This window comes from Syzygium oleosum, unplaced genomic scaffold (assembly GCF_021117445.2).
Source record: "Syzygium oleosum isolate NSW1041296 unplaced genomic scaffold, Sole_v2.1 Sole_v2.01, whole genome shotgun sequence".
Lineage (NCBI taxonomy): Eukaryota > Viridiplantae > Streptophyta > Magnoliopsida > Myrtales > Myrtaceae > Syzygium > Syzygium oleosum.
In genome coordinates this window covers 8,349,790-8,409,099 of record NW_026607485.1, presented here as the reverse complement: position 1 = coordinate 8,409,099, position 59,310 = coordinate 8,349,790, and the positions used below count along the sequence as shown (strand labels likewise).

The 59,310-nt window shown below is 41.8% G+C and overlaps 8 protein-coding genes across 13 annotated transcripts; 4 read left to right on the top strand and 4 right to left on the bottom strand.

Annotated features, from left to right (window-relative positions):
* Positions 1-2,388: 2,388 nt before the first annotated feature.
* LOC130140022 (uncharacterized) lies at positions 2,389-4,349 on the bottom strand. The gene is made up of 2 exons (XM_056318220.1): positions 4,019-4,349; positions 2,389-2,868 (listed from the first exon to the last, which is right to left on the bottom strand). Exons 1-2 carry the CDS (start codon positions 4,342-4,344, stop codon positions 2,820-2,822), a joined length of 375 nt encoding a protein of 124 aa, XP_056174195.1. The 5' UTR covers positions 4,345-4,349; the 3' UTR covers positions 2,389-2,819.
* A 2,353-nt stretch (positions 4,350-6,702) lies between these two features.
* LOC115677641 (uncharacterized) lies at positions 6,703-8,244 on the bottom strand. 2 transcript variants are annotated; one of them, XM_056320043.1, is made up of 4 exons: positions 7,824-8,244; positions 7,326-7,429; positions 7,115-7,245; positions 6,703-7,004 (listed from the first exon to the last, which is right to left on the bottom strand). In XM_056320043.1, the coding sequence occupies exons 1-3, from the start codon at positions 8,032-8,034 to the stop codon at positions 7,192-7,194; spliced, it is 369 nt and encodes a 122-aa protein (XP_056176018.1). In that variant the 5' UTR covers positions 8,035-8,244; the 3' UTR covers positions 6,703-7,004; positions 7,115-7,191. The 2 variants fall into 2 exon arrangements, with proteins under 2 accessions (XP_056176018.1, XP_056176024.1); XM_056320049.1 differs by having other exon boundaries at positions 7,338-7,429; positions 7,824-8,227.
* A 701-nt stretch (positions 8,245-8,945) lies between these two features.
* LOC115677612 (pentatricopeptide repeat-containing protein At4g14850) lies at positions 8,946-11,678 on the top strand. Its single transcript, XM_030600796.2, has 2 exons — positions 8,946-10,717; positions 11,156-11,678. The coding sequence occupies exons 1-2, from the start codon at positions 9,129-9,131 to the stop codon at positions 11,619-11,621; spliced, it is 2,055 nt and encodes a 684-aa protein (XP_030456656.1). The 5' UTR covers positions 8,946-9,128; the 3' UTR covers positions 11,622-11,678.
* A 1,955-nt stretch (positions 11,679-13,633) lies between these two features.
* LOC115677735 (glyoxylase I 4) lies at positions 13,634-15,398 on the top strand. Its single transcript, XM_030600953.2, has 4 exons — positions 13,634-13,852; positions 13,945-14,175; positions 14,945-15,020; positions 15,170-15,398. Exons 1-4 carry the CDS (start codon positions 13,772-13,774, stop codon positions 15,205-15,207), a joined length of 426 nt encoding a protein of 141 aa, XP_030456813.1. The 5' UTR covers positions 13,634-13,771; the 3' UTR covers positions 15,208-15,398.
* A 946-nt stretch (positions 15,399-16,344) lies between these two features.
* LOC115677726 (late embryogenesis abundant protein D-34) lies at positions 16,345-20,853 on the top strand. Its single transcript, XM_030600944.2, is given in 4 exon segments — positions 16,345-16,917; positions 17,362-17,605; positions 17,608-17,654; positions 20,515-20,853. Coding segments are annotated over 4 exon segments (774 nt in total). The 5' UTR covers positions 16,345-16,599; the 3' UTR covers positions 20,680-20,853.
* A 7,022-nt stretch (positions 20,854-27,875) lies between these two features.
* Positions 27,876-29,272, top strand: LOC115677715 (transcription repressor OFP12-like). Its single transcript, XM_030600930.2, has one exon. It carries the CDS (start codon positions 28,184-28,186, stop codon positions 28,925-28,927), a length of 744 nt encoding a protein of 247 aa, XP_030456790.1. The 5' UTR covers positions 27,876-28,183; the 3' UTR covers positions 28,928-29,272.
* A 6,542-nt stretch (positions 29,273-35,814) lies between these two features.
* LOC115677731 (prefoldin subunit 2) lies at positions 35,815-38,553 on the bottom strand. Of its 2 annotated transcripts, none has more exons than XM_030600948.2 (2): positions 38,313-38,553; positions 35,815-36,346 (listed from the first exon to the last, which is right to left on the bottom strand). In XM_030600948.2, the coding sequence occupies exons 1-2, from the start codon at positions 38,541-38,543 to the stop codon at positions 35,912-35,914; spliced, it is 666 nt and encodes a 221-aa protein (XP_030456808.2). In that variant the 5' UTR covers positions 38,544-38,553; the 3' UTR covers positions 35,815-35,911. The 2 variants fall into 2 exon arrangements, with proteins under 2 accessions (XP_030456808.2, XP_030456809.1); XM_030600949.2 differs by having other exon boundaries at positions 38,308-38,435.
* Positions 38,554-40,136: 1,583 nt separating this feature from the next.
* Positions 40,137-44,954, bottom strand: LOC115677696 (cysteine synthase). 4 transcript variants are annotated; one of them, XM_030600899.2, is made up of 11 exons: positions 44,834-44,954; positions 44,008-44,061; positions 43,799-43,908; positions 43,564-43,621; positions 42,984-43,247; positions 42,758-42,895; positions 42,499-42,550; positions 41,718-41,797; positions 40,984-41,043; positions 40,728-40,808; positions 40,137-40,419 (listed from the first exon to the last, which is right to left on the bottom strand). In XM_030600899.2, the coding sequence occupies exons 2-11, from the start codon at positions 44,047-44,049 to the stop codon at positions 40,327-40,329; spliced, it is 978 nt and encodes a 325-aa protein (XP_030456759.1). In that variant the 5' UTR covers positions 44,050-44,061; positions 44,834-44,954; the 3' UTR covers positions 40,137-40,326. The 4 variants fall into 4 exon arrangements, with proteins under 4 accessions (XP_030456759.1, XP_030456760.1, XP_056171288.1 ...); XM_030600900.2 differs by lacking the exon at positions 44,834-44,954 and adding an exon at positions 44,551-44,805; XM_056315313.1 differs by lacking the exon at positions 44,834-44,954 and adding an exon at positions 44,208-44,303.
* Between the last annotated feature and the right edge of the window lie 14,356 nt (positions 44,955-59,310).

Genomic DNA, 59,310 nt, shown 5'->3' with positions numbered 1-59,310 from the left:
TAGAATTATTTGCAGTTCGACGGTGTCAAGAATCAAACATTCATGACAGGGACAAACATTCGAGTCCATTAACATCTACCGAACCAAACAAATACTCCCATGGCGAAAACAGGGGAAGAAAGAAGAAACGCATTGCAGAAGTAGCAAGTTCAAATTCAAGCACAGATCCTGGGTCGAGCAAGAACAGTCAGACCCACCTAACATCATGCCTGTTCCTGATACTTAAATCTGCTTCTGCTAGGGAACTTTTGAACGACGCTTTCCTAAACCATGCGGTGGTAAGAAAGACCGCGAATCACCGAATTAACATGGACATGCAGCAGATTTCAAGGTCTTGTGAAGGAACTCTCAGAAAGAGAAAACTGAAGTGGGATGCTTCAGCAAGCATTAGGATAGAACTCTTGTGCCCTCAGAGGAGTTGTACAAAAACTATGAATCATCGTCTACACGATCGGGGTGATGCATGAGGCACGCCGTGTTGATCCCCGTTTTTAGGGCTGAATATTTGAAAAAATAACCTTGGAGAGGTGCATACCGGGCAAGAATGTCAGTAACACGCTTGCTCGAAGTTTTCCTCTTGAGTTCCCATTGCGGGATTTCGGCACTGGCAGCTTCAATCTCTTACATCGCAGCGGAAATTGAGTCCCCTAGGTTCATCAGCTAGGGGATCAGCTGATTCTTTTCGATCTTGTTTGACTCGATATTGCTGGTTAGTTCGGGCCAGCTAGATTGAAGCTTAGAGATTTGCTCATCGATGTGTTGCTCCTCCAACGACCCAGAATCGATCCCTAACTGCAACTTGATTGCACTCTTCTTCTGTTCAGCAAGCTTTTCCTTGAGAGAAGATTTCTCATCCTTCTTTGTGTGAAGACATTCATAAAATTTCTCGACTTGCTCAACAGTTTCCTTGCTCTGTAAGGAACACACTACCTGCTGGAGGAATTTCCTCGACCGAATTCAACTTCACCAGCTGATCAACACTCGGCGTCAGGTCCTCCGCTAGCCTGATTGTTAAGGACTTGAGTTCCTCTAGGTCCTCCAGGGAGATCAAAGAAGGGAAATCCTAGTCAAGGAGGGACAAGAACCGCCTGCAACAATCAGACAAATCTCTCGCAACATTGGAGCCAATATCTGGTGAAGGAGTTAATATCTCGGCTTCATGTAGGTGTCGAGAAAGAACATCCACCAGGGATTTGACAGAGTCACCAAAATCGTCTGCACACAATTCGCCATGAGATCCACAAACTTCTCCAAGTTTCGGAATCACACTAGCTCTGGAGTTGTGGGAGATAGGAATTTTACTTTAGCAAGAGAAGCATCCTACAGATTATTCCTAGAGTTAGAGTCACATGTCAAGCCTTCACGGCACTTGAGTTAATCTCATAATCTTCATCTTCATTGTTGGAAGAAACTGACATTTTGTACGATTGGAATTTAGTGACGACAAAATATGAGCACACACAAAAGTATCTAGAGAGCCATAAAAGTATTATCGACAGCTCATCAAAAGGAAAACGGAAAAATCAGTTCTTTATATACGAGAGGTAAAGTCAATGACAAACACAGAATGAAAGAGGGAGACTTTAAGTAATGTGACCAATAAGGAACTGAGCTGAAAACTGCACAAGTGCACATGCAGATTTCACCATATAATTATAGTGGCATTAGAGCTGAAAGTGACTAAACAGACTGGATTATGCTCCATGACACGCGAAGAGCCAAAAAAATTCCAATACAAACTTGAAAGGGAAGGAAAAATCTGTTCTGTACACAAACAGACATGAACGGAAAAGACTCAAGAGGGCTTACTCGCGGATCTCTGGAGTTTTTGTTGGTAAGCCTGAGAACAAAGCTTGCCTTGGGGTAAAGTTTGTTCCAGATGAAGACAAAACGGTAAGAACAGAACAGCACAAGCCAAAGGAATTACACACAAACAAAAGAATTCGCATTCATGCCCGGAACACAACGAGGAAAAGAAGGTAAAATCCAGAAAAGTGAAAAGGGAAAACGTTGAAGCTGGAACTAGGAATCACGAGATTGGTCTGTTGCTTCACTAGAAAATTTGTCTGCACCAGAACAAACGGGTTACGGCGTTCGGGTTTTTGTGCCCGGATTGGCCTTTCGATGCTTAAGTTAGCACCGGAAATGAGGGAAGTTTAGAAGGGAGAGAGGGTATAAGCTTAAGGTTAAAAAAGAGGTTCTCCTAAAGAGGAAAAAGTGGAAGAAGTACCCGAACGCTCATATCAATATTTATATGTCATTGTTGATGGGTCATCACACCGTATTTATACAGGTCCTAATCTATAGATGACAAATGGTTAAAAGAATGCGACAATTGACGTCCACGCTGTTTTATGGACTAATGCATGTCGAACCTTTTAGATGGTGGTAGCACTGTTGGCCCTTCTAATGAATTAGCATTAAAAATCGCGTCTTGTCAAGGGTCGAAACCGTTTACATAATAAGTAGGAACTGACAGTTAAAATACTCAAAATCTGTTGGCGCTATCACGACAAGCGTCGATGGTCGATTAGTCGGTCGAAATCACCCTCTCACCAGAAACGAAACAAAAGATGATCATCAAGAAACAGCCCAGAGTTTCAAGAAAGCTGATGAATTCTACCAGAATTTACGCTTCAGCTCTGCAGAAGCAGCTTGAAGCTCAAACTTGACCATGACTCTACGACTCTGTCACTGTGAATTACGTCAACTTTGATCGATCTTGGTTGCTCTTGCGGTTTCAGCTTTGGATGCAGAACATTACTCTGCGAGCTCCTCTGTTCACCTAAATCAATTATTACGCGCCAGATATCACAAATTTAATCGATTCCTTTCCAAGATGGTCGAAATTTTCGATGGAGCAATCGGCTGCGGTGAACAGGAAAGTCGTGTTTAGATGATCGAACAAATAGAAGAAAAAATAAAATTAGTAAAATTCAAAACCAACATGTAACTAATATAGGATGGAGATTGTGATACAACGTGAAATGCGAGATGCTGTAGTGGCAAGTTCGACCGGAAATCAGCGCGACCTCGACATAAACCGACCTCTTGTTTTTACTAGGATTCAACACCTAATCAAGGAAACTTTGTTATTTCCAGTGTACTCTCCTTTTTTCATCTTATGTGTAATCAGCGTATTGGGGATTAAAACATTTCTAAACCAGATATAATGATTAAAAGTGCCTCAAGAGCACTCGTCAACAAAACCTTTGATATTAAAAATTTTGTCAAGTGAAGTGAGCATAAGTCTTAGTTATTTTAAAATGAGGAAAAGAAAGTATTTTTTGACATACACACTGTAAAACAACATAATCTTTTTCTGTCTATGTTGAAACTTCATCAAATTAGAATAAAAGGAAAAGTTCTTTTTTTCACATGACGATACATTTTGTTCATACTCTTAGTAAAAACAAGAGGAAAAAGAAATCTCTAAAAGTCTCATCATACATTATTCTGCTAATTCGCTGCATAAATAGTGGAAAGAGTATTCAAGTTCAAAGGCTAGCAGGTTGTAAGAGAGTCATGCATTACAAGATCGATAAGCCGAATTATTAGAATTCATGGTCCGAGATAAGCAAGACTGTCAGAAACTGTTGACTTGAGCCAATGAATCACATTCCATGGCAAGCCACATTCGATTGTATCCCTTTCTCGTGCATTAATTGACTGATACTTCGAGCTACAATGTGCATGCTGTTGCAAACAACAGCATTAGAAATGCAAACAACAGCATACTTCGAGTGATGAGCTGTGAATTGTGATTCACATTGAGTTTTAACTAGTAGCTCTTTCCATTAATACTAGCAATTCAGATTACACAATTGGTGACCCTATTAAACCGACCGAAATAAGCTTTCATATTCACATCAATTCGAGAAAACACTGAGAAAGTTCCAAAGTAAGGAATGAAATACATAAGCTACGAAGAATGGTTAATGATGAAATCATCGGCTGCGGTGCGAGAGATCAATTTCAGCTGGATTTCTCAAAGGAGAAACCTTTGAGAGGCGCATACCTGTCAAGGATCTCAGCCATTCGCTTTTCGGCATTTTTTTTCTTCATTCCCCATACTGGGATTTCAGCACTGGCAATCTGGATCTCTCGCATGACGGCTGATATAGAGTTTGCCATGATCTTCTGCTCAGCAACCACCTGCGCTTTCGCCTTATTTGTCGACTCAAGATCATGAGTAAGTTCGGCTTTCCTAGATTGAAGCTGCGCAATTTGTTCATCTATTTCTCGCACAAGAGGTGACTTGGAATCTATCTGAGACTGCAATTCTCCTGCTCCCTTCTTCAGCTCACTGAACTCTCTCTTGATGGAAGCAACCTTGTCCTTCATGGCCTGAAGTTAGCGATGCAGGGTCACTGAACTCTCTCTTGATGGAAGCAACTCTCTCTTGCTTCCCCTTCTCCATAATGCTCGTCAGTTAGCGATGCAGCCACCTTGCACAAAAAAAGCCATCTCAGAGCAACATAAAACGCGAAACACCCCATCACATAACTAGCTCCTATCATTAAAATATCCTTATCCACTCAGGTATTTTGTTACAAAAAGGCTTTTGAAACGAAGGAGACAGAAACCCCATTCACTGATTCAGGGGAAAGATGGAAACTTTAGCATGATAATCACTAGTAAGAGCGACAATGTTCAAGTTCATCATGAACAGTAACGACAAACAAAAGTCCCCACAAATCTAAAGGGAGGAACGAGTTAGAGGAACGAGCCAGAGCCTGAGCACATGTTTCCACGCAGAAAAAAATCTAAAAACACCAAGATGAAGTCGAAAATAAATGAAGAAAACCAGTAAAAGTGAAACCTTTTATGCTAAGACTTGAAGATGATGAGGAGATGGCAGAGCCCTCAAAGAACAAGAAGATCATAAACCCACAAGCAAAGCGTACGCAGCAAAAATTTTCACGCAGAAAGCTTGAAATGAAGGACCTTACCTCGCCACTTTGAGGTTGAAGATGGTTGAGAGCTTTCTGGGTCTGTGTTCTCGCCTCTTGTTTTCGTTTCTTGTTCCTTTGAGCTTTTTTCTGAAGCGAGGTAGAGACAGAGGAGATTTACTGACTGAGTACAACGATCCGCAACGACACTTTTACCCTTGCATGTGCCACTGGCTTTGTTCCATTTTCGGGGCTCCGACGGATTTGATTCGCTGTGAAGTCCGAGGAGACCCAAGAAAGGTATTGGTTAGAGATATCTTAGAAAATTTGTCCTAATTATCATCGGTTTCATTAATTCTGTTTTCTCTATGAAGCACCCACCAAATACCATGCAGAATGCCTTGATATCTTATTATGGAAAATCACAGAGGGGGGAGAGAGATAGAGAGAGAGAGAGAGAGAGAGAGAGAGAGAGAGAGAGATTTTATTTTTGTCTACATGCTTTTGGTAATTTACTTAAAGTTTTTGTGCCTATGTGTATGGTGTTCGTATATGGTGTTGCTGTGACTCAGAATGACACTTGGTGAGTAACTTTTGTTCTTTACCTTGAAATTTTTGTCATCAAGTAATGTGACAAAGTACAAATTTAAGTATTTCAAATAATAGATCTTGGTCTTGTTCAAGACCCTTTTTCATTCGGTCTTATGGAGATTCTCTGTTAATATTTTTTGGTACTTTCTTCAGCGTTCATTGTCAAAGATGAAAGGGATCAATGCGGGATGGTCCCATCTTCCTCTCTTAACATTTTTTCGTTTTGAATAGGAGGTTCGTCTTTTGAAAGTTCTTTGTGTTTGTCTTTGTGAAAAGATGCTACTTTTTGCTCTTTACTAGCATTCTTGCAGCATTGCTACTTCCTTTCCGAGAGTGCAGTCTCCGTGTCTCAGCCATAAAGGATTCTTCGGGAAATAGAACATGCAGTTAGGTGATTCTTCTTATAATGCTCCAGAATATGCAAATTTTTATCAAATATCAACCTATGGCTATCAACAAATTGATTTGAATTGAAGGGACAAAAGCCTTTTTCCTATTCATGAAGCCGAAAGCAACAGAGAAAAGGATCTTGTAGAATCACAACGCTCGTGTTCAATATAAGCAGGAAATATTATGTATATGTTTTCCCCATCAGTGCTCATCATCTTTTCAAATATACACTATCATCACTTCTCGCTGCTCTATACTGGTTGTCTTCAAAAGAATTCTTCAAGATTTTGCCTTCGAAATCAATTTACATCTTTGTCTCCTGCTCTTGTTTTGATGAAAAGCAGTGGCTCATGAATGGCAATAGTTGGAAATTTACCAGCAGCCCCTTTCTTGACCAGGAAAATTACCCCTGATGACAATATCACCCCTGCATGGGCATGCCACGAAGTACGAAGGCAGAACAGACCCTGCAGTTACTATGCATATGTTTTGATATCCTATAACGGGAATCACAGAAGAGAGCTAAGTATTTTTGTTAGTGTACCTCTTTTATGTGTTTTGTTTGTCTGGGCACATGTTGTAGCTATAGCTAAGATGGGCGTTTGGCGAGCGATGTTAAGTGTCGTGACAGAATTACAAATTAATATTTACCAGAAGAAATTGTAGTTCAAGAACCATGCTTAAGTTTTTTCATAAGCATTTTCCATTGATACCCTGTGGCAACATCGTCTTTACTAACGCTAAATACTATTGGCTCTATCACCAGCCCAAACACGAAGTTTTGGAAAATAGGACATGCAATAGGTGATGGTACTGTGGTCTGTACTGCTGGGCCAAACAATCATCATTAAAATGCCGGTCTTCATATCAAACATAACATATGACCGAGCAAAGGGACATAACATTATTTTTTCTTGTTTGTCAAGCCAAAAGCGAAAAGGGATCTTGTTGAATACAAAATGCCTGTATCCTAAATAAGCAGGATAAATTCACAAGTTTCCCTCATCTTCTCTCTCTCTGCTCTTTAAGTGATTCTCTTCAAAACCTTGCTACCAGAACTGGCCTTCAGAAAATGCATCTCATGATCCATCCACAGTGCAAAGTTGATTTGCTCTGACGCCAGAATATTTCCTGAGTGGCATGTGACACAAGATGAGAAATCAAGTGACATCTATCGTTCTCGTTGATTTGGATGATATGCAGTTTGGCTAATGAATGGAATTAGTAGGAAACTTAATCACCTGCAGTCCCTTTTGGTATCAAGCTATCTTAGAACAAGAGCTGGGGGGTTGGAGAGGTGCATGTTCTGATGCAAGAACTAGTGATGTCCTTGCAAGTACTCTGCATGCAACATCATGAGTTGTTCTGCCACCTGCGAATTGTATTGCCCTTGTTATGTTCAAATACATTGGAGTGTCCAAAGATACAAGAAGTAAAAACTCAGGCCAATACATTACACAGTACCTCCTCAATGCTTCCATCCTCCATCTCTGTGTTGAAAGAAAGCAGCATGCATTCGTGGAGAAAATTCTCCAAGTCCTCAACATACAAAGCTTCTGCCAAGATGGGACAAAAGAACTCTAATTTCTACAAGGAAGTGCACCCAATTTCCCTTCATATTATAAGCGGTAAACCAGTCAATTAAAGTGAATTATGTGACATTTTGATGGCTCAATCACATGCAGATCATACCTGCATTGGTTAATTTGCAGGGCGAGTTGATAGGTCTCTTTAATCTAATAGAAATTTAATCATGAAGACTTTATTAATGGTTCCTATGGATTGACTTTTACATTTTACTTTTTACTTAATCTAAAACTCACGCCTCGTGCACTTTGAATTTTTCTAAATCGAAACTCTTGAAACTTTTACAATATACATACATCACATTTGGAATCACATATAATATATTTCACAGTTTTCTGAAATAAATACGCTTTCAATACAGACCTTTTGAGCAAGCAAAGCATGAGAGTATATCAGCAGCAAGCTGGCGAGACTTCCGGAGAGAATCGGGGCCACCCCATTGGTTCTCGACGGCTAGCTGAAGGCCACGCCATCGCGAGAGGAGCACGGTGATCCCTTCCTGGAGGCGAGCCACAGCCTCGGGCTTCTCGTGACCGACATGGCACCACCGTTTGGTCGCGAAATCGGAGTCCATTGGGCAGGAAAAAAAAACAACAATGTGCCAGAGAGGGGGAGAGGGAGACAGAGCACTCCTTGCAGTGTTTCAATGCTCTCCCTCTCCCTCTCTCTCTCTGCCCCTCTCTCTCTCTCTCTCTCCAATGGAGAGGGAAGATGGAAAAGAGAGAGTTTGTGAGTGAATTCCATGAAGGGCATCATTAGCAGATATGAAGGATGGAGAGGGAGAGAGCAGAGAGAGTTTTTGGGAGCGAAAAGTTGGGATCTGAGATGAGAAATGATGAGGATGTGAGAGCTTTGAGGCCCTTATAGTTGCAACAAAGTTGGTGGATCAACAACCATACTCTGAAAAAAGAAAGTAAGTACTTTTGAAAATTTTGTAATTTTGCATTTTATCATCCTTTTTCCACATGAGCATTGTGCCGGAATTTAAATACTTTTTTTTATTATATACAATTAACGAGAACACTCATTAAGAAAATCCGTTTTTTGAATAGTATTCGCGCCATTCTTTTGCCAAATTTAGTCGAATTGAGCGAAAACTGATAATGGGTAAGGTTAGTAGATTTCTTGTTTATATCTTCATTGTAGTATTGCTTAGCTCATGCACGCTCCTAGTTATTAAAATGTTTTTGTGAGGACTTATTAATTCTATTATTAAATGATGAAATATTCGATTTTCAAGCTATCGATCCTTCGTATGGCAAGAAAAACTAGAGAAATTAATGATTTTGAAAATCGACAATTTCCTCTTTATATTTTCACGGCATACTCTTTAACAAAGTCCTAAATAATTCATCTTTTCAATGTCGGAAGAGTGAAAAAGACTTAAATTAAATGAACTGGAAATACACAGTATTGATCTCAACGGACACGATCTGCTCTTCTTCATCTAACGGTCTACAAACCGGTCTTTTCTGCGAGAACTGCAAAAAGCTTCGACGCGGGAAGACGACGAAGACGACCGCTGCGTTGGTGAAGAAAGCTTCGAACTTTGCCTTTCTCCGATTCTAAAACTCTCGTCTTCTTGATGACGAGCGACGCATTCTTCGGTTCTTGATGCTGCAATCTCGCCGCCGCCGCCGCAGAAGATGACCGCCCCCGCCGTCGGACATGTCCGTCCGCGCCGTCGACTCCCTCGTGTCCCTCCTCTCCGCGGCCGTGTCGGCCCGCTCCCCTCTCCTCGGCCGAGCCGCGCACGCCCGCGTCGTCAGGACCCTTGGCCACCCGCTTCCCGCTCTGGTCTGCGACCACCTCACCCACATGTACTCCAAGCTGAACCTCCCGCGCTCGGCCCAGCTCGTCCTCCGGCTCAACCCGACTCGCTCCGTCGTCTCCTGGACCTCGCTGATCTCTGGGTCTGTCCAGAACGGCCACTTCAGCTTCTCCCTGCTCATGTTCGTCGGCATGCTGAGGGAGCGCATCCGGCCTAATGATTTCACCTTCCCCTGCGTGTTCAAGGCCTCTGGCGGTCTCTGTATGCCCGTTACTGGGAAGCAGATTCATGGGATTGCCATTAAGGTCGGTGAACTTGTTGATGTGTTCGTCGGGTGCAGTGCCTTTGATATGTACTGTAAAACGGGGCTAAAAGATGATGCGAGGAAGCTGTTCGACGAAATGCCCCAGAAGAGCAGAGTAGCCTGGAATACGTATATTTCTAATGCGGTGCTCGACGGAAGGCCCCAGGATGGTATTAGCGCATTTATTAAGTTTAGGAGAGTGGGTGGTGTTCCTGATTATATAACACTGTGCGCATTTCTCAATGCCTGTTCGGACACGGCAAATTTAGAGCTTGGTCACCAGCTCCATGGGTATATTTTTAGAAGTGGATTTTTGGTGGACGTCTCTGTAGCAAATGGATTGGTCGATTTCTATGGGAAATGTGGGGAGGTTAGTTGTTCTGAGATGGTGTTTGACGAAATTCACGAGCCAAATGACGTTTCTTGGTGCTCACTAACGTCTACATTAGTGCAGAATCATGAGCAAGAAAAGGCTTGCATTACTTTCTTAATGGCTAGGAAAGAAGGGATTCGGCCAACAGATTTCTTGGTATCCTCTGTGCTCCATGCCTGTGCTGGCTTAGCATGGCTTGAGCTTGGTAGGTCAGTTCATGCACTTGCCATGAAGGCATGCGTGATGGGAAATATTTTCGTGGGCACTGCATTGGTTGACATGTATGGAAAATGTGGATGTATTGAGGATGCGGAAGGGGCCTTCTATGACATGCCACAAAGAAATCTGATTACTTGGAATTCGTTGATCGGTGGTTATGCACATCAAGGGCTTGCCGATATGGCTGTAGCTGTGTTTGAGAAAATGCTGTCGAGTTGCAGTGAGATTATACCAAATAATGTGACCTTTGTGTGTCTATTGGCAGCTTGCAGTCGAGCAGGATATGTAGAGGTCGGTATGGATATCTTCGCATCAATGAGAAGAAGATATGCAATTGAACCTGGGCCGGAGCATTACACATGTATTGTGGACCTGCTAGGGCGGGCTGGGATGTTAGAGCGGGCATATGACTTTATCATGAAAATGCCATTTCGACCCACGATATCAATATGGGGAGCTCTCTTAGGGGCCTGTAGGATCCACAGGAATCCAGAACTTGGTAGAATTGCAGCTGAAAACTTATTTCAACTTGATCCAAAAGACTCCGGCAATTTCGTGGTCCTTTCAAATTCATTTGCAGCTGCTGGAAGGTAATCTTATTATTTTAAAATAATGGCAGAACAGCTGTTCTATTTTTATTCCTCAGAAAGTGTTTTTATATATAATTTGTGAACGCTCAAATGCAATCATGTATGAAGCAGACAGAAGGCTGTCTCTACTGAAGATTTCTTTCTTTTCTCATACGAAAATGCTTCAGGATAAGTGGCAAACTGTGTAGTTTTTCCCTAGCGAACATTTAAAATCCTATTAGCTTTTTGCCCACTTCGTGTTATATGTATTTCTGCTTGAGGTTATGACAGTGATATTGGAAGATGTTAACTTTCCCTGTATGTGATATCGGTGGGGCACAGTTATTTCATCAGAACAGATTTCTCGTTTGTGCTTCCTGCTAGTTTCACCATTTCTACACCCTAAAGGAACAGTTCAATATGTTTAATAAATGGCTCCGATTTTATCGAATAATGCAGATGGGAAGAAGCCTCCAGTGTGAGGAAGGAGATAAAAGACATAGGCCTGAAAAAAGGTACTGGGTGCAGCTGGATCACTGTGAAGAATGAAGTCCATATTTTCCAAGCGAAGGATACCTCTCATGAAAGGAACTCCGAGATTCACACGACTTTGTCGGAGTTAAAGAGGGACATGGAAGAGGCTGGCTACATAGCCGACCCGACTTACGCGCTGTATGATTTGGAAGAGGAGGAGAAAGTCTCAGAAGTGTGGCTGCACAGCGAGAAAATTGCCCTGGCCTTTGGCCTCATTTCTATTCCCCCAATCGTTCCGATCAGGATCACAAAGAACCTTAGAATGTGTGGAGACTGTCATGGCGCTTTCAAATTCATCTCGCGAATTACTGGGAGGGAAATCATTGTGAGAGACAATGCCCGGTTTCACCGGTTCCAGGATGGCCGCTGTTCTTGTAAAGATTTTTGGTAATCATCATTCTTTTTTAACGAGTCCTGCAACAAGTTTAATGAATATGATTATTTCTCAGCTACTCAGATTTCATAACACACAAATCTTCAACTAGCTTAGATCTACCTGTTTCTTGCCAACTTTTCTTCAAAGTGTGGTAAGCTATTAATATGTTTATACTTTTACTCTTGGGTTGCAACGAGCATGAGCTGATTTTTAGAACTGCGTAGTAGTATTAGTGGCACAGTTCCAATTTTATATGGACTGTAATTGGTTTGTCGGCTTAGGTCTAGCATATCTTCTCCTTTTGAGCTCCATCCTGAACTACTTTGTGTAGCCAAATAGGCAAATCACCAATCAATCCTTCAGATCGCTTGTTTGGGAAAGGCCAATGCTAGCGTCCCCGGATGACACTAACACCCGAATGCCACAACTGCTGGGGAATGTTCAATTCGACACGTAGTATTCGGTCCATCTGGTACTCGAAAGTTTGGGATTCACGACCTCGTCATTACAACTCCAAGGGCATACAAAAAGTTAGAAAGTCTTACTTACAGAAAATAACATATGCATACATATATATCGGGAAAAGTGTCAGAAAAATCCTAAATCATTTGCATTGATGCCAATTGAGTTATAAATCTTTTTTTGATGTCAATTGAGTCTTAAATCTTTTGTCTTTGTGCCAATTTAGTCCTTCCGGCTACTTTTGGCTAGATTTTACTGACGTGGATGCCGGTCAGCCAGTCATCGGCACTGACGTGAATAACTTTTAATAATATTTTAATATTTTTTTGAATTTTATTTATTTATTTTTCTTTTTATTTTTTTTTTCTTCCTGCCCTCCCTCCTTCCTCCAATCAATCGTCAGTCCGACGACCAGCCAGAGGCCAGAGGCCAGTGAGGTCAACCTCGCCCGCCTCTGGCAAGCCACGCCGGCCCACGAGCGAGGCTCGTCCTCGCCAGCGACGGCGAAGGCAAGCCTCGCCATGGCTGGGTTAGGCTCAAGCTTCGCCGGCGGCTGGGCGAGCCCCGATCTCACCAGATCTGGCGAGGGGTGGAGCCTTGCTAGCAGTTGGGTGAGGCACGACCTCGCTAGCCCAGCACGAGGTCGACTTCGCCGACCTTTGACCTCTGGCCGGTCGCTGGCAACCAGTTGGAGGAAGGAAGAGGGGAGGAAGAAAAAGAAAAGAAAGAAAGAAATAAATAAATATTCAAAAAATATTAAAATATTATTAAAATTTGTCCACGTCAGCGCCAGTGACCGGCTGTCGTTCACGTCAGCAAAATCTAACCAAAATTATCTGGAAGGACTGAGTTGGCATAAAGACAAAATGTTTAGGACTCGATTGGCACCTATGCAAAAAGTTTAAGACTTTTTTGACACTTTTCCCCATATATATCACTTACGAAACTGTCTGAACTTCTAATCTCATGAAAGATAGTCGACCTATTCACCATTGAAGTACCACGATCGATCTTATTCACAGACATGTTGAGAGCAGATCTGATCAAAAGCCGATGGCGGCTCCGGAGGTTGTTGAGGCACCCACGAGCTACATGGGCACAAAGCGCCGTTTAGTAAGGAAACCTGGCCCATCCTGCTAGAAGTTTTGCACATCATTCATTTAGATTCCGTTTATTTCACAAAAAATAAATGATTTTGAACAACATTATCCTAAAAATAATCACTTGTATCTCTTGTAGAAGTGAACAAATTGAAAAAAAATTCATTGTCCACAAAAATGTTTAAACATAAACTATTATCGATAATAAAATTAAATTTCATTCGAGTGATTATTTTTAAAAAAATATTTTCTTAATCATTCATTTCTTAAAAATAAATAAAGCCTTGGGATGGGTGACTCTGGACTGACCAGAGGCCCGGTCCGGGCCCGAAGTTGAAAGGAAGAATGCAATCAAAAGTTCACAAATAATATTATTGCACGTCGAGCCAAAATTTACGATTATTTGTGCCATTACCCCCAGCCAGTAAAGATCGACGGCCGGCACAAGAGAGAAATCAGACCCCAGGACAAAAAAGAAAAGAACAAGAAAGAACAAAGGCCAGAAGAGCTTCTGTCTCGGTGGCAAAAGCTTCTGTCTCTCTCTCTCTTTCTGATTCATTAGCCTCTCTCTCCTCACACTCCTCACAAGAACCAGAAGCGACAATGGCGGCGAAAGGCGCGTGCCTCAACCACGTCTCCCGAGAGTCCTCCGACATCCGGCGCTTAGCCGAGTTCTACAAAGAGGTCTCTCTCTCCCTCTCTTTCTCTCCACCCACCACCGATCGGGTTGCTCATTTCTTCTTCTGGGTCTTGAATGGGTTTCTTGATGGTTGCAGATTCTTGGGTTCGAGGAGGTGGAGAGCCCCAACTTCGAGTTCAAGGTGATATGGCTGAGCTTGCCCTCCACGGGCTTCTTCCTCCACCTCATCGAGCGGCTGCCGGAGGCCCGGCTCCCCGAGGGCCCGTACAGCGCCAGCTCCCCCACCGTCGACCCCAAGTACCTTCCCCGTGGCCACCACGTCTGCTTCACCGTCTCCAATTTCGATTCTTTCGTGCAGACTCTCAAGGTAGAAGAATCTTTTTTTTTTCTTGTTTGGTTGAGAGGATATCGCATTTGTCATGTGGGGATGTTTGATGAAACTGGAGTGATCGGGAGGTCTGGGCATTGTAGCCTGATCACTTCACGGGTGCTAGTACTACCAATAACGTGTAATTGGGTATGCTATTTCGTAGTAAAATGTGAGTTGGGCTTAATGGCTTTTGCATTCGGTGTCGGTTTCCACAGGGCTATACATGTCGTAGGAGATGTTTAATAGTCGGGGGAGATGATTCTTCTGTTCTTTTTATTCCTGATTTTCATGGTTTGCTTGGGAGGGTCAACTTCAATTTATGTCCTACTTCATCTCCCCGAGGTTGACAGGCCGTCCGAGGAAAGCGCGGCGTAGATGAGCAATTCAATTTGCTGACAATGAGAATATCGGGAGTTATGCTCAGATAGGCAGTGTTTTCATATGAAGTTTCATTAGATTCATATGTTTGATGAATAAAGTGCTTGCAATGCAATTTAGGAGGGCATCTTGACCATAAAATTTTTGACCGCATAAGCTTTGCTGTTTGCGTGTGGAATTCTTCCTGGATGGTTGTTGTGCTGCTCAATTTGTTTTCAAATCAATTCAACTGCGAAAATAATAGGGGAGTTTGAATTTTTTGATAGTTTGGTACAATCATCTTGGCAACATTACCGAGCGAATGTTGGTGATGTTCATGTTCGAGTTCAGTAGGTTCTTTAACGCACTCTTTTCATCGAAATTCATTTAGCGATCAATGGTTGTGCAGGAAAAAGGGATCGAAACTTTTCAGAGGGCTTTGCCAAATGGCAAGGTTAAGCAGATCTTCTTCTTTGATCCAGATGGTAAGCTCTTCTAGCTGTATTGTCCCACAGTGCCACTCAATTGACATCTCAGCTTCCTTCGCCAAACTGTTTTCTAATGGATGATAGAATCTTGTTAGTTTTGCGTTCCTGTTCTAGGAAAGAATTTCAATATATCTTCCCATGTGCAGGTAACGGCGTGGAGGTTGCGAGCAGGGTGGATCCTTGATTGGTGGTTGTTTGTCGACGCAGAGGAGGTCGAGATGTGGTGGTCAAGTATGTAAGAAACTATTACAAGACTTGTGAAATAGAATAAGTAGTACCCATGACCGATGATCATCCTGTGAACACAATTCTTACTTTCGTGATCCTGATTCGCAACACGATCTGAACCTTGATATTGGTATTGCTCTTTGATCACTTGTGGTTGTGCATCATCATGCTATTTCAGTGGGTCCAAAACGAAACCCATTCAATCCAATGAACAAGCATGACCCCCTTCTGGTGTGGATGTCATGTTTGCCAAAACATCAAGTGGGCTATAGCAGGCTTTGAGAATTGCTAGGTTCTTATATGGTTAAACTCTGTTTGGAAAGTTATGAAAAGTAAGAGGCACCTGGGATTTGAGGGGGTAGGGATGACTATATTTTCAGGAAGTGATTGGTCTGCCCGGAAAGAAAAGGGGTTAAACTCCAGTACTTCCACTTTCATTCATCGATTCACTTCTTCAGTTGAGATAGAAGCATCTCTATGTCTCAACAAGCTAGGAATTTGACTAAAGATCCATATTGAAATCTTGGAAGGGGTGATCAAGATCAAGAAGTAATTGAAATTTATACTTTAAGAATTTATTTGATTGATAAAACAAACGTAATTTCTTGATCACATATGATTTATAAAATATAGAAAAGGTGGGGAGAGAAAATTTGAGGAGAAAACTTTAAATTATCTCCCCTCTCTCTCCCCCTTTCAGAACAAAATAGCTTGTTTTTCATCCCAATTTTTGTCCCCTCCCCTTTCTGTAGCTGTCCAAAACATTTTTATAAGTGATGAAAATATTTTTCGCAAAACAAATAGAACCTTAGTATCAGCGATACCCATGCATCACAAGTCGGCTTTTCGAAAAGTGAGATGGGACGACCTTGGATGAAATATGATGGGATCGCAAATACCCAACTCCTCACGATAGCAAAGTTCAGTCGAATTTAGACTCCCAGTTTCATTCGATATTTGAGTGGAATTGACACTTACAATAGACAGATTTATACAGTCCCGTTGCAAAATGGTGCACCTTGATGCCTGAGTTATCGTTTGCATTCAACACCAACTTCTCCAATTTGTCCTGAAGTAAAATGTGAAAAAAGGAAAAGCCATATGGCTCTCCCGGAACATGCCACGTCCTCTAAAGTTCCACGTGTCAACACGTGTGGGCCGGCAAGCGACGTCAACAAGTCTCAAGCTGCCACGTCTGCCGAGGGCAGCCACGTATCGACCATTTCCTAGGGTCTCCGAACAATGGCCATGTCACCGAGCTCTCTAACCTTCATAAATGGCAAAACCTCGCACGTTCGTCCGTCGTTGAACACGCGTCACGGAGTTAGCAAGCACACGAACAAAGGAAATGAGCCAGGACCAGCCACAGAGGCCGGAGCAAGGCCAAGCCGGCCGTGAGCCCATCAAGTATGGCGACGTCTTCGACGTCTCCGGCGACCTCGCGCCGCAGGACGCAGCAATGATGCAGACAGCAGAGGCTGTGGTCTTCGGCCAGACCCAGAAGGGCGGCCCTGCTGCTGTCATGCTGCCTGCTGCCACCAGGAACAAGCGGGCCGCTCTGGTTGGCCGCTGCGACGTGATGGACATCGCCGTGGTCCAAGGTGTCACCGTCACCGAGACCGATATCCCCGGTCAGCGAATAATCACTGAATCAGTGGCAGGACAGGTTTCCTTTTTCCTATCTACTTCTGTATGGTGAAACAGATGGTTTCTAGGAAGGTACTACTACTCGTTCATTGAATTAGTTTATTAGGTAAGGGGGCAATTATGCCTAAGCACATTGTGTATCGTATATAAGATCGACGCGACGACGACAAGACGTTATAAAGCAATTTTATGAATCCGATTTTATATGCTATTGCATATTCAATTGCTAAAAACTTGCTATTCATTTGAACTTGAAGATGTCGTACTAGCGAGCACTGATGTCCATTTGTTCGTAGTTTTATTATGTGTGGCAACATTTCGCTAGTTGACTTTGATCACAACTCCCCGAAAGAACCACTTTGCCTACCGTAAAAGTGATGGAACCAACGATGCACCAGGATCATACATGAGTTGGTGCAAACTTGAACTCTTAATCAATTCTCACAGTTTCTGTCGTGATCAGGTTGTCGGACAATATGCTGAACCCACGCCAGTGCAACACGCAGCGCCTGCTGCTGCGGTGGAGCGGAGTGCAATCACCATCGGTGAAGCGCTCGAAGCGGCTACCCAGACGGTGGGAGACAAGCCGGTGGATCAGAGCGACGCGGCCGCGATTCAAGCAGCGGAGGTTAGGGCGACCGGCAGCAACGTCGTAAGTCCCGGGGGGACTAGCCGCGCTTCTGCTCAATCCGCGGTGGCTCACAACGGGGGGTGGACAGGGACGAGGACAAGATCAAATTGGGTGACGTCTTGACGGTATGTTATAGAGCTTTAGAAGAAAGAAATTGACGCGAGATAATTAGGCATGCGAGTGTTTAAATTAAGAGCAATTAAAGTGTAGGTACTTTACATTGTCGCCTTTACATTTGTTATTCACCGTGATTGGTGTTGAATTAGTCAAAGTATTTGTTTGTTTTTAAATAAAGCCTAGTTGGTTGTCCTAGTTTATAGGAATATGTTGCAGCATGTTTGTTGCTGCACATACGTTCGGGATAGTGGGTAGATAGTTCAGCATAGTGGGTCAATTGTTGTGGCTATTTTTATGGGTTTTTCTGTTGGTGTATTGTTGACACCTAAATTTCGGCGCATCATTTAGTGGTTAATTGCATAGAAAATTAGGGATTAAATTTTAATCCTTGAACAAAAATATTACAAATCGCATAGCATAAAGTTTAGGTTCATATAGATTAACTGCATTTCGTATCGGATCGGCGGTGGTAAGCGAGCTTAAAATTCATCACGTAAATCGAGCTCGGGCACCGAACGAGACTCGGCTCACTCGGAAAGCATGGGCCGAAAATCACACACAAAAGAGCTTGGTTGTCTTAATTTGAGCTTAAATTAGCCCATTATGCTTAATTAAAGAAAAGCCCAAATTAATTTAGCCCACTTAGAATTAAATTAAAGCCTAAACCTAAGCCCATTAGGACTAGAAAGCCCGGCTAATTGACCTAGGTTTACACTATAAATATATGTTTATGTCTCATAATCTGGGGGGCTCTCATAATTTTTCAAATCGGATTTTTAGAGAGACATACGAGAGAATTTTGAGAAGAGTGAGAGAGAGAGAGAAGGAGACCGCCCGCCGCGTAGCACTGCACGCCTGCCGCGCCACCGCCTGCCGCACTACGCCGGAGCTGCTTCGCCCCTTAGCCACTGCACGCCTGCCGCGCCACCGCCCGCTTGCGAAGCCTCCGTCCTCTCCCGCCGCGCGCTGCTGCCCCCGCAGTGTGCCACCGCCGCGCCTGCCGCCTCGCTACAGCTGCCGTCTCCCGCCGTGTGCCACTGCCGCGCACGCGCCGCACGCTGCCCGCGCCTCCCGCTGCGGCTGTCGTCTCCCGCCGTGTGCCACCGCCGCGCACGCCGCCGCTCCGCTGCCTGCCTCGCACACCACCGCCGCGCCGGTGCCACCGTCGCCTGGACGTCCCTGCTCCGCCCGCCTGTGTCGCCGCTGCTCGCTGCACAACCACCGGAGAGCTGCCCTGCACCGCCGCTCGCCCGTAGCCGCCTCGCACCGCCGTTAGCCCACCGCTCGTGCTGGCTGCATGCTCGTTGCACGCCGACGGAGAGTCTCCCGTCCTCGCCCTCGTTGGCCGCCGCCCGAGACGCCCGCCGCGCCGCCGTTCCCGTCGTGTCAACGTCGCTAGCCGCCACTGTTCCCGACGTCACGCTGCCGCTCCCGACGCACCGCCAATCCGCAATCCCGATCCGCTACAAATTCGAATTAGGAAAGAAATCTGCAAATCAGGTAATTATCATATCCCGATTTGATTCGAATATTTGGTTGCCTAATTTGTGCTTATTGATATCTAATTTTGCATATTTGGATAATAAGCATTATTTCAATTAGGATTTTATTTCCTTTTTTGAAATCTTGGATATCTATTACTTTTCAAATTTGGGTAGAATTTAGAATTTTCAAAATCTTTTGAATATATCCAAGATATTTAAGATATCTAATTTTTTTCAAGATGTGATCGATTAGGAAAATTTCCTAATCCGCAACCGCACACGTGGAAATAAATCTATCTATCAGGCTTTAGATAGAGTTATTTCCATAGCGGGTATTTCGAATTTTAGGATCGATCTGTCAGGCTTCATATCGAAACTTAATTCGAAAGATTTAGCGGTTATATTTTTTACTTGATTTTAGCTTCGAATTTTGATAAAAAAATGCCAAAAAGATTACTCTAGAATAGGTTAATTTCTTTAGTTTAAAATTGCATGTTTAGATAATTGGCATTTTTAATTCCGAATTTCATTAAAGAAAAAAATACAAAAAATAATATGCCCGTCATTAGAAATATGTCACGTCGTCGCATGACATATAGTTTGTATGTTAGGTTGCATTAATCGCATGTCAATTTTTTGCACGCCATTACATATAGGTTAGCTTTCCTTTAAATAAATAAAAAAAATCAAAAAAAGAAAATTTCTGCACCTTTGAACTCTAAGTCAGGATTTATCAAAATTGTCAAATTAAGTATTTTTCTTGAAATTGGTACCGAAAGGGCGTTAGGGAATCTAGCGTAACCAAGTCCCCGAATCCATAATTTCTGGTTCGCAGAAATAAAATAGTACTCCCGCTATTTTATTTAGGTTTCTAATCAACCTACCTTAAATGATTAGTGGCGACTCCCATTGAAAATATTTGCATGCTTATAATTGGACCTAAGTTGCGAATTGAAAGAGTTTGGGAGAACTCGAGCTAGGTTAGTTAATTTAATTGATCTAGTAATCCATTAGCCTAAAATCGGAAAACCCGATTTTTTTAGGTCGCGACATGTATGGCCTATCTAAAAGGCTAAGTTGTTATTCAATTATGATGTATGAATGCAGTAAGCATTTTTTCACGGGTGTACACTCTCTTCTCTCTGACTCTCTTTTCTGTGTTTTTTCTTTGTGCTTGCAAAGCACAGCCAGCTTCTGCACTTTTTCCGTAACAATTGGAGCATCTCTCTTCTCCATCACGCAAGCAACGTCGATCACAGGGTTGCAACATTTGAGGATTTGATCCTACATATTGTTCTTGTTATGCGACGCGCACTGAACTTAATAGTAATTCGCATTTGGAATAATCCATGTTACAAACGAATTTTTGTGTTTGCCCTCGTAGGGCGCGACGGAAAAGTTGCCGGCTAACAAGGTGGCGACGAGGCAAGATGCCGAAGGGGTGGCGAGCGCGGAGCTGAGGAACAACCCCGACCTCGCGACCCAGCCAGGTGGTGTGGCGGCCTCGGTCGCCGCCGCCGCTCGACTCAACAAAGCTGTCAACCCTTAGAGACAAAAAGAGTTTGGAGAGGAGGAAGCTTTGCGACTTTGATGAGATGGGTTTTCTGGGTTTCGTTTTCTCTTGGGCGTTTCTGCTTCTTCCTTTGGGAAGTGAAACAGCTCGATGTAAAGTGTCGAATGTCAACATCCGTCCGTTGCTGGGATGGTGTTCTTTGAACTTTTTACTTCCTCTGTTGTCTTGTTTCAATTATATTGTCTTTGGTATCAATCTGCGAGTATTCCTTCATACTTGTTCTAAATTTTGAGATTGCACGGTAGCCTTAAAGAAATGGTTAATACCACGAAAAATCTCAAACTGGTACATTTATGATAAATTTGCTCTAAATTAATTTTTTGACCACAAAAAATCCAAAATTTGTACACCTTTGATAATTTTTTCCTTCGTTAGTTTCAATTAAATTTTACCGTCAAATTTCTGAGTTGGATGATACGTGACAGTTGACTGGTATACCGGTTTTGGATTTTACCCTCCGTTTGTCGTGGGTGTACTAGTTTGTGATTTTTCGTGGCATTAATTCAATTTAATAGAGGGTAAATTTGTCACAAATGTAACAATTTGGGGTTTTTAGTGGTCAAAAAATTAATTTGGGATAAATTTGTCACATGCGTACCAGTTTGGAGTTTTTCGTGGTGAAAAAATTAATTTGGAGTAAATTTGTCATATACGTACCAGTTTGAGGTTTTTCGTGATATTAATCCTTAAAGAAATTTAGCTTGTTGTCCTAAGGAGAGGGATTCATTAAGAGAGAGGCATGGTTATCAAATTTCCACTTGTTTTGCTTAGAAACTCCTTACCACTTTTTTTTAGAGATTATCAACCTAAATCGACTTAACTCATTAACTTTTCTCTCGTGAAGTAACCAGTTAGTATAGGGTTACCAACCTTCATTCGGATTACTTATCGACACTTTTTTAGGTCTGCGTTTTAATTTGCCAACTTTTTTTTTGCATTTACAAATTTTTTATTTTCATTACTTAGCAGCATGTTAAATCTATGAACTATTTTTAGGAGATTACAAATCCAATGCGACTTACCAACTTTTCTTTTATTAAGTTATTTACTAGTTTTTTGGTTACCAACTCTCATTTGAGTTGCTAACTAAATGATCACTCTAATTGAGACTGGTGAGTTCTAAAAAGAATCGATAAATTTAAAAAGGCAAGTAAGCAAGAAAACGGTAGTGACTCAATAGGAATTTAGCAAATTTAAGGAAAGACAAATAAATGTTGGTAAGCAATTGAAATCTAATTGGTGACTCAAAAATAGTTAGTAATTTAAATATTGTTGATATTATATAATAATTGTTAAATTAAATCATTGGCAAGAAAAGTCGATATTTGTCAATTTAATGCGTGGGCGAAAAAGAAGACAATGAAAGTTAGTAAAAGATACGAAAAGTCGATATTTGTAAACTGGGGTGACTTCCCTAAAAAATCCTCAATTTTAGGTCAAGTATCAAATCTGCCATGATCTTTTTTTTTGTCTCGGAAAAAACCCTAAACTTTAGGTCCAGTCCCAAATTTGCCTCGAACATTTTTTTTTCTTAGAAAAAACCCCAAACTTTAAGTTCAGTCCTAAATCTGCCTTGAATTTTGTTTTGTGTAAAAAGAAGAAGCAAATTTCAATTTATTTTCAAAAATATACTCAGGTGATCCAATTCCAACTTGACGTGGCACGTCCATGTCGATAACAAATCCACATTAGCAAAGTAATGGGACGATAGGTAGAGACCGACGTTGCATTTCCACTTCGATAACAAATCCAACCCAATAAAAATTGTTGAAATTCTCCAAAATAAAACCGTTCTAGGATATGAAAGTTAGGGGAAAATTCCAATTAAGGACCCCAAGTGGGGTCTTTTTCTAAAAAAAAGACCCCAAGTGGACATAGTGTCAAATAAGGGCCCGAAGTGCCCAATCAGTCTCAAATAAGGACCCGAAGTGCCCAATTAGTCTCAAGTAAGGGCCTGGGTTCGCCGGCCGGTCAAATGCTCGCCAGCCGGCGAGCACGGTTACTGTTCCAGCCATCGGAAAAGGGCAGTTTCGTCTTTTTCTATTTTTTTTCCTTTTCCTTTTCCTTTTTCTGTTTTTTTTTCTTCTCTTCCCTCCGCCGGCCATAGCCGGGACCGGCGGAGGCCGCCCTTGCCGGCGTCAGGTGAGGGTGGCCCTCGCCTGGGCTGGGCAGGTGAGGGTCGCCCTCGCCCGCCCAGCCCAGTCGAGGGCCGCCCTCGCCGGCGTCGGCTGAGGGCGAAGGTTGCCCTCGCCGGATCTGGCAAGGGTCGACCTCACTCGCCCGACGTCGATGAGGGTTGCCCTCGCCCAACGCCGACAAGGGCGGCCCTCAACTGGGCTGGGTGGGCGAGGGCGACCCTCGCCCGCCTAGCCCAGGCGAGGGCCGCCCTCACCCGATGTCAGCGAGGGCGGCCTCCGCTTGAGGCCGGCGACCTCCGCCGGCCCCCGCTATGGCCGGCGGAGGAAGAGAAGAAAAAAAACAGAAAAGGAAAAGGAAAAGGAAAAAAAACACATAAAAAGGAAAAAAAGAAAAAGACAAAACTACCCTTTTTCGGTCGCCGGAACAGTAACCGTGCTCGCCGGCCTGCGAGCATTTGACCGGCCCGCGAACCCAGGCCCTTACTTGAGACTAATTGGGCACTTCAGGTTCTTATTTAAGACTGATTGGGCACTTCAGGCCCTTATTTGACACTATATCCACTTAGGGTCATTAATTGGAATTTTCCCGAAAGTTAGGGACGATAACAAATCCACCCCAAAAAACTTTCTTTAATTTAAAAAGAACTCAATTTTTAGATTCAGTCCAAATTTGCCCTGAACTTTTCTTTGTCTAAAAAAAAAAGCCCAATTACTTTATTGATGTGGATTTGTTATCGACATAGAAGTGCCACGTCAAGTTAAAACTGGATCACGGGGGTATATTTTTTAAAATAAATTGAATTTTGGTGATTTTTTTTTACGCAAAATAAAATTTGGGGCAGATTTGAGATTAGACTTAAAGTTGGGTTTTTTCTAAGACAAAAAAAAGTTTGGGGCAAATTTGGGACTGGACTTAAAGTTTAGGATTTTTTTTTAGACAAAAAACATTCGATACAGATTTGGGAGTTGACCTAAAGTTTGGGGTTTTTTTTAGGAAATTAGGCCTTGTAAACTGTCATAAAGAATTAATAATTTCATAAAAGTGTCAGTAAATTACCAAAGAAGTTACAAGTAAATTTGGCGAAACAGTTTTTTTTTATACTCCCGAACTCTTTTAAAAATATATGAACAAGGAAAAAAAACTCCTTTTTTTCGAAAATGAAACAGTCAAGGCTCCAATCACGATACAATTTTCGACTCTGTTTTGCTCAAGCAAGGCTGTTGAGATCTTCGATTTGAGTTGGTCCTCCGATGAATTACTGCAGAAGATGTTTTCGTAACCAGACATTTAGCTGCGCTGCAACCGTGTACTGCGTGCAGTAATTCCGAATGTTCATGTCGCAGCTCTCAATTATCTCCTCGGCGTCGAGATGCATTACCGTATAGAGTTCTGTCGCAAGTGACGGAAGCGTACCATCTCCACTGCGCCGGCGCACGTGAAGCAAAATCTTGGTACGAGAAAAAATTATTCGCACAGTGCACAGTTCTGTCTTTCATGAATGTGGTCATGTGTCACATGAAAATGACCTGTGCGAAGGGGCTCTTCTTCTTCCAGGAGTCTGTTTGGCGTGCGAAATATGATTCTACTCCCTTTTGTGGTTATGGAGATAATGAATTGCTTCAAGTGTTCAGATTACTCTTATCTATTCAAAATTTATCAAAACTGAAGGACGCATTCGAGATAAACATCGGCGGAGGAGAGCAACAACCGCGAAGCATCATCTGAAGTGTTTTTCCTCTTTATAATCAGAAGTGTGAGAAGTGTCAGTCAACTTCGGCCAACCCTCAACCGTTATCATACGAGTTTCGCGCCGCCAATGAAACGTCCGGTTGGATTCGATCATAAATGTTCGTTTGAGTGAGCCCTCGCTGCCGCCACATTTGTTTGTGGGAGTACGGCTGGGGTAAATCCTACGCCGTTGCACGACCGAACCTACATCATAGACAATAAGCCTAGACTTCCTGAGATCGATGAGCATTTAGGAGGTTTCGAACCTGTGAGGCTATGACCAAAGCATTCTCAACTTGCCTCTTGGAAATTGACTCTTTGTTTCTTCTGCTAAGGTTGGATGGGAGATGGTGGGAGTGAGCATAGAGGAGACCATTCGTACAAATGATGACAGGCTATGCGTGCGTGAAATGACCTTTGTTAAAATCATCTAACCTATAACACTTTCATTAAGATTTGAACATGATGTGACTGCTTCTCTGAGCCACATTCAATGCCAATCGTCGGTTCATCACTCCACAAGCTCTTTGGATTTGAATAACTTTTACCAGCATCGGCTGACTTACATTAGTTTTCTCTGGAGGACCATTTTTTTTTCACTCATTTGATTTATTACCCTAATCATCTAATCCAGTGCAATCCGCTAGGTTTATCATGATAATCACGGTTCAGAAGGATCTGAAACTCGAATCATGCAACGATTTTTATTTCCTCTTTTACCAGAGCTGCATCGACCATTGTTTTTCCCGAAATATTATGTGCTTTTGAGGAAAGAAAAGATTATAACAGTAGATTTTGATAATCGGTCAAATTTTCGAACCATAACTACTCAATTAATTATGATGTATCGACAGGCGTTCTTGGCTCATATAGGGCTTTTTGAAAGTGCGAACAAATGATGGCCACTACGATGTGACCTGAAGGGGAGTGCAAGGACATATGCTGACTCGGGCTTCTCTCTCTTTGAAAGGCAATAATTCAGTGGGAAGCATAAGCTTCTAAACTGTAGGAACCTCGGTACTACTTCCCCTTGCCTTGCTGTGCGCCTATCTTTGACTCTCAGTCTGATTTTCGCTTAGAGATCTCGTGGCTCGCTCGTGCTCTTTTGCGACCTGTGTCGTCAGGGAAAGTATCTGGATCGTAAGATTCACAAGCAAGAAGAGACTAGCCATTAGGATGTGTTAGCTGTGTCAGAGTGCAAAGCATAATCCTTCATTGGATAGTTAGACTTAAGTAGAGCGGTTTGGCTACGTTTAAATGGTCCGATGATTGAATTCTACAAGCAAAATCATGCGCAACTAAGCTCGTAATTCAGGCTCTCTCCTGCGATCACGAATAGCGTGGTATCGGACTCCAATGTTAATTTTTCAACAGGGGGTTAACTTTGATCAAAGGGGAAGGTGACCCATGTGGCATGATCTTCCGTTATACTGTATTTTGATTGTGATTCTTAAAACAAACTCGTCCGACTCAAGAATCTTGACAAATGATAAGCAATCATGGACATTAAACCTAAATTTAGTGCATTGATGATATACAGTGGCTTCCTTATAAACGATAAATAACCTGACCCGGAGTTACCATTAGCTTTTGTGGTATGCACCATGTACACATAAATTGTTCCGTTTTGGGTCCATTTGAGGAGTCATATTCATGAGTGATTGATTGATGTGCCCGTGTAAAGAAATTGTGGCCTCTTTTGGGCACGTGAAGTGATGGGGCATTCTAGTGTGTGTGCTCTTGTTGTTTACTGCATTTTAGCATCCACCCCGCCCAAAAGTAAAAGCCTCTTCGGGAAGAAGGTACACATCGCCTTGGTTTGATGATTCTGAAACCCTAGCTTTTCAGTCGAGTGACAAAAGGGGGAGCATCTTATTGATCCCCCACCGATTCATGTTGGAGCAGAACCTCTTTAGGAGATCAGAATCGATCCAGAGTCAAACTGAGTTCACGACATTGAAATATCTCGGACGATCATTGACAATTTATATGTTCAAGATCCCCCCTCTTGTCTCCGGCGTTGTGCGGGAGTGGGAGGACGGGGTGACTTGCATGTATCGAGAGATCTTGCTAGCTCTCGATCTTGTGCAAATGTAGGTTTCATCTAGGGAAAAGAAATCGGATTCTTGAGAGGAATTTCAATTGCATAATCGAGTTCTTCGCAGCGCACGATTGTAAATGGGTCTTGAGAAATCAACACGATGTTGATATAGAATTGTTCTTGCCGATATGTCCTCCCAGGATAAGTTCCGAAAATCTATTTCTTCTTGTTCGATTATTTCACCAATGATTGATGCATAAAATAGGATTAATTAACAAATTGCCACCAATAACGTGTTTCTCAAAATAAAAATAAAAAAAATACTAAGAGACCCATAGGCTTCTTCTCAATACATTTCTTTTTCCTATATTTAACTTCTTTTGGAGTTGACCATAGCAAGGTTAGTGCATGCATTTATTCCTGGTGGTTTGCTTCGCCAATTTTTTTTTTTTTACTCTTATGCCTATCAAATTACTCTGAAAAAAATAGTAAGAAAAATAACGGGCGGCTACCTAGCTACGAAACTACTGAATCAATAATCGAAGGGAGTCAAATTCTATAACAATTAGTGAATAAAATAAACAAAATAAAATAAGATGAAATAGCAAAAAGTATCCCTCTTGACCTTATAACCAGGATCGTGGTCCGCCGGGTGCAAAAAAAGTGAGATTTAAAGAGGGCCATTCGATGCTTCTTCTGCTTGGTCACTATGTGTTGTCACCATTCGCTTGCTCTCTTTTCATTTGTCTTGATATCGATTTTCATATCGACATTAGGTAGATTTCTCACTACTCCTTTCCTTAATATAATCACCTCAATCCGTAGTTGCTGGTCGGCTCAGGACGGAATTTGACATTATGGGTCACGACATTTTATCAATCTTTCTTCAATTTTGACTTAGTTTTTTTGATAACTCAAAAAAGTTTGCCTAGCATTTATGCGGGTCTATGCGATTAGCTCAAGATATGCTTTAGGGTTCAAGTGTTGTTGTCGAATCTTTGTACTCAAATTGGCTAGAGGAAGTTGGGAATTTGCAAAATTAAGGGAGTTGAAGCTTCGTAGTCACCGCATAATGCTTTCTTAGTGGCTGCCCCCTTATGACATGCTATGACAAAAGAACAAGCACAGTGCCACACACACACACACACACATTATTTTTTTTTCTAATCATAGATTGTACAAGACAACATTGGAGTCCAAAAAAATAATCGAGACCCATAAAAATATTACCTTAAAAGGGAGCATTGCCCAATGTCCCTACCCTCCCTTGCATAAAAGAAACACCCCCCATTCACAAGCTCTCTTCCCAAACCCAAACCATACACTTTCCTTCTCCTCCACACATAACATACCAAACACAAACACACACATTTACTTTCACTCCCTGCTAGCCCTTCTTTCCTCCTCATCAGTGCTCCAAATACACAACGCTCACACAACACGTACGCGGAGTAAATGAGCCCATCCAGTCCATTGTCCTTCCCTTCCTTCATTCCTTAGTAACCCCCATTAATACCCTGCAGAAACCCTTTGAGCCTCTCTTCCTCTCTCTCTCTCTCTGAAGTGAGAAAAATGTCCTACATCTTGTGGAAGAACATCCACCGTTGCTTCCCTGGGTTCAAGTGCCTCCCTCCTCTTCCTTCACCACCATTACCCTCGAAGCATCAAGAGCATGATGACCATCACAACCACGACTCGTCATCCTCGTCGCCCGTTTCCACTAGCACCGCCACGCCAACTTCGGTCCTGGCCAAGAACTTCAACTCCATCTACGACCTCACCTCGGATCAGTCTACCACCTCCCACTCCAACTCCAAGTCCTTCACGCCCTCCACCGTCACCGACGACCTCCTCTCGTCCTCGGACGACTCCGACGCCGCCCACTCGCCGCCCGACTTCGCCGCCGTCTACGCCTCGCAGCGCTTCTTCTTCTCCTCCCCCGGCTGCTCCAACTCGATCATCGAGTCCGCCGCGGCCGCCGCGACTGCCGCCGCTTCCGAGGCCGAGGCCAAGGCCGAAACCCTAGCAGGGGCCGGCGGGGTCGCGGTGCACAAGTACTCACCCGACCCGTATTTGGACTTTAGGAGATCAATGCAAGAGATGGTTGAGGCGAGGGATTTGAAGGATGTGAGGGGTGATTGGGAATACTTGCATGAGTTGCTCTTGTGTTACCTCAGGCTCAACCCTAAGCACACCCACAAGTTCATCATTAATGCTTTCACCGACCTCATCATCGGCTTGATGGCCCGGCCGGAGGCCGATAAGAGCTCAAAAGCAGGGCGGCGGCGTAGGCAGCGCGGTGGTTCGATGGGGTAAACAACACTTACAATGCCGACATTATTAAGGAAAACAAAGAAATTGAGAAAAGGGTAAACTTTGGGTAGTTCTGTTTTTTGGATGGTTTCTTTCATGGATTGATCTTGTCTGTTGTGTAAAGCGATGCCCCATCCATGAAGACAAAAGAGCAAATTACTTGGAATTTAGCAGTCCAAGGAAGCGTGGGATGTTAATGTCTCGATGCATGTTTTATTATCTCTCCAATTTTCCTATGTTATCTGCCCTATGTTTATATGTAAAATCTTAAATGTGTTGGAAAGACAAAACTGTAATATCTCTCATTGTGTCCGGCCAAAAGACAAAATCATCGTGTTGTTATTCTTATGGGCTAATTGCAATCTTCTTGTTATTTTAATTTTTTTCCTGGGTCTTAGGAATAGTACGTTGGTTTGTCGTTTTATGATGTTTTTGTATGTGGTTCTGGACTTCTCAGCAACTTATCAAGTGACCATACATAATAAACATGTTGGGGAAGTCTTGTGCGAACAATCACGACACTTCACGCATACCATTACTTGGGGTTTTTTTTGGTGTAGTGGGACATTGGAATCCTTACTTGAAAACGGGAACATTATCGTTCTCCATTGGGTATACTACATACAATATATGGGATTGCTATACTTGTAATTAGCACGGAGATTGGTTCAACATGAGTTCATATTTCGGATTTAGATGCTAATTTCGATAAAAAGACGACAATTTACGTGACTCGCTCTAGCCCGAGTTCAAGGCCATCTGATGTTTTCGTGCGATTGTAGCGTGCCGAAGCAACAAAACTCAAATTGGCAACTTGTGATCTAGGGAGAATTTCGACAAACATGAGATACGCAGGTAGCTTATTCTAACCTCCCGAACCACATGGTATAGAAGTGGGACACCTAGAAGTTGGCCAACCTAATGTAAATGATATCGGAATGGTCAAAACTGATTTCTTGGTGCCTTGTTAACTTTCTATTTCTTTTATCTAGTTCTTGTTTGTTTTACTTGCTCACAGTATAGCAGCAAAATCTCTACAATATATAACTTCCACGGAACATATATAATGTGGAAGTTTGCGTTGAAAATTATGATGAAGGTGGGCTTAAACTAATCGTACAATATTTTAGTTTGTCAAAAACTGGCTGTTATGAAATAAATAACATACACAAGACAATTCATATAGCCCGAATATGGCTGTGTGATCATATTATATTGGTTTAGCAAAATGTGGTTGGACAGTTAGTGTTGGCCACTGTTTTGACACCGATTACCATTGATGGATAGACTTGTCAGAATTTATATTATAAATAGACTATGGTCACTTCAAATGCAATTATAATTTATTATATCAAATTTGTTACAGAAAATGTTTCTATTATATACAAAATCCTTATTTCTAGCTAAAGAGACTAATTTGGCAAGTCCATTCAGTCCACGAGATTTTTTAGACAAAAAAGGCAGAAGGGTCGCTTTTGCTTTTCTCTTTCTTTCCTTTTTCTCTGAAGAAACTGACAAATTTGGGAGACAAACAAAGAGGATCCTAGCAAATTTTGACATTTAATAAGTAGGGTTAAAGAATTGACGAATAATTTTTTTTTGGTTTGTTTGTTTTTTTTCGCATTAGAATCCGAGCAAATTGGTCACACGGTGTTTGCTTAGGGTTAGGTTAACACCAGACCATTTGTCGGCATTTCATGTGTGTGCCTTCATTATTATATCATTTCCATGCTTTTGCTAAAGTGTTCTGGTTATGACATTTGGTTTGTCCTCGGGAGCCGTAGTTCCAATGCAACAATTTGGTTCATGGTGTCGTCTAGATTAAAAGAGCTCTATCGACTTTGATTTCTATGTCAGTTTGGGCATGATTTGTCTTAGCATAGTTTAAAATAACAAAAATGATATCCAAAATAAGGATACCATACTAAAAGTCCTCCTTTGGATTCCTACTTAACTCTCGAACATTTTAAAAATTAATCATCGGCTATTTCGTTTGCATGATTCGAACAACGAAAAAAGGTATTTTAGGTAACTATTCACCAATATCACTGATCAAAAAAGAAAATTTCAAAGTCAAAAAACAAAAAAAAAAGGTTGATTTTCTCCACATGACATTCGAATGCTAATTTGTTGAAATGCGATTGACTTGTAGCGCTGTGTAAGCAGCGCCATTGTTACATAAAAGGCTTACTCATGTTAGTGGGTTTTGCAATGCGTACTCTAAGGTATGATTCTTGATGGAAGTTAAACTAGCACAGGAAAGCAAATAAACCTAATTAAAGTTGATAGAAATGTGCTAAGTTTATGGCCCGCTTGCCCAAAGCTAGCTAGGGGGACGGGGAGAAGAAGCAAGAGAGGCCAAATGCAGAAGCTGGACAGAAAGATATAAGCAAATGAAACCAAATGAGATTCCGTGCTTAAGAAAACTATTCACGGGGGCGTTAATATATGGAGACATTGGACTATTGGGATATTTAAAAGCAATTAGAGATTTGGCTATGAAGATCTAATGGAAGAGTGGCCTCCTCCAGATGATAACGTATATAATGAACAAGATTTATCTACACATGGGGGACAGATTTATTATATGTGAAAGATATAATGAATTGAGGATGTATATCACAATTATTATAATAGACCCATCAAACGAGTGGTTCGGTTCAGGTAAAAAATAAATCAGCCCAAATTGACCAATTTAACCAATTTCCATGCAAGATAATTTTAGTGACCACTATCCGACCCGATCCATATTACTAGAACACTTTAATATTTAACCAAATATAGAAAAAATTATACCCAAATTGATGTGAAAGCACGGAGTGAGCAAGTGTGAGATCAAGTGAGGGCATGAGAGAGTGAAGAAAGAAACATAGAGGTAGGTTTGGTCTAAGTATGTTGTGAACCCATTTAAAATCCATTACCATTATAAACCTATTCATTGAATATAACTAACTCATATAATAATTAAACTCATTACATATGATTTAAGAAATTGGATTTATGACCCAATTTGACATGTTTAATTGTAAGAGAACTTTTGCTGATGATAACTAGAATCATCTTTTGGGTGGTGCATCGTGACTTTTGCACAAGATAGATCTCGAAAGAAACAATATCTAGAAGTGGGTCCAAAGCTCGTGGAAATTAGTATACAAGATGTATAAGATATGGAGCCATAATCTTTTAGACAATGACTTAGGATTTCAGTTGAGGGGCCGCTTTTCATTGTCAGACGATGGATTCTTCCTTGTCTTGCTCCGTAGATCATGTTTTCCATAAAGCGGTTAGGACTATATGAGTGAGAAAAACTATAACTAATACGTTCGGGTCGTTGTCAGGGGCACACCTAACGGGAAAACCTTACCCTTGGTTTCTTGCTGGAGTAGGCGTTTAAGCATGTGGATTACAAGGAAGAGACAACCAGAGCAAGGTTGGCAGTAACTTGATAGTCTATATGCGAGTTGAGTCATTCATTGAGGATAACGAAATCAAATCGAGACTCACGAAGTCCAAATTTGAAAGTCGAGCAAAGATGTTGTGTTTATAAGCTCATGTTTATGTGATCTGGAACGATTCACATGCAATATGTAGAGAGCACGATTGAATATTTACTGGGTGTGGTCGGATTGGAAATCCTCGTTAGTACAAACACGACATCAACGGTCGATTAAGTCTCTATAAACACCCATCCAAATAGATTGCTCCCGAGATGAACAATGGTCGTTTTAGATTTCAATTCAAAACACCCCATGTACGATCTATCCCGGAGATCACCCTCTCGAGAGCTTGGACACGCATGCTTTAGTAGAGACTGGAGATTCTTAAATTTGATGAGACTAGTCGGGTGTTGAAGAACTTTCAAATGCCTCCCCTCCAGAGAGAAGAAAGCCTGTGCGCACACTGATGAAGATCTTGAAATTTGCTTTCATCATGTGGATATTATTGGAGATCATCCATGATTGGGTCAAAGTTCAGATTCGTCACATCAGAGGCTGATCTGATGATGTTGGTGATAGCGACATACCTGACAAGCTCGACACTGTTCATCATCAGATGGAAGAAACAGTCTCACTTTCATCGGGTTTCTTCTCTCCTTGGGAATGGCTAACTTGTCTACGGTGGGGAACGCTCAGAGCAGACCGATTACTTTAAACTCTCACTGTTCGCAGGCATGACGACAAAAAGATCGCAAGAAGCATGCCGAATTTATATTCCCTTCTGTGCGTTTTCCACATGACCCACATAAAAAAAAAAAAAAAACAAAGAGAGACAGATTAACGTGCATGGGTTGTTGTTAACGATGGATGGACACAGATGACATGAAAACCAATGCCAACATCCTTCTCGGGTGAACGTTTTAAGAATCATGTCCATATCATAAGGTTGCCTTTTTCACTGCTTTTGTATCTTTATTGGGAAACGGTGGTTACTGTCGTCCTACATCATTAGTTTAGATTAGATGTTTTGGCAGCAACTTATGAGCTAAAGGGTAATTTCATGATGTCAAGAACATTGCTGGGTTTATCATATTTAACACCATGGGAGGGGATAAAAGGTGAGATTGTTCAAGGGGTTAATCGCATTACGAAGCATCAAGTTGTTCTTTTTTCTCCGGAATAATGCCTCCTGCAAATGTAGTCTCAAAACCCTGTTACGGGTTTGGAAAAATAATGTTTCATGATTATGTTCCGCGGGATATTCCAAGAAAGCAAAGGAAACTTGGTTTTTTGCTTAATCTTCTCTAAAAGATAAATCGAAGGTATGAAAAAGAGCCTAATTTTAAGCCCTTCTACGATTATTGAGAGACCGATCACTTGCTATACCCATTGTACTTAAGTTCATTTTCTCAATAAAGTACCGTACAATAATATTTTGTACAAAAAGTTATAGCATGATGGATTTGGGTACGACAAGGTATGAGTGGTCTAACTCGTTCCAACAGTAGAGTAACAAGAAAATCAAGAAGCAAAATGCGACATAATTGCATAATGACTACAACCATGCCCTCTCCTTTATTTCTTGTACTTTGAAATTCCACTTGCACTCTCAGTTTTTGAACATTTCTTGTCCCCAAGTGATGTTTCCCAACAGCCTAACGAGAAGAAGACAAAAGGGAGTTATAGCTTTGTCACGCCATGACTCAGAGAGCTGTGGGAAACCAGCAGGTGATGAAAACCCATTGGTGAGTCCAATTCGCGCAGCTTGTTTGGTATACCAGACATTAATGGAAGGAATACGTCAAACTGAAAGTTCAATAATTCGACTGTACAAACTGAAAAGTAACATCATTAGGGCCCCTGCTGCTGTCATGGTTTCTTCGCTTTTGTTTCTCTGTCACAAGCAACTCAAGTACAACTCCAAGTTAAACATGGCATTCCGCGTCTGAGCCAGGTGACAGATCAAGTTGAGCTAAGGGAAGACCGACGAACCAGCGCTTGAAAGAGAGATGAGGGTTTAGATGAAACCCTCAATGCCATCAAAGACAAAAGCTGCCTACAGAAAACTATGTATCAAGATCTTTGCCTCCATATCGTATTTCCAGACATCCTTTTTGTCAGATTTATGTCTCGAGCTTGAGTGGAACCCGAGTTTGAGCAGAACCCGACTCGATTGAAAGATATGAATTGGTTTATTGGATTTGTTAGGAAATAAATCCAACAATTCTAATTGGATTAGAATTAAAAAATAAATTGTTTTTGTTGAAGATAACATATACACAACAAGGGCACAAATATTCGACGGGGGGAGGCAAAAATAAAAGGAAATAATTATCTAAAATTCGGTCAATGCACTGGTTTCTTGTTAATTATCCAACTTTGAAAGAATTGGACTAGGTCTCCCCGTTGAGTAAATATTGACACTTGGACCAAAACAAGTAAATCTCTTGTGTCCTTTATAGTTCCTCATTTCTCCGGTGATTTCACGTTGATTTAATTGCAAGATCCGTTAACATTTCAGCATTAATTTTACAACGCTTTCTGTAGACAAACTTAACCAGTTCTATCTCCCTTTTCGGTGATAAACTATGAGCTACACTTGTGTTACAACAGAGTACGTTGTTAAAAAAATGGAGCTTATGCATTTACTTCACAAAGAACCGATAATGGAAGACAAACTCTTCATTAGACCCCACGAAGCTCCACATACCCATCTGGGTGCCAAATCTAGTCATTCTGATAATGTGATTGATTGCAATAAGGAATAGATAAACATGAATAAATCATATTAAACAGGACTCATTGCTGATGAGAACTAGCTAGCATTAGCCATGCCTGCCACAAAATCAAAGTTTCACGACTGCCTAATCTTTCTACTTTTTTAAAATTCCTTCCCAAGTTCCTTCTTTTTCTGAAGGCCCAAGTCTACATCATTCGACAGTAAATCTTATAAGTTTGACAATATGACAAATGTTTAGGATTGAAACACTTTCATATGAGAGAATTCAATGGTCCATTCCAATTTTGCACCATCATATGAAAGCTAATGCCTCAATGAATAAACTGCGAAAAAGGAAAAGCGCAAGAACTTTTAAAGGCACTTTATTTGGGATATGCAGGAAAAGCCAGCTAAGAAATGCAATCTTTTGACATTGCCTCCGCAATCTGCACAATGAAGGCTGATCCTTCAACATGAGCGCTAACCCTTAATCAGGGCTTCGCTTTTAAAAACCCAGCTGAAGAAGTAGAAAACAATTTCAAATCTGCTTCAAGCACACACATCACAGTTTTTGGTTGTAAAAGCTTGCATAAAATTATCTGAGTGAGTCATCATGCTTGTGAAATAAAATAAAAAGAGGAGAACATTACCAATGTTCTAACCTTTGGCGTGCCCACTCAAAGCACAGCACACAATCAGATCACCACGGTATCAACTTCCAAAAGACAGTAAAAGAAACGAAAAAGTTCAAGCTTGTATAAAGGGAGGAAGTATAACTCACATGCAATTCTAAACAACATGATTGAAAAAGGTAAGACATTATCCTGCTTTTCAACTAGCAGGGCCCACAAGTACACCTTGAGAAGAACCTTCCTTCCGGCCGCCATCATCCTTCACCTCACCATCGGACTTCCGTATCCTGATCTTGTATTTGGCCTCGAGATCAGCAATTTCCTTCTTCTTCTTTTCGAGGGCCTCATTCAACCTTGTGATTACCTCCTCAAGTCCCTCTTTGTTGCGCTGAACAGCAGGCAGAACCTCTTTGACGGTTCTCTCGACCAGCACACCTCCGATCATTCGGTAACACCGTCTTGAAGGGTCGAGTGGCTGGATAGCACTCATGACCAAAGAATGCTCACTCACCTCCATCTCTAGCTCTGTGATCTTTGAGTAGATTTGGTTAAGTTCATTCCTTAAGGAACCATATATAGTGGCAACTGCTTGCTCATTTGCCGGTTCACCTTCCAGTCTAGTGGCCATATTTCGCTGCAACAGAAGAATCAGGAGTATTGTGGTAAGAGGCCATATAATGAAACTGTTCAGGTCTGATTAATCAATTTTAGAGGTGTAAAAGAATATAGATAATGAAAAAGCAAACAGTTACGGTGCTTTAGACTATTCATGTGGAAGAGGCGAGTGGAACAATAGCACACGAAAAGAGCCAAGTAAATAGTCTAACCTCAGTTATTAGACGAAAATTCACCAAATACAATCAGAAATTTACAATCATTAAATCAAGGAAAGTTCAAACCAAATGATGAAGCTCTTCAAAATCAAAGCTTACTATGCTTCTAACATGCAACCATAAAATCTCTGTTTCAGATTTTCTGTTTGGGATAAATAACACATGCTAAAATTTGAACCACTAAACCAATCAGAAATATACAAACATTAAACCAAGTAAAGTTCAAAACAAATGATGAAGCTCTCCACAATCGAAGCTTACCATACTTCTAACATGTAACCACTTAATCTCTGTTTCAGCTTTTTTGTTTGGGCCATGTAACACATGCTAAAATTTGAAAGAAAATACCAATAAGCAGAACATTGGGAAAAATACTTGAGTACAATTATTGTGAAAGCAATATCTACATTGTTATCTTTTAGGAAAAGAAATATCACAATCTTACAAAAGGCATCACTTACTGATCGATCTGGATATCATCTGATAGGGAATGATTTTGACAAAAAATAAGGTATCATTATCATCAAATAGGAAGTATGTTCTATGACAAACAACACGATCTCATGATGAGAAGAAAATGGCTGATGCTTATCCAAAAAGAAGAAAAATGGAAGTTTTCTATAGTAGGAAAAAACTTAAGAAGAGATACACACTCATGTCGTCCAGCAAAAAGAATACCAAAAACAGCCTCAATTCGAGACGGAGGAAAGAAAGAGCAGAATGAAGGATTGGAAATGCACAACCAGTTTCCCCTTTTTGGTGAGAATATGAGCAACTAGTTAAAAGAACAGGCATACGGCTGCTCGTGATGATAGGAATGCTACACAAACTAGTAGATCATCAATGCGTCTTCCAGAAAGTTTGGTTTCAGTGCCAACAACACAGATGGGAGCATAGACATGATCAGCCACAATAAGCCATTCTTGCCTTTCTGTCCAAGAATCTCATTAAACACTGTGGCATCATACAATAACGATAAAATAACATGTAATCAGTACAAAAGTTCAACGGGCAAAGATAATGATCAAATTTCCAAAGACAAACAAAAATCCCATTTGCCAACAGCATACAAGGAAAATAAAGAGCAAGACTTGCCCAACCACCAGCAACCTTGTTTGGGCTGGAAACTTCCTTTTCTCTTCCCGGTTTCCTGGTTCAGACTCAGATACATGTTCAATTCACGACAAAACCATTGGGAAGAAACTTCAGCTAAGGAAGCCAATGCAAGTAGCCCCTTTAGCTCTTTTCGTGGATTTCAAAAAACGGAACAGAAAAGATAACCGCCACTCAAAACCATGCAACGCAACTGTCTCAGAACAGGTCAGGAGAGACAGGAAAAAATTTACAGGCGCCTATGGCTACATACTCGTGCCACAACATTCCACTCATCATCCGTATGAAAATCAATCTTTTCGCACACACGGGCCGATCAAAACCGCCTCAAGTTCGATTAGCTTCCTCAATTGGGTATCGCGAAAACTTTCCAACAATTCCTGCAATCCTTGCACTCCATGGCTTTGCCCGTTTTCCGGTCGCTTCTTCCCTAACAATCCCACTCCCCACATTGAATACAAAACCACCACGAACATCATTACCCACGAACATCCTCATCATCGTACTCCTAAAAAAATCCGTTCTTTTTCCCTCCCATACACACTCACATAAACCACATCCACCGCCGACCTCAAATCCCAAAATCTAAAAGCAATGAAAGATCGAGCACTGAGGAGAGTAAAAAAAGAAAACGAAGAAACGTCCGCACCTCACCTTTCGCTTCAACTTGAGAGGACTCGCGAGGGTCGACCTCGAGGAGATCAAGATCCGATCTTGAGGTGTAGAGAGAGAGAGAGAGAGCTTCGATGCACGAAGAACCCTAAACCCCCAAATTGGTCGATTTCTGCTGCTTTTGGGAGATCGCAGTAAGGACGGCCCGGGCCGAGCTCCGCCACGTGGCCCGTCGGCCCGAACCCGAAGTTTGTTCCGGGTCGGGCCGGTCATCGTCCGGACGGGTTTGGGCTCGCCGAGCCCGCTCTTCAAAGTTCTAAACCCACCTATTCTTTTTCCTTTTTAAGGGTAATTTTACTTTTTTTGAATGTTTCACATTAGTCCTTCCGTTACGCTTTTTTCTATTGTCGGTCGGTTTTTGCTAGCATAAACTATGGAATTGTTGAGTTTAGACTTTGAAGTATAATTATCGTCTCGTGATTTTCTCAAAATCATCACTTGGCGCTACATCGGGCAACATGAAAAATCAAGAGAAAAGAATTTAGAGACGGAGAGCCTAATATGAGCTCTCCCACTCACGGTAGCCATGGCCGCTTGAGTTCTCGGCTCTTGGCCATGGCCACCAAATCTCAAGCTCATTGCCATAGCCCTCGGGCTCTGGGTTTGCGATCGCCATGGTCGCTCCAGCTCGAAGCTTGCGGCCATGCCCATTCAGGCTCCAGGTTTGCAACCATGATAGCCAAATCTCGAGCTCCCAATGCTTGGTTGCGAGTGGGCATTTATGAATAAGAGAATTTGCATCGTTGTCGGAGTGTTAGATTTGTGGGTTTTGCTTGAATTTGGTGAGATTTTAAATAGAAGAAAAAGAAGAAGATGGTTGCATTAACACACATGCTAGAGAGAGAGAGAGAGAGTTCAAAATTTAAAGACATTAACGCCTCGTCAACAAATTTCCAAAAATCGAAGGATAACCGGTAATACTTTTTTTTTAAGTATAGGGATTCTTTTGAAACGATTTTGATTTTCAGACATAAACACAAGAGTAAGATTGCCCCTTCCCACCCATTCGAGAGACTTCATTTTGGTTCTTTGTCCATTGAAAGTTATTTTTGCCACGTTGCCATCTACAGTGCACTTACACAACCAAGGTCAGTTGCGGTTTTTCTCTTCTTTTCTTTTTTGGGCACGAATGCAATTATATCTTCAAGCAAACAATTAATCATATGAATGTGCTAATAACTATCCAAAAGACAAAATAACATTGAAAATAAGGACAAGGATTTGAGTCTAATTGATGCAAATTTTAAAATTGTAAGGAGCGAAGTGAAAATTGGTAAACATTGAGGAGCCAACTGGATGGAGGGCAAAGCGTGCCTTTTTTCCTATCGTTCTTTGTTCCTTCTCTTTTTCCTTCGAGGAACCATCTCAAATCTGATAACATCGTAAAAGAGCTCGAGGCAAAGAGAAAGATGTATATGAAGCTTGACGACGACACTTCTCAATGGCTGTCACCTCCAAAGCTCTTCAAGAAGAATGGCCCCGGTCCACAAAACCAGAACGATGCCGCGAAACGTAAATTGAAACTTTCAAAGAAGTCTCACTCAATCAAGATCAAACAAAGTTCGAGTCAAATCGAGGCAGGCTGAGTTTTTCACAAACTACAGTTAAACGGGTCGATGATGAAGGTTTACCGTTCCTTCTATTTTTCTGTTTTGACAGAACAAACTTGTGATATTCATCGCCACTGAGATGACGTAAAGAAGCTTTTTCATTCATTCTAAACCACAGGAACATGCCATAAGCATAGATTTTGATAAGGCGATCACGAGACGCTGCACGAGCGAGCCATAAGATGAGGCAACAAAGTCGGACGAAAATCCAAGGCTGCATAACCATATATCGTTTAAATCGAAATGTGGTCTGCAATTCTAATCCCCGAAAGTACACGAGGAAGCAAAAGAGAAGCTTATTGAGAGATTCATCTGCACATCTTAACGCCCGAGAAAGGACCAGATGCTGGTCTAGTCTGTAAAAAGGAACATCAGCCCGGAAATGCTCAGGGCTCAAAGGTCATGTTCTCTGCCTCCTTTCTCACCGACTCGAACAGCACAGAGGAGAGATATCTCTCTCCGAAGCTTGGAAACACAGCCTGCACCAATTGATTTATTCTATCAACCAGTAATTCAAACCCATTATCAGTTCAAGCACCTTGTTTTAAGCCCCACAAGTAACTTAAGGCCAAAAGTGGAGCCTGGAGCTATTGCCTAAGCAGTGGGTCAAGGGCCTAAGAGGACCCTGATCGTGGACTGCAACTATCCAGACCCTTAGCTATTTCGCTCTTAGGGGAAGACCGGTGAAAAAAATCTTGACTTGTACATGACAACTCAGGCAGCGCAAACAGAACCTCACATCATTATTCGTTTCAGAGGAAAGATCAATGAAGAACGGAGGACTTACCACTATTAGTTTTCCAGCATTCTCTGGCCTCTTTGCGATTTTAATTGCAGCTGCTGCTGCTGCACCGGAGGAAATTCCCACCTGCATTTTAGAATTGAAACATCAAAACAAAAGACAAGACACGACTACTTCTATCACTCTTTAATCAGGGATAGCTACTACTACTATAACCCTCAAATCTAATTGAAGAGATTTGATGTGGGTCGTCAACATAAATAAGGGGGACAATCAGGAATGATGGGTGATGGATACTTACAAGCAAACCTTCTTTCACTGCAAGAAGCTTTGCAGTTTCAATTGCTTCATCACTTGATATCTGCAGGAAAGAATACATATTTGGTCTCAGGAATTACCGGTGAAACTGATGAAGGGGACAGAAGTTGATATGGAAGGTCGAAGTAAAGCTTGGCAATGACAGCAAATAATCTCAACTGGTTCGAAAGCATGGCCTTTGAAACTTTGTCGCATGCCCAGTTATCATCAGAGATAAGGATTACTTTGTTTAGCCAACATAATTGTCCGACTATGTATAACCTTCAGATAGTGAAGGTGGAAAATTGGATGGCTTACATTATGTGATTGCAGCCTGTTATCCGTGTTTTGAATATGAATATGATTATCGTCTATCACACATTTCCTAAGTACCCATTGCAAAATGCCAATTAGAACAATACATCAGGATCAACATAAAACGGTAAGCTAGTAAAAACACATTTTGTGGAGGTCAGCATTGCAATGGCATTTGCTTGCAATTGCTTGATTTAGGAAATACTTCTAAACCTCAAGAACATCCTAAGTCAAATCGTTTTCATATCTGACCAGTGGCCAATAGCAGATGAGAAATCAAACATATAGATTCGACCTGATGTCAGCATGACTAAAGTTCTCAGTGATACGTAAAAGAGCCTATCACATCACTTCAAAAGCCTGTTGTTACCATAAAAGGTTTACTTTTCATAGAACTTAATAAAACAAGAGAACAATTCTCACTTGAATAACTTCATCGATAAGGTCAACTTCCAAGACACCTGGAATGAAACCAGCACCTATCCCTTGGATCTTGTGAGGACCTACCAGAACCAGTCAGCAGCAATCTATGAGACAAAGTAAATCATCTAAATCAGAAAAGATTAAGTCTGCAACTGTAATATCCAAGAGAGCTTGTTTTTCAAACATTTATCGAAGAGAGAGAGGTGCAAATATTTACTCATTCCAGAACAGTTTAATAAGGCCATAGATGCGGCAAGATGGATGTAGATGACAGCTTTAGAACTTTCAAAGTTAATAACAGAACCCGCCGTAAAGTCCACATGCCCCAGAAGTCATGAGGCCATAAATCAAGAAGCTCCATTGACATATCACAACAGTGCCGCAAATTGAAATATGGAAATGAGAACACCACTTCAAATCCAGAACTTCTGCTAGAAATATTGGCAATGCGCCATATAGTAAATCTTGGGAGTCATACCCTTTATATTTTACCCCATTTTTATTTGAAAGAATTGCACATCTTTTCTTTTTTGATCAGCCTATTTATATCGACAATTTATCATCTCATGTTTCAGGTTTCTGCAGAGATCACTTCTCTCTCTTCCCTTGCTTTGATGCGAAACCATGAGCTTTGAACTATAAGGACTAGAAATAAGACCCCATCATATCAATCTCTCACAAGTCATCGACCAATCTTAATAAAACAGAATTGGACGATAAACTAGATTGTGCATGGAGATTTAATAATCGCGAAAGGTATAACATGTTCAAGGGAACTAACCAGGCTTCCCTCCAGATAATACAGGGCTTTCAACAGGTTCAATACCATAGAGCTGAAAAATAAAAGAGAAACAGTAAGGAACTTAGACTAGAAGGTGAGAAAAAGAATAACATGCAGCTGAAGCAGCGCTCTCAACACGACAAGAATGTTCAGGCACAAGGTTTTTTATTCAAGGCATCCATAGTTGATAATCCCCCAAAACTGACTATAGTTTGTTTGAGTTCAACACATGACAAACAATAACATAAAAACAATTTACCTTTATATCAGGGTTTTGCTCTTTCAGAAACTTTCCAGCGCCAGTTATAGTACCACCAGTTCCAATCCCAGAAACAAAGGCATCTATTTTGCCTCCCGAGCCTTTCCATATCTCTGGTCCGGTTGTTTCATAATGTACCTAAACAGAACAATGACAGTCAAGCTCAAGTTCATGTCATCACCTGCACATACAACCAACAAGACATGACAGTTGACCACACATGTACCTTTGGGTTAGCAGGGTTCTCGAACTGCTGAAGAATGTAAGAGTTAGGTGTCTTTGCCATAATCTCCTCCGCCTTCTGAACAGCACCCTTCATGCCCTTGGCAGGGTCGGTCAGGACCAACTCAGCTCCAAAGGCACGGAGGATGATCCTTCTTTCCAAACTCATAGACGCTGGCATTGTAATGATTAGCCTGTAGCCCTTTGCTGCTGCCATGAATGCCAACCCAATGCCAGTATTGCCACTTGTAGGCTCAATCAATACACTCTGCAGCAATTTGGAATTTAATAAGTCAAAATGAAAAATTCATCAGCAGAAGAGCTTCATTTCTATATAAATTCATTTGCAAATGTGCATAAAACCAATATATTGAATATCACTACACACGGCTAAGAGTCATAAAAACAAACAAATAAACCAAGTGTTTGCTTCCTATAATTAAGACTATGAATCAGTACGTTGCAAGAAAACAGACCAGTGTAGTTTGTAAAATATTGCACATGTCAAGAATCAACACCGTTACAGAGTTCTCGTCATCCGCCATATAAAACCAGAGATTGGAAGTATTTTGCAATCCACTAACCTCACCAGGTGTGATAAGCCCCTTCTCCTCAGCATCTGTAATCATACTATAGCCAATCCTGTACGAATCACGCAGCAAAAAAAGATGCAGAGTCAAGACTCAAATAAAAAATCACTTTGCTCTACAAACTCAAAAAGAATCTCCCCATTTCAGAACAATCATATAAGCTCTGAAAACTCAATCCTAAACTAAAGGTAGCACTTCAATCCGAAACTCGTGATAGCAGAAGCTATACCTGTCCTTGACACTAGAGCATGGCTCCATCATTTCAAGCTTTGCCGCCACACGAGCAACACATCCGTCCACAACACTATTGAGGTACACCAGCGGAGTTTTACCTATCAACTGTAACCCCACAGAATCACGAGCAAAAAATATAGACCCAACAAGCGCAAAATCACACAATCGGCACCGAGACATTAGAACCCAATTGGACATACGCACCTCGGTGACATCTTTAACGATTCCAGACTTCTCATCGGCCATGTTTCCTGATCACTGCAATCACACAGCAAAATCAAGCCTCGAGAAACAAAGACCACCACCCAATGTTCCAACTCTTGAAGCAACGAAGAACGACCCAAGAGAGTTATCAAGACCTCCTCGAAAACACCGAACGGATGATGAAATCTAATATTCAAAACCTTTGCTCTATGTGGGTTCACGAGATCGATGATTTTATAGCCTTTTCTTGTCCTCTTGCAATATAATACACCAAATAATATATAAATAACAAACACCCATTTCACGCTAATGACCAACGAGGAACGACACCTATGCTGCGTGTGCATCTGGGTGTTTTTTTAGAACACTAAAAAACAGAGCCCCGCGGAACATCCTTTGAATTTGGTGACAACGACGGCCGTACTCTGACAATTAATATTAAATTAAGCCAAACCCCTCGGGGTTAGGCAGAAGATTACGGTGCATAGCAGTGATAAAAAAGCAGATTAGCATTGACCTTAGGATTACGGGAAGCGAAATCACCTTAGAAATTAGCAGAAACGAGTGAACAGCCGACTCGTTTCTTGAATGAATCTCACGAAGACCTCTGTCAGAGCCACAAACTTAGAGAAGAATTTAAAGGGTGTAATCATATGGGATTCACGGGTGTTACGCTAATCTTGGAAAAGGGTCCTCTAATTTCAGAAAAATTTTACTTCTTTTTGAGGAGATGACAACTGGGTCGTTTTCCGAATCCGTACTCTTCCAAATTTTCCTATGTAAGCAAGCCAAGATGAATGGCAGAGGTGAGGAGGTTGAACCTGACCCGATTTCCAGGCTACGTTAAACAGGGGAATTCGTCGCCGGGGATGATGCCGAATGAATCACCGCCTTTCATTGAGGATATGATCTCTCTTGATATGTCCTTCCACTGACCTTCCGCAACAAGAAAACAATTGTTTTCCTTTCGTAGATGTGCAGGGTTCGAAGATCTAATGGTATTGAATACATCACAAGGCCACAAATTGACCAAAGTGGTGTTATAGGCAAGCCAATGTTTATACGCTATTGACATGGTAAACATTGTTTTTATATTGGTGATGTTTCTCCTCTGTCTTTCGCTGGGAAAATTGATGAAGTTGATTTAGGGAAAATTGTCCAAAAAGTCATAAACTTATCGTACTTTGGCCAATTCAGTTCCAAGTTTTTAAATTTTGCCAATTGAGTCATAAATTTTTTACTAATTTACCAATTGAGTCATTCGCTAATTTTTGCAGGAATTCGTTGAGTGGACACCAGCCGTTAAACGTACTACGATCGGCGCTGACGTAGATAATTTTTAATAATATATATATTTATTTATTTTCCTTTCTTCTTCCTCCTTTTGCCGATGACTGACCACAGGCAATGGCTGAGCAGGCTGGTCTCTCCTGGGTGAGGGTTGCTGTAGCCCGCCACAAGCAAGGCCTGGCCAAGTGAGGGTGAGCCCCGGTGAGAGCTCCCCTCGTTAGATTTAGGACTTAATTAGCAAGAAGTGATAATATTTAGGACTTAATTGATAAAATTGAAAGGTTTAGGAATGAATTGGTAAAAGTGCAATAGGTTTAAGACTTTTTGGACAGTTTTCGCTATTTTGAACGTAGTTACGTCGTTAGCGGCACATATCCTTTACATATTAAAATGACATAGGAAAAAAAATAAAGTGAAGAAAATGAAAATAAAAATGTAACCAAAAGGAGTAGGAGCATGTTGTTTTTGTTTTTTTGTTTTTTATGTTTTTATCTCACTCCTCTCTATTATATGTATGTGTGTGTGGTGCTCACATAGATCGAATTTCGGATCTAGTACTCTTCGACCCCACTCTCAATCCCTTTACCAACTACATGCTCCTTTCAGCCGGCAGGCATGTTGTTGTTGTTTTTTTTTTTCCTTTTTTTTATTAAGTTGTTAACTTATTTTTAGATGCTCCCAATAGGTCAAGTGTTATTGTTCCCGAGATATGTACAGTCTCTATCAACTATCCCCCACTCAGTTAGTCTACAAAATTTCGCCAGGTGTCAATGTAGCACAACCTCAAAAAATCCTACTTCCTGTCTCTCTCTCTCTCCTTCTTCTCCAGCCCTATAGAGGTTACCCCTTCCACGCATGGTGCCACCGAGCCGGCTATCACACTACATTATCGTCACTTGTGCTGTCACACGGCTGCCCGCCTCTGCCGTGACAGCCATTGCTTTTCTCAAATTTGGGCCGACTCGACTCGACAGATGCGAGAACTCCCCACCTCTTTCTCAGTGTTGCCTTCCATAGAGTGCATCCCCTTCCGCGCTCGATCTCTCTCTTTCGTGTCACCGCCACCGACGATCAAGACAAGACGTTCGGACGACGAGCCCGAGCCGAGATCGAGGCTCGGGTCGATTGCGAATCTCAAATCTCAGGCTCAACCGCCCTCGATCCAAGGTCGAGGACCTCCTATAAGCCTTACCAAGGTTTGTTATAGGAAAAGTTGGGTTCGCAAAAGAATGCTAAAATCCAATCCACATGAATTATCAAAGATATCTTTTATATCATTTTTTTTGGTCGGACCACACATCATCTTTCAATTGCATATATTCAAGATTGCTCGTATATATCGGGATAATATCACTATTTCAATGTCTTTTCCAAATGGACTTTCCTAATCAAGCAATTGAAATATTACTTGATTAAGTCAAATGGCAACGAGAGACATTTTAATCTTTGTTTTGAGAATTTCCATCTCAATATTTCTTCTAAGGTTCTAATTTATATATGATTAAGATGAGTGCTTTGAAAATTTCACATATAAGATCCAAGCAAGAAATATCCTGAATTTTGGTTGATGGCTTCACGCGAACAGTTCTCATCTCCTTGGATGAACAAGCAGAAACCCTAGCTATGGTGGAAACGCTGAAGTGCCTCTCTCCACGCATGCACGAGCGTCTTCTTTTGGAGTCACATTGTCTCAGTTTGATAAACTCGTTGTAGTCTACAAATCATTCTGACTCGAAAGTACGTGCACCGGTGCACGTATCAGAGAAGCTCGTGATATGTTAATTCTCTTTAACAATTTAAGGCTAGCTCACTGTAAGAGAGCTTGTAACTGTGTGGCTGACCAAGTCGCTAAGGCCCACAGAGAAATGGGCCTCTCCCAAAACTCGCTTGCTCACCCTTCACAGGCTTTTTGGAATCTGCTTTGTTTTGAGGCCCCATTAATGGGTTCAGTTAATTACCGCTAATAATAAAGACGAGTTCTTAGACACAGAAAAAAAGAAATATTCTAAATTCAATACTACACCGGTTTGTACCAAAATCCGGTGGAAGCACGGGCAAGAATTCTAGTTTCATTCTAAGATAAAATCATTTGGCTTACTTTCAATAACTTTTCAACTTTAGATCCCGATTTTTTTTTTGATCGTATGTGTTCAATCTCTCATGTCCACCAGATTTTAGGAACAGCACCTGACGGGAACTGCTCGAAAAAGTACGTTTGTTATGCAGTAAAATTTTGGGAAAAGTTACCCTTTCGGCCAACGCGAACATGTTTTCTTCTTTCCTGCAGGAAGCTCCACGGCGATCAACAGTTGGTATGAATTTGAGAAGTATTGGGCTGAGGCTGGAATCCGACGCGGCGGGCCACAGATGAATCCTTGCGAGGATGAGCTCAGCTCGAGTATGAAATAATGCTTATAAGTGGGTATAGAAAAGAAATTAGTGAATGTTTCAAGCAAATTTCCAAGAAAATTGTTTATGTGTGGCGGGTGATGTTATCTGTTTGCGTGTGAAGCTGAGAGAGATTAATCCGCAAGAAATTAAGGGATATGTGGCAGAGGCTAATTCCTGTGATGCGTATGAATCATGATCAAACTTCAAGTTGTATTTTGTCCTTCCTTCCATCAATAATCACCTTCAGTCCTTCCTCATATAATCCCATTTATAGAACTTAATCGGAGGTTGTATTGCCGTTGTGTCCAGCATCGGAAATCCTGGAACCGAAGCGAAACGATGTCAATTTGAAAGCAAAAATCCGTGATTTGCCTAGAGATGGAGCAACATAAGGCTTATCCATAAGAAAATGAGAGTGAGATTTGAAAAGCCATTCACCGTATTAGGAGTCACTTTCCTTTTTATAACCCAGGAGTAGAACAACCCACGTCATGGCTTCCATTTAAATATGAGTTCTCCAGGACATGAATTGCACCATAACTATCAGTTCCTACGTTGAAAGTATGATAACATTCTTGCCACTAGGTCAATCCCAAGACGTGTTAAGAGTCTCATTCTTTGTAAAACCTGAGTTTAACCATATCTCTAAGATGATGCTAGTGAGACAAAAAGAAATTTACAGTCATTCTTATCGTGTCAACTGATTCTATATACGAGAATGGCATGATCAATTGGACTTGGATGGAAAATATTGCAATTGTTATAGGAAGATAAGGATATTAGAAGTCAAATTAAGCTATGCAGGAGGTTTATAGGGTAACCAATTATCAAGCTTGCGCAAATGCGTGCTTTATTTGCATATACTGGTATTTTACGTGTTATTTTTTAATCTGTGTTAGCATATAATTATTGTCACTTGCCATTTCTAGGAATGTGTTAGACCTATATTTGTGTATAATAATTCTTTTTATAAAATATAATATTCAAAACCTTTGTTCTATGTGGGTTCATGAGTTCAATGGTGATTACCATTTCTTGCTAATCACCAATGAGAAACGACTCGCTTATGATGCGTTCGCATCTGGGCGATTTTATAAATTAAGCCTTAAAAAACAGTGCGTGAGGAACATCCTTTGAATTGGCGACAACGATGACGGTACCCTGACAATTACTATTGAACTCCGCTAAACTAGGTGCGGTTAGACCGAAGATTACGGTGTGCATAGCAGTGAACAAAAGGAGACTAGCATTGACCTTAGGATCACAGGAAGCGAAGAAATCACCTTGGAAATAATGAATCTCACGAAGACCTTTGACAGAGCCACGAACTTAGAGGAGAATTTGAAGGGTTCAATCATATGGGATTACGCTAATCTTGGAAAGGGTCTTCTAATTCCAGAAATTTTTTACTTCTTTTCGAGGAGATGACAACTGGGTCGTTTTCCGAATCCGTCCTCTTCCAATTATTCAAATGTAAGCAAGCCAAATCGGAAGATTGAGGGAAGGTGACGAGGCTGAATCGGACCTGATTACCAGGCTACGTTAACAGGGGAATCGTCACGGGGGACGATGCCGAATGAATCACCGCCATTCATTGAGGATATAATCTCTCTTGATATTTCCTTCCATTGACCTCCGCAATAAGAAAACAATTGTTTTCCTTTTGTAGACTTGCAATGTTAGAAGATCTGATGGTATTGAATACACATCACAAGACCACAAATTGACCGAATGTGATGTTAGAGGCAAGCCAATGTTTATACGCTATTGACATGGTAAGCATTGTTTTTATACGGGTGATGTTTCTTCTCTGTCTTTTGCTTGGAATATTGATGATGTTGATTTTAGGAAATTTTTTTCAAAAAAGAAGTAAACCTATTGCACTTCTGCCAATTGAGTTATAAATCTTTTAATTTAACTAATTGAGTCATAAACCTTTTTACATTTTGCCAATTGAGTCCATCTGACCCATTTTTGCAGGAATTCGCTAACATGAATACCGACCAATTTATGTGGCACAGCCGGTGCTGATGTTGATAATTTTAATAATGTTTTAATATTTTTTTGATTTTTTATCGTTTTCTTTCCTTTTGTTTTCATTTCTTCTTCCTTCTTTTGCCGATGATCAGCCACCAACCACAGGCGATGACCAGGCAAGCTGACCTCACCTGATTGACGGTTGTCGTAGCCGGCCACAGGCGAGGCCCGACTGGGCAAGCCTCAGCGAGGCCGCCTTGGCCTGGGTGAGGGTCGACCTCACCAGATCTGGCCTGGGCGAGCCTCGGCGAGGGCTCCCCTCGCCAAATCTGGTGAGGCCGCCCTGGCTTAGATGAGGTTTGGCCTTGCTTGATCTAGCGAGGGAAGCCCTCGCCGGGACTCGCCCTTGCTCGATCACTCCTCGCTTGTGGCAGGAGACGACAACCCTCGCCCAGGCGAGGCCAGCCCACCCGCTCGACCATGGCCAGTGACTGGTGGCCAGTCACCGGCAAAAGGAGGAAGAAGATAGGATAAAAAAGAAAGAAAAAATCAGATTAACAATAACAAAGTGATAAAATAATAAAATATTATTAAACATTGTCCACGTCAGAGCCGATCGTGCCACGTAGGACAGCCGACATCCATATTTGCGAATTCTTGCAACAATTGGCCGGATCGACTCAATTGACAAAATATAAAAAGGTTTAGGACTTTTTTTTAGTCGGAAAAAAGGGTTTAGGACTCAATCGGCAAAATTGAAATGTTTGAAACTAAATTGGGAAAAGTGCATTAGGTTTATGACTTTTTAGATAATTTTCACTATTAATTATATTGGCTTGGGTACTAATGTTATGTTGGAATCAAAGAGGAACGGTCCAAAATGACAATTACTATTAAATCTTTAAATTTGGGCATGGGGTGATATAACTCTTAAAGTTAGACCAAACTGATAAAGGGAAGGTTTGGAATTTTTTTTTTCAAGATCTATGGAACAACCCGCCCCACGAACTAATAAAGTCTATACGAGGCTTTTGACCAATTTATATAATCTTTAACCTAAAGCAATATGCACACAATTAATGAACTTAAACAAATGATCTTAAAGTCATTACTTGAAAGTCGAGCGATGTCCTCGACTCACTAGATCTATCCTAGGATTAAGTTTGGTCATATTTGTTCTCGGAAAACTAGTGAGCAAACGAATCGATGATGTCTTCGTCGAATTGCTTAAAGTTGGATTTTACAAAAGTTGAGATTTTTACAATGACAACGACAAGATTTGGACTTTCGTTGCCATTTTGAATAGAGATACGTGGTTAGCAACTGTTGATACCTAAATTTTGACAACCCAGTTAGCTGTTTATTGCATATAAAAATTAGGGATCGACCTCGATCCCTAAAACGAAAAATATTAGTTAAATTGCATATAGATATTAGGAGCATTTCATTAATAGTTAATTAAATCCATATAGTTTGCACATTTATTGAACTGGTGCGGATGGGGTTTTGAGCCCAATTAGTTTGTTTGGGTCTATGAAATAGAATTAATTGAATCAAGCACATGGGCGAAAAATATATTGTGCTCAATTTAGAAATTAATGTTACCAAAATTTTGGTCAATTAGTAGAATATTTCGAAATGGGCACAATCTTTCGAATACTTGAGGCGGTGATCCTCTTGGTTAAGGGTAAGGAAAGAAATAAAAGGAAAAGGGAGGAGGATCAGTTTGTATCTCCGTTCAAAGGGGAAACAATATAAAGAATATAAAAGGGGAAAGTGAAATCTGGTCAATATAGGGGCATATATTCTTATCAATATCAAGGTGGTCTTCATGCATCCATTGGCGTGAACAGAAAGAAAAGGCCACAATAATGGGAAGGAGTTAGAATATAATATTGTTTCGCCGATTTTTACTCCGTCGAAAATCTTTCACCGAACGCTGTGTTTCGGATTTTATTAAGGGAGACCAGGGTCCTGAGTCAAGCTTGGGCAGAAAATGTCAAATGCGTCTATTAATCCCAATTTAGATCTTACACCCTGACTCGATACGATACCAAACTCAACAATACTAATAATGAAACGACAACTTGCAATTGTTGAAATTAAGTTATGTCGGAATCTAATCAACGACACAACTTCAAAGTACGCCAGAATTTAATCAATGACGTAACTTGAGAGAATATGGCTGGAATTTAATCAACAGCTATACTCTAAGTACAACGCCGAAATTTAATCAACGACGCTGAACTGGTCGCACAACATTGGAATTTAATCAACAATGCTGAACCTGATAAAGACCTTCGTCGGAATTGAATCAACGACAAAGAATCTGAAGGCTACGACTAAAATTACTCCTAATGCACTTAAGGATAAAGGCTAGATAAAAAATGTGTTGTGTTATGTTTTTGGAAGAAGTCCTCTCTACGTTGAAAATCCTTGAGTATTTATAGAGCAGCTTGATAACTGTTGGCCGAACACTTCTCCTTGATAGTCGTTTTCCACTTCTTAACGTTTCGCGCTTTAACCGTTTCGTGACTTGTCGACATTGCTCACGCTCCTTAGGCATCACGTAATAGCTAATTTTCTTCCACGTGTCTCTTTATTTCTTCCTTAATCTTCACGCCCACGGTCATAACTTTACCTTTTTACACGTGTAAATGAATTTTTCGCCACGTATTACCATGATTCCGTGCAAAACTCGTGATCTTGGATTCGTCGACGTCACGTGCAAAGCTCGTGATCTTGAACTCGTCAATGTCACGTGCAAGGCTCGTGATTTTAAACTTGTCGACACCTCTATGACGTGTCCTATTGATAATTACCCTAGGTTTTCTTAATGCCTCTGAGCCTGACTTGCACCCTTTTTGGGTTTTCGCCATGTGGGCCGTACTTTATATCTTTTGTAACTTGTAAACGGCCCACTCCCACCAGGGATAATTTTAGGTGTCAACATATGTCCCCTTTTAAAAGGAATAAATTTGAATTTATTTCTTTTAAAGGTGTACCTTATCTGTGTACGAGTCCCTAGGCGATGATCATGTTTTTTTGTCCTTTGGTGTCCTTTCGAGCAGTCCCTACGAATTCTTCATCCAATACCCTTTGAACACATCACCTCGTATCTTTCTCGAACAGCTGTAACTTTTCAAATCGTCTTCTTCATCCTTTATTCTTGTAAAAGCCTTGTTTCATCATCACGTCTTCCTCTCTAACCCTAAAAATCCTTTCTTGAACTCTTTTCTGATCTTGATCCATCGTTTCTTATGGCGTCCAAAAAGTCTGAATATTCAGCCAGCGATTACATCGCAGCTTTTGATAAGTTTAAAGATGATCCGCGCGCTGGTAATTGTTTTTTTCATTTACTGAAAGCTGTCAAGGATGAATGCAATTGTTTCTCTCTGGGTCCCAGTTTCATGGACCATCTCAATATACCTGTGAGTCTCCAATTCCACTTTCCGTATAAACACAGTGAGACTTTGGCACTGCAATATTCTTCTATTACGGATGTGTGGTCCACCGGGTCTTCTCGATTTCGAAGTTTCCCTTCTTACGAAGAGGATTTTCACAAATGGTTTATTCGATTGAAGGCTGACCAAGAAACTCGACTTTTATGGACAGCTATCGGAATCGACATCGCTCTCGAGGTCAGTATGTCATCTTATAACCTGGAACGTGGGTTATTGGGCTCCACCATCACTTTCTGGTCCTCTTCTAGCAACTGTTTCTTTTTTCCTTGGGGCCACATGTCCATCACTATGCTTGATGTGTTTGCCATAGCGGGTTTTGAATTGGTTGGTCGCGCCGTTGAGGATTTGCCTGTACTATCCACTCCTTTTATCTCTGAAGATGCTCTTGCATACAACAATTTCTTGTCTCGATTTCATCGAGTTTCGGGTCCTGTTACCCAAGATGAACGTCTCTTTTTCTTGCTCTTTTGGCTATCAAAATATGTGTTTTTTAGTCTCGCCCTTAAAGTTTGCAAGGACTATCTGCAAATTGCCGCAGCCCTAGCCACGGGACAACGCCTTGCATTGGCCCCTCTTGTTCTTGCAGTTTTATATAGAGGTTTTACCCACGCCTCTCGAGCAATGAAGTTCGGGGATTCTGGAATCATTTCAGGCGCTTTTTGGATACTTCAAGCATGGATGGCTTTGTATTTCCCTTCCCTTTTTGGTAAAAGCGTTCGTCATCTTCCCCATCTGTCTCTGCAAGGTTATAGAAAACCTGTACCCCTACCTCTGGGTTGTCGATTGCTGAGTTGTTCTCCTCGACATATTCCATCTCCAGCGCCTCCTTTTATCTTTTATCTTCGGGCTTTTCTTGAACTGAACCATGACCAAGTCATTTTCTTTAAATATGGCCATGGAGAGTTTGATTATTTGTTTGATCCAGCTCGATTCAACCTCTATAGACCTTTCTGGACTTGTGCTTTGTCTGCAGTAGATCTTCCCATATGAACTTCATTGAAAGGTCGATTCTATCCTGGGTTTGAAGTATATTCTCCATAATATTGTTGTTACGACCGACCTCCCGCTTCTTTTTTATCGAACATGCAAAAGAGGGGGTTTTGCCTGGTACGTGCTAAGTCTAGGTTCGGGACTTAACTCGGGCTCTCCCAAGCTCATACCATATCGCGACTTAGGATTTAAGTATTTAACATGCAAGTGGTTTATACCAAGGAGTCGCCACTAATCGATTTGGGGTGGGTCGATTAGAAACCCAAATAAGGTGATGGGAGAATCACCCTATTCCTGCGAACCAGAGATTAACTGAGTTCGGAGACTTGATTACACTAGTTGAATAACTAATGCCCTTTCGGTACCTTTTAACCCTGTTCATTTCTGAAAATATTTGTCAGGTAATTTGGATTGGTTTTAGGACCTTTCTCCTAACATGTGAGGTGATCAAGTGAGTGCATAATCATAAACGATTAACAGTCAAGATAGATATGCAACCTAAGGTTCTAATCCTAACTAAGTCAGATGACATTCAAAACACGACAATACATGTAATTGTATTTTAAATAAAAACATGCATAATAATAACACAGCGTGCAAAATACTACTGCACAACACTATAGGCTTATCTAAATTAAACACGGCAATTTATGAAATTATTTTAACAACGTGCATACTAATACAACGATAAATTAAAACACTCAGGTATATCACATAATTTAGAAAAAAGAAAAAAAAATTTTGAAATTTTTTTAAAAAAAAAAAAATAAATACGGAATGAGAAAAAGAAAAAAAGGAATTTTTTTTTAATTTTTAAATTTTTTTAAATAAAGTAAAATAAAATAATAATATAATAATAAATCGGGTCGGGTCGACGGATCCGGGTCGGTCGGATCCTACCCGGGTCAACGATCCGACCCATTGCGTTGACCCGGGTCGGGTCTACGATCCGGATCGGGTCAAAAACGACCCGGTCAACTGACCGGACCAGCGCGTGGACCCGGGTCGGGGTCAACCCGGGTTGTTGACCCAGGTCCCGAACTGGGTCTGGGACCATTCTCGCGTGCCTGAGCACGCGAGAACGCCGGCCGGGCGAGATCCGGCGATTAGCTGGTTATTTCGCCCGGTCACCGACCTCGGCTGCCTGGGATGGGGCCGAGGTGGCCCTCCTTTCCGGCCGACCAAGATGGCCGATCACAGTGGCCGCCGGTCTAGCTCCGGCCAGAGCTCCTCGAGTTCAAATGGTAGCCAGAGTTCAGTCGGCGGACCCAAATCGGTTTTTGGTCGCCTTTGGACTCCTACCGTCGCCATAAAGCCACCTATGAGGAGCGTAGCCCACCGGATGTTCACCTGTTCGCCGACAAAGCCCAGAAACAAATCGGCCTCATTGAGGCATTTCCTCGAACACCTGGGGTGCGTCGACAAAAACAGGGGTCTTCGACCTCTCTCGGGGCTCCGGCGAACTCCGGCGACTACGGCTCGCTCCCGACGGTGGCTATGGGCCGGGAGGAGGATCGGTATGGGCCGGGATTCGCGCCTAACAGCCGGCGCGAGTCCCGGCCGACCGGTGCACAAAAACAGGGGAAAACAGGGCACAAAAAAGGCCGAGAAAAATTTACCTGTCGTGGGGGGGTGCTTTCGGGAGTCGCCGGTCGGTTTGCTGGCGACGGTGAGGCCGGCTGGCTTCCCTATTCAACCTGCGAACACTCAGCTCTCACAATTTCTCTCAATTTCTCGCTCAATCTCTCCCTCTCCTCCGGTGCTCTGTTTTGGCCGAGAATGACCAAACGGTCGAGGACGTCGCCTCGGTGGATCGTTGGCGGCTCTGGCTCGCTGGGGGGGTTCCTGCTGCTGTGCTCTTCTAACTCGTCCCGGTTTCTCTCCGTTTGTCCCTCTCCCCCCCCCCGTTTTTCTCTCAGTCTCTCTGTTTTTCTCCCTACAACCGAACCAGCCCCCCTCTTCTCTCTCTCCTCTCGCTAGCCTCTGTATCCGACGACGATGATGCCACCCTCTGCTCCCTTCAATGCTCTGCACCGGCCTACCTGCTGGCTTGACTTTGTGGCCATTCTAGGCCGGTGCAGGGGGGAGTTCTACTCCTCTGCCTCTCGGTGTCCATGGCAGTAGGGAGGAGAAGAGGAGAGAGGGCTGGGCCTGCTTCTGTGCTGGGGGGAGGAAAGGCTGGACTAGGCTGGGTTGGGCCCAGTCCCGGTCCGATCTTTTTTTTAAAAATTATTTTTCAATATATTTTTTGAAATTTTTTTTGAAAATTAATTAAGAAAATATGCCCTAATAGGCCCTATTAATGCAAATATGCCTAATGTCTATATGCAATGCTATTATAAACTAAATAATTTTTTGCTTAGGAATTAAGGACATTAATTCCTAAATTTTTGTGTAATTAATTTTGGACAATTAAAAATAGGTGTCAACAGCTGCCCGTCTTTGAGGGTGATCTCGTAGAGGTTGAGCTCGCAGAGATTGCGTTCAAAGATAAAATGACACCTAAATTTGGCTCATGCATGCTCAATGAATGCTATTTTTGGCGAGACCGTGAGTCCCATTTTTTTTATGATGCGATAAGATGATGCGTGCTAAAGCAAATAAAAACATACCTGGGGCTACTTACCTTGCCGAAGGGTAGAGTAATTTCAGATAGTTGATATTGTGTGTCGAGGACCCGAACCTGTCTTCGGTCGCCTTGAAGGGGGAAATGGTTTGTCTAGGACCTGAACCTTTCTTCGGTCATCTTGACGGGGATTGCTTTTGTCTAGGACCCGAACCTTTCTTCGGTCGCCTTGACTGGGGCGCCTAACAGCTTTGGTGAACAGAGGATCGGTCCAATGTTCAAGGGGTACCTGGGGGTCCTCGCCCGAGGATTTGATGGTTTGCCTGGTGGGTCCTTGCCAGCAGGTCTTGAAAAGACTCAAACAATGAGCACCTGGGGGTCCTCGCCCAAGGATTTGTTGGTTTGCCTGGTGGGTCCTCGCTAGCAGGTCTTGAAAAGGCTCAAACGATGAGCACCTGGGGGTCCTCGCCCGAGGATTTGATGGTTTGCCTGGTGGGTCTTCGTCAGCAGGTCTTGAAAAGGCTCAAACGATGAGCACCTGGGGGTCCTTGCCCGAGGATTTGATGGTTTGCCTGGTGGGTCCTCGCTAGCAGGTCATGAAAAGGCTCAAACGATGAGCACCTGGGGGTCTTCGCCCGAGGATTTGATGGTTTTGCCTGGTGGGTTCTTGCCAGCATGTTTTGAAAAGGCTCAAACGATGAGCACTTGGGGGTCCTCGCCCGAAGATTTGATGGTTTGCTTGGTGGGTCCTCGCCAGCAGGTCTTGAAATGGCTCAAACAATGAGCACCTGGGGGTCCTCGCCCGAGGATTTGATGTGAACAGAGGGGGTCAGTCCCATGCTCAGGAGGGATACCATAACAATCGTAGGTACAGGGTGAACAGATGGGTCAATCCAATGTTCAAAGGGTACCATAATAATCGTAGGTACATGGATTTTTGGAACCGGGTACGGGTAGAATATACTTACCTGGGCACGTTCCTGCCTCTTAAGGGCATGTCTCCTGTCAGATAAGTTTTTCTTTGTGCAAACACATACGCATTCATTGGAGAAATAGACAACTGAGGCTATTCTAGTATATCGTATGAAATATCTTGACCAGCTAGTCAAGATACTTTTCTTTTTCAAAGAAACACCCGGTTTACCTTCTGGGTAGTTTGAAAAGAAATTTGATGAAATACCTGGGATTTCTTATCCGGAGGTTTAATGCATCATCTGCTGAATACCTGACCTTTTTCGGGGCATATCTTTTGGGATGATAATGGGGGCTTCTCCAGCACCCGGACTTTCGTGTCCTATCACTAGGGGTTAAAACTCTGAGCTGTCAAAGATGATGAGCGCAAACATGTGTGCATTCATCAAGGATAGACAAGCTAGGCTATTTCAGAATGTGTATTTGAAAGTTCATGCATGATGATTTTGCCATGTTTACATCACCAAACATCCACCGACGGTAATTATCAATCAAGATAATTTTCGCTCGCAAGGTGGATTTCTCGAGATGTTGAACGAGGGACCTTCAGTCGGAAAGGACTTTCCACTCACTCTCATTGAAAAGGGCTGTTTGTTCCGTCCATTAATGCGGGAACATCGAAAACACTCAATCTGACCGTTATCACATCCGCAAGGGTCTGAGTTTTCTCGCAAGCGGTACGACGCTGCCAATCTGAGAGGTCTTCTTCAGGGTCGTAATGTTGGCTTGGTTAATGGCTTAACAAAGGTGACTGTCCAAGTCAAGGCTATGAAAGAAACTATTCTGCAATTATCTCCAGGTTTACAAGTCAAGAACCCTGCAAAACGAGATAAAAATAGTCTTGCTCGCACTTCCTCAAGCGTTGTTTATAAACATTTGAAATTCCACGTTAATTCAAGTGCCCTAGTCAGAAGAGACTTCATGAGGGATGTAACGTGGGCTTGGTTTACAGGTTGAGGAACGAAATGATCGTTGGGCTAAAAAATGTGTGTGAGGGTGAGAATTGGTGATCATCTTGGCATTATCACCGGTCTTTTCTCCACCGTCAGGATCTTTTTGGAAAACTCCCTGGGTAATCCCGTGCTTTGACTTCTTGGACAGCTTTTTCTTGAGGAGCTTCTGCGTCAAGCATTTTCCTGGATACCATTCAATCTCTATCCCAATTGCTTTCTCAAGAATAGGTTCGTCTTCATCTATCGTGTGGCAGATCTTTGTCAAGACAGAGTTCTTAAAGTAGGAATTTGTATCAAAGAAGAACTCAAGTTTAAACCCTTTGGGGTCGTCTATTCTACACCACTTAATATCTTTGAGATATTTGAGAGCGCTTTCATTATGCTCAGAGATCTCCTCAGCTAAAGCTTCATTGTTTTTCATAACAGTTACCCAGAAATTAAGGACTCCTTTCTCTTCATCATTTTCATCATTTTCATCATTTTTCTTCTTCTCCTTTTCTTTTTCTTTGTTTCGTTTCATGGGCATTGGCCTTGCTTTTACCAGGCACACTGCTTTTTCATGCCCCTAGTTTTCAGCATTTTTTGCTGTTCTTTTGGTGTTGTCGGACTAGCCTAAACAAGTTTGAACAGAACAATATTATTAGGCTCTTGGAGTCTTCATCTTGATTCGGTACTTTGGACCCTGATGCTCAAATTGTGA

Coding starts and splice junctions, on each gene's coding strand:
- LOC115677641 (XM_056320043.1), bottom strand. CDS start 8,034: ATGGACTCCGATTTCGCGACCAAACGGTGGTGCCATGTCGGTCACGAG. Junction 7,430..7,823: donor ATGCTTTGCTTGCTCAAAAG/GTCTGTATTGAA, acceptor CCATCTTGGCAG/AAGCTTTGTATGTTGAGGAC. Junction 7,246..7,325: donor TTGAGGAGGTACTGTGTAAT/GTATTGGCCTGA, acceptor TACAATTCGCAG/GTGGCAGAACAACTCATGAT.
- LOC115677731 (XM_030600948.2), bottom strand. CDS start 38,543: ATGACCGGCCCGACCCGGAACAAACTTCGGGTTCGGGCCGACGGGCCA. Junction 36,347..38,312: donor CTCTCAAGTTGAAGCGAAAG/GTGAGGTGCGGA, acceptor CTTCTGTTGCAG/CGAAATATGGCCACTAGACT.
- LOC115677696 (XM_030600899.2), bottom strand. CDS start 44,049: ATGGCCGATGAGAAGTCTGGAATCGTTAAAGATGTCACCGAG. Junction 43,622..43,798: donor TGCTCTAGTGTCAAGGACAG/GTATAGCTTCTG, acceptor TGATTCGTACAG/GATTGGCTATAGTATGATTA. Junction 40,420..40,727: donor ATGCTGGAAAACTAATAGTG/GTAAGTCCTCCG, acceptor CAATTGGTGCAG/GCTGTGTTTCCAAGCTTCGG.
- LOC130140022 (XM_056318220.1), bottom strand. CDS start 4,344: ATGAAGGACAAGGTTGCTTCCATCAAGAGAGAGTTCAGTGAGCTGAAG. Junction 2,869..4,018: donor ATGGCTGAGATCCTTGACAG/GTATGCGCCTCT, acceptor TGTTCACCGCAG/CCGATTGCTCCATCGAAAAT.
- LOC115677612 (XM_030600796.2), top strand. CDS start 9,129: ATGTCCGTCCGCGCCGTCGACTCCCTCGTGTCCCTCCTCTCCGCGGCC. Junction 10,718..11,155: donor TCATTTGCAGCTGCTGGAAG/GTAATCTTATTA, acceptor CGAATAATGCAG/ATGGGAAGAAGCCTCCAGTG.
- LOC115677735 (XM_030600953.2), top strand. CDS start 13,772: ATGGCGGCGAAAGGCGCGTGCCTCAACCACGTCTCCCGAGAGTCCTCC. Junction 14,176..14,944: donor CTTTCGTGCAGACTCTCAAG/GTAGAAGAATCT, acceptor ATGGTTGTGCAG/GAAAAAGGGATCGAAACTTT. Junction 15,021..15,169: donor CTTCTTCTTTGATCCAGATG/GTAAGCTCTTCT, acceptor TCCCATGTGCAG/GTAACGGCGTGGAGGTTGCG.
- LOC115677715 (XM_030600930.2), top strand. CDS start 28,184: ATGTCCTACATCTTGTGGAAGAACATCCACCGTTGCTTCCCTGGGTTC.